This window comes from Erythrolamprus reginae, unplaced genomic scaffold (assembly GCF_031021105.1).
Source record: "Erythrolamprus reginae isolate rEryReg1 unplaced genomic scaffold, rEryReg1.hap1 H_35, whole genome shotgun sequence".
Taxonomy (NCBI): Eukaryota; Metazoa; Chordata; class Lepidosauria; order Squamata; family Dipsadidae; genus Erythrolamprus; species Erythrolamprus reginae.
This window is the reverse complement of record NW_027248490.1, coordinates 280,034-352,122: the sequence shown is the minus strand read 5'-3', so window position 1 is coordinate 352,122 and position 72,089 is coordinate 280,034. Positions and strand designations below refer to the sequence as shown.

Here is a 72,089-nt window from a genome sequence, read left to right as displayed (position 1 = left end):
CCTTCAGGCAAGGGGTGGGTTTCAAATTACATCGCTGCCACTTCACTTCCATGCTGTGTGGGCTTGCACATGTGCAGTGCAAAGCACCCTTTTAAAAATGAAAACAAAATGGCAACTTGTGCGCAGTGCTGGAAACTCAGCTTCTGTACAGGCACAAAAGCAAAATAATATTTTTTAAAAATAAAAATAAAAAAGATGGTGGCCCCCACTGACCAGCACCGACCAATCTGCTTCAGTGATATCTTCATGATGTCACCAGTGGGTTCAGGCGAACCAGTCTGAAGTGTAAAGAACCCACCTCTGTACACCATCCAGTTTGGTGTGGTAGTTAAAGCATCAGGTTAGATATCAGGAGACAATGAGGAGGCCGCGGTGGCGCAGCAGGTAGAGTGCTGTACTGCAGGCCAATGAAGCTGACTTGTAGATCTGAAGGTCAGCAGTTCAAATCTCACCACCGGCTCAAGGTTGACTCAGCCTTCCATCCTTCTGAGGTGGGTAAAATGAGGACCCGGATTGTGTGGGCAATAGCCTAGCTCTGTTAAAAAAGTGCCATTGCTAACATGTTGTAAGCCGCCCTGAGTCTAAGGAGAAGGGCGGCATAAAAATCGAATAAATAAATAAATAAATAAATAAAACAAATAAATAAACAAGTTCCAACTTAGGCACCGAGCCGTATGTATGTATGTATGTATGTATGTATGTATGTATGTATGTATTTATTTATTTATTTATTTATTTATTTATTTATTTATTTATTTATTTATTTATTTATTTATCTATTTATCTATTTATCTATCTATCTATCTATCTATCTATCTATCTATCTATCTATCTATCTATCATTTATTTATTTATTTATTTATTTATTTATTTATTTATTTATTTATTTATTTATTTATTTATTTATTTATTTATTTATTTATTTATTGGATTTGTTGGCAGCCTCTCTCCATAGACTCGTACCTTTAGACAGTTACTTTTTTTTCAGCCTTAGGAAGGAGATAATGGCAAACTATTTCTGAAAAACCTTGCCAAGTAAAGAGATTTGTTTTTTCAGGCAAGTCTTTGAGAATCAAACACAATTGACCAGAATTTTTTTTTGCATGGGGGGACATATGTGTACTACTTGAGTATTAGTTTCAAGATCAATCATTTTCTCCAACAAAAGCATGAAATAAATGACTTTACCGACATGTTTCAGCCCCAACTGCCTGATCTAGCAACCCACATTTCAGAGGATCCCCAGAAGGAGCTGTAGCATTTCAGATGTTGCTAGATTATAAGCCCCCAACATCCCTCGCAATGAGCCCTGCTAGATGAAGTTGCTGAAGCTGTACTTTAGCAACATCTGGAACATCAGAGTTTTCATTTTCTTCCTATAAATGCTTTAATAATTCTAAAATACATTAACCCTTGCTTTCATAAACATCAAATACATCAACCAAGGCTTTCATATCCTGATCACCATCCATAAGAATTTCAGAGCACCCTAAAACTCTGAGCAATTTGGTTGGAACAATGAATGGAGGGCGCTGCTTCAATAGAGCAGATCTCATTATTGGAGAAACTAGAGAAAATATTCACAAGACTGTAGTATCCTTGCTTTTTTTTTTAGAAAATGCCTAACACTGTGGTCCACTGGTCCATAGACCACTGGTGGGCCATGAGAAAATTTTGGAGGTCCACAGAAAAATAATTTGCATTTTTTAACTTGCATCAAATTATTATTATTATTATTATTATTATTATTATTATTATTATTATTAATTAGATTTGTATGCCGCCCCTCTCCAAGGACTCGGAGCGGCTTCCAACAAACAGTACAGTATACAAATCCAATATTAAAAATAGAACACATTAACAAACCCTTATTAAAAACAATCACACAACTCAACAGACCATACATAAAGCGGGGCAGCCGGGGGAATCAATTTCCCCATGCCAGACGACATAGGTGGGTTTTCAGAAGTTTACGGAAGGCAAGGAGGGTGGGGGCAGTCCTAATCCCTGGGAGGAGCTGATTCCAGAGGGCCGGGGCTGCTACAGAGAACCAGTCCTAATCGGTCGCTGGGATTTGTATCTTTTTTTAAAAAAACATAGTAGTTGTCCACAGAATTTAAAATTATGAAATTAGTGGTCCCTAAGGTCTCAAAGGTTGGTGGCTCCTGCCCTAACACACTTTTGCACTTTTAAAGGTCCTATTTTCTGTAAGTTTAGAAAGGAGACAAAGGTTCTCCTTTTTTTCTCCTTGCATTTTATACCTACCAACCTTCCTCAAAATTATTTCCTCTCAATGGTGCACAAGTGAAAGAAATACGGTAATTGAGACCCATGTAGGACATAGGATTGGTTATTTTCTTACATTGGTCTTCTTTATTATTACTCTTTTTAAAGCGTGGAGCATTTTTAGCAACACACGTGGCAGGATGTTGAGAATGGTTTCTTTTTATCAGTACATTTTAACTTCTCATTCCAACTAAACTCCCCCACTAAGCTGTAGGTTGCAGTGTGACCTGGGCGAGCTAAACTTGGTGGAAAATCTCTCTCTACTGGCAGGAATTTCTGGGTTAATATAAGGGCACAAATGCTATGAAGGAACACAACCACCACCTCACAATGCCGTGGTGTACCCTAAGTCATGGACATTGTAGGAAATTAATACACTAGCTAGACTCAATGTCTGTGTTACTCAGAACACAAGAAGAGTTGGTTGTTTTTTATCAGCAGATCCAGGTAGAAATCTGCAGTGAGTCACTATCAATGTGCTAGTCCCACTCCAATCTCCCTCACAAACTTGTGTTAATGTGGAAGAAAGAATGTAACTTTAAGCTCCTAGAGAAAAAGTGAGATATTAATAAATGAATAAATATAAGAACTAGTTAGGGAAAACATTGAAACAAATGTAGTAGGGCAAACAATTTGGTAATTCAGAAGGATTGTAAGGTGCCAGGCTCTCAAATGTAACTTTACAATACGAGAGAGCTTTGAATGATTGTTTACCTCTACCTTTCTACTGTGAAGTGTACTCAAGATAATTAACAAAATTAAAATTAAAAGAAAAATAGAATATATGGTTAGAAGCCATACATTAACATTTAAACAGGTAATAACAATGTTACAAAAGCCTGCGGAAAGAAGTACATTTTACTCATTTTCTAACGGAGTAACAGCGGATAGAATCACTGGATAGAATGGAATGGAATGGAATGGAATGGAATAGAACAGAACAGAACAGAACAGAATAGAATTCTTTATTGGCCAAGTGTAATTGGACACACAAAGAATTTGTCTTGGTGCATATGCTCTCAGTGTACATAAAATAAAAGACAAGTTCGTCAAGAATCAGATAATGTGCTAGAAAAAGAAACGTATAGGGTCACTTCAAACACACCTTTCCTACATCAGTTGTTTTCAATCTTTTCTTCACCATGGACCCCTTTAAAAATCTTTTATGGTCACAAACCATGGCCACTGATCCCACAAGACTTAACTCAAGACTTAAATCATAACATCTCTTCAAGCCTCTGTGATGACATTGTCACCCCCCCCCCACTCAGGGGTCCACAGGTTGAGAACCACTGCTGCAGATAATAAAGTCTAGACAATTTTGTAAGAAAAGAGATGGTCCCATGATAATTGGATTATAAACCATATAGGTCTTTAAAGGTCAATTCCAAAGATATGGTAAGCAGTTGGCAACAAGCAGAGTCTTTATCTGATCCCCAATAGCAGTCAAGCATCTGGCATCAACAACAGCAACCACAAGACCTTTCCTGAGGATCACCCTCATAGTAAGCATGTTGCACACCATCCAAGTGGGAATAACTCTTGCCAAAACAGACTGCACCAGCTACAATTGTGCAGAGGTACTGCTTATCACAGATGCTACCTGTACATTAAGTAACAGAGTCATTCCCAGACTACAGAGCTGCAACAACCCATCCAAGGCAGACAGAGCTTCGGACTGCAGCTCCTTATTTACCTACAGCATATTTAAACTTTTCTTTCATCTCCCTTGCTCTGCCCTAAAGATAAATTAGGTTGGTGGGGGGGGGGGGGAGTATCTCCCAGACTAATTTATGTGGTAAGAGTAGAAGTGAAAGTCAGAATACGAGAACTTGGGTAGGAGTGGAGGGGCAGCAGTTACTCTGATGGGAAAATTCCTATGTGCTTAATCAAATATTTGTAAATGCTCTCTTTTGGTTTTATTTTCAGAAATATCCATGACAGCACTTTCCTCTTTCACAAAAAGAGGATCTTTTCTTGCTCAAAAGTACATACAATATTCTTGTCACAGGTGATGTGATAGATGTACATGTAGTCCTCAACTTACAGCTGAGCCCAAAATTTATGTTGTTAAAGTAAGAAATGTGTTAAATGAATTTTCTCCATTTTACAAGTTTTCTCACCACATTTATTATTATTATTATTATTATTATTATTATTATTATTATTATTATTATTATTATTATATTTGTATGCTGCCCCTCTCCGAAGACTCAGAGTGAATCACTGCAGTTCTTAAATTAATAACATGGTTGTTAATTGAATCTGGTTGCCCCATTAACTAATAGGGTGCAAAAGGGGATCGTGTGACTCCAAGATTCTCTCCGTCATAAATCTGAATTAGTTAAGCATCTTAATGTAAATCACCTGACCATAAATGTGATCAGGTGCCATAAGTGTGAAAAATAATAATGTCTCTTTTTTCAGTGCCATTGTAACTTTGAATAGTCACTAAATGAACTGTTACAAGTCAAGGACTACCTGTACAAACACAGAAGAGAAGACCAACATGCAACTATTCCAGTGACGGGCTACCAAAATTTTTACTACCACACTGTGGGCATAGCTTATGCAGGACACCCTGCATTTTCTTTCAACATATTTCAGCGCAAATTGGGTACCCTGAGGTAAAGCTCCATTTTTAATAACCCACTGCGTTCCTCCCCCAGTCCGGGGAGTAGCTCACCCCTTCCAAAATTATAATTAAGGGAAGAAAAAGAGACTTTCTTCCTTACTTCTCAGTTAAGAAGCTGATATATCTAGAACCATAGTTTCTAACGCTTAGGTAATAGTTAGCATTTATATAACAGCAATTTGTTAGGATATCCTGGCTATCTATGTCAAGCAAGCAAAGAAGATTGCAATCTGGTAGTTGGAGAAAATTATTGCCACATAGCTCTCCCTGTTCAACATCATATGAAGTCACAATACAGGGAAGCTGCAGAAATAAACACTGGGCTGCAACAGCATGAGAAATGGTTGAAGAAGAAACACATTTTTGTCCTCCATTGCATATATATGCTTTCATACCATAGTCATTCAAGCCTTATAGTCTCTCTCTTGATGACCAATTTAACCCTGCTATTCTGTTCGAAAAAAGTTCCTAATGTTATGTTCCCGGGTCACCCTGACCCGGACCGAAAACTCTTCATTTGCAGTGCTTATGTTTGGTCTTTTTGAAAGCTTTTTTCACCTGGAAACATGTTTGAACATTTCTGCACACAATGGAATGAAAATTGAACTGAAAAAATTAATCCTTATTGGTTTATTTTGCACATAAATGTGCCTCCCCCCCCGTTTTTGTGAAAGTTTTTTCAATTTATGGATAGTTTTGCTTGCAAAATCCATTCTATTTTACTAAAGTTGGTGTGGGATTGGTAGCTTGAACATTTCTGCACACAATGATATGAAAATTGAACTGAGAAAATTAATCCTTATTGGTTTATTTTGCACATAAATGTGCCTCCCCCCCGTTTCTGTGACATAGTCTTCACTTTATGGATAGTTTTGCTAGCAGAATACATTCAATTTTGCTAAAGTTGGTGTGGGATTTGTAGCTTGAACATTTCTGAACATAATGATATGAAAATTGAAGTGGAAAAATTGATGCATATTGGTTTATTTTGCATATAAAGTTATTTCAATTTATATAAAATTTATGCTGTTAATTTCAAATTTACATACTTTTTTTTAGTAAAATGGATTTCTTTCATAAAATTAGTTATCTGGCTACAATGTGGTTGATTTTCAAAAGGATATTCCAAATATTTCTAGACAAATATGTATGAACAGTGACAATAATGGCACACAGCAAGGCCGGGGGGGGGGTGTCCCTTTTGTGGCAAAAATAAACCAATAAAAACCATTTTTTTCAGTTCATTTATATTTTTCTTATATTCAGAAATGTTCAATTTAGTATATCAAACCTTTTGGGGGAAAATTCCTTAGGGATTTGTAGCCTTAAAAAATAGAAATTGACACGAAATTCAGAAAGGATGGGGGGAGGGGCTTTTTGATCAAAATAAAAATATAAGTCTCAATTTTTCCAGTTCAATTTTCATATCATTATGTTCATAAATGTTCAAACTAGTTTTCCAGTTGAAAAAGTTTTCAAAAATACCAAATTCAAGTACCTAAAAAAAATCATTTTGGTCCGGGTCTATATGACCCGAACAGACTAAACGTGACTTTTTTTTTGCCCAGAAAAAAAAAAATTTCCCCACCCCCACAAATATTTTTTTGATGATCAGCATTGTTAAATTGAGTAAATGAATGCCTAAGATATTAAAAATATTTTGGATTTGAAGCCTGCGTAAATATAAAGTGAAAATGGTTGCAAGCAGCCGAGGGGGGGAGGGAGGCCTTATTTCTGATGTTAAAAAACCAGTAAGAATCATTTTTTTCAGTTCCTTTATATTTTTCTTATATTCAGAAATGTTCAAGGTACCATTCCCACACCAACTCCAGTAAAATAGACTGCATTTTGCAAGCAAAACTATCCATAAATTGAAAAAACTTTCACAAAAACAGGGGGGGAGGCACATTTATGGGCAAAATAAACCAATAAGGATTAATTTTTTCAGTTCAATTTTCATTCCATTGTGTGAAGAAATGTTCAGACTACTTTCCAAGTGAAAAAAGCTTTCAAAAAGACCAAACATAAGCACTGCAAATGAAGAGTTTTCGGTCCGGGTCAGGGTGACCCGGGAACATAACATTAGGGAGGTTTTTTTTTCAGCAAGAAAGAAACCTCCCACCCCCCCAAAAAAAATTCTCATAGAGAGAACCCCTGAAATGATGAAAAGTCATGAAATTTCAAGTTTCAGATATGCAGGGAAAATTTTTTACAGGGTCTCAAACCTTGATTTCGGGTCTCACAGACCCGAACAGAACAGCAGGGTTTTAATAAGTTGATGACCAATTTAATCAGCATTTAACAAGACCATTGGGAAGAAAGGTATTCAGAAAACATTTTAATGCTCATTTTCTAATTTCAATATGTAACAACATGTCAACAGACTTCTTTGAAATTTGTACTTTTCTGAATTTAGCAGTCCCGTTCTGCAGTAACAAAAGAAAACAACAACAATGGGTACAAGAAGTCTTATTACTGCCATGTATTTATTACATCCGTTTTAACAATCATATAAGAATATTTTGACAAAAATGTCAGGAAAAATTGTTCTGTTTGCAGTTTGTTTGCTTGATTCTTTGTTATGCTTCCCATCTCCTATATGAGGAATTTTTACATTGTCAAGTTAGTATGTAAGTACAGTTCCTTTAAAATTCTCATTTTTCTATATTTTATGATGCAGTTATATTTTGTCAAAATCCATCCATCCATCCATCCATCCATCCATCCATCTATCTATCTATCTATCTATCTATCCATCCATCTATTGATACAAGAAATGAGCCTGTAGGCTAGAGGCTAAGGCTTCTGCCTTACAAGGCAGAGTCCCAGGTTCAAATCCCATTTCACAAGTATAGGTAGGTAGGTCTTGGTGTATTTCGGTCTTTTGCCGTGTAAGAGTGATAGAATCTTGCCGACATTTTGATGAATGGGACCTTGTCGAAATGTCGCCAAGATTCTATCAATCTCACATGGCAAAAGACCTGAATGCAAATCTTTATAAAGTAGTGCAGGGAGAAAAATTACAAGATTTAAAAAACAAAAAAGAGACTGAAATTTCAATACTGATACTCTTATTCAGGAAATCTGTGTCAGCACTGGACTCTCAGATTTTTTTTTTCAATTTTAAAATTTGAACAGATTCAAAAATGTTTTTCATTTTCATTCATGCCTTAAAAAGTGAATTAAACTGTGTAGTAAATGTTCACAGAAGAATACTTCCTCCTTCTGCCTTCTGCCCCACCAAAATACAGATGTATACAAACTGCTTTTTAAATTTTTGTAGCAATTTTAGTAAGTCGCAAATTAAGCTTAAATGAATTAGCTGTAGACAGCATTAGCTGTAGACAACAAAGGCAGAATCACCTGGACAGAACTACGCACTAGAAAGAAAAATGGGGCTCTTCATTCTCATACTCTCCTTATAACAATAATTTGACAAGAAAACAATGGGTTGTTGCATGAAGAATCATTAGTGAGTAATGCACTACTAGTCTTTTAGGTGAAAAACAGCTTAAGCACAAATATGTTGTGCCGGGCCCTTCCATACATGTTGGCCCACTTTGAAACTTCTATAACTCTTAGATTTCCATATCCAGGCAGGATATGGATAAAAAATCATCATAATGTATTTATTCCAGAATTAAATCTGCTCTCATTTGTTGCAATATTAGAACTTTTTTAAAAAAAAGTTCATATAAATGTATTCCTTGACTTACAACCACAACTGAGCCTTAAATTTCTGTTGCTAAGTGAGAGATTTCTTAAATGAATGCCACCTTTCTTGCCACAGTTTTTATGTGAATAACTGCAGGTGTTACATTAGGGACACGGTTCTGAAATGAATGTGGCTTTCCCATTGACTTTATTATTATTATTATTATTTATTATTTATTAGATTTGTATGCCGCTTCTCTCCGAAGACTCGGAGCGGCTCACAACAACAATACATAATATAAATCCAATGATTAAAAAAACTTTACTTGTTATAAGGTCGCAAAAGGGAATCATGTGAAACTGAGACCCTGCAACTGTCATAAACATGAGTAAGTTGCCAAGCATCTGAATTTTGACAAGGGAGATGCTACAATGGTCGTAATTGTGGGAAACGGTCACAAAGTCACTTTTCCAAGTGCCGTTGTGACTTGGAACAGCCGTTAAATGAACTGTTGTAAGTCTGTATTTTATGAGAAGCTGTGAATGTTATTAGCTAATATTTTATATATATTCTGGTATAAATTTTGCAGTCTCCCTTTGCCTTGTTTCTTAATGGAGAGTGCACTTTTGTGATCAGGCTAGACATCATCAATGGAAACGGGAAAAAAACCTACCAGTGGCATTACCAACAGTAGAAGATGTAAATTGTGAGATCTCAATATTTTCTAACCACTTGAGGAATTGTTGAAACTGAGCAATGGGAATGAGAATTCTTAAAAGCTGGAGGGCCAGTGTTATATAAAGTAATACAGTGTTTAAACAGTTACTAAACTGTACATTCAGCAGAAATAGATTTAGAAACCTCCTGCTAGTTTTAGCTTGCAAAAACGTGCAGAAATATACTTTCAAAGAGGATACAGATAAGGGTTCAACCCTTCCTGTGATCAGGCTATTATTATAAATCAAGCCATTACCATCTTCTTACCAGCTAGACCTAAAGATGCACAAACTCTTTTATCAAGTGAAGCAATTTTTTTCCTGTGAATAATAATTTTTTTATTATTTGCCTGAATCCAAAATGGTAATCTTTGGGGTTTCCAAAGAACTGAGAGTTATACTGTGCAATAAGTTCAGGTTTCCAGATACTCAAAATGGTTCACAAGCTTGGTTAAGTGCAATTGAAATAAAATGGCAGTACAATACTGCCTAAGCCACGTAACCTCCAACTAGTGGAGGAACGTGTATAAAATTAGATTTCTAATCTGGGACATCATAAAACAAAAAATATAGATGTGTCGGCCATTATGAATACCTCTATAGACTATATCTATATGCAACATATTGGCATAATTGATAATCTGATGATGATTTTAACTAAAAAAGAACAAAAAATATGTGATGCAGTAGAGCTTGAAATCTGAGGAACTAAATACAGGATCTGAGATTAGGGAGTGGCTCAAAATGTAATGCAGAAGTCCATCTTAAAGCAGGGGAAATTCACTGTTACATTATTGCTTAAAGAAATGTGAAAAAACTGTATTTGTGCAACATTTAAATGTGAATCTGTTGAGTTACATGTGGTATCATACTTAACAGCAGTAGGACTGCAGTCTTAAATGTTCTTCACAAAAAAGCCCCCAATTTGCAGCACATTTGAATTGAAAAAGAAAACCATAAAAAAAAATCTGTTCCAAAGAAGATCTGGGAAAAGTCACTTCACCTTCACTGTGGTGTGAACACTTCCATTATAGTTTGCACAACCCAAAGACGACATAGGCAATGAAGGAAGACCTTAACCCCTAGTGGACAGCCTCAGAGGCAGTGAGGGGGGAAAATAACTAACCACATGGTTCAGATCCCAAATGATGAAGTTATCTGGAATTTTTTAAAAAAAGTTCCTTGTGAGAAGGAAATTACTTCTATGTGGACACCTCTGCTTCCTCGAATATTGCAGGAGTATTTAGAGCTCATTTCTGCATGCTGCTTGTTTATATAACTCAAGGCTGTACCTGAATTTTACTCAACCAAATGGTGGTGTTTAGTTTGAGGGTTTTGATGATCATAGAATTGGGGGACTCAAAAAGAGGGATATCAAGGCCTAATGCTTTTAAAGTTTAGACCAACTCCAACTTTTCAGCCAAAAAAACCAACAACCCTAAGCTTGAGAGACTGACTTTCAGTTTTAGAGCTGATTATTTGATCAGACTGATTCAAGGCTGTTGCTACAATTACCAAGAGGACCTCTGGTATCAAAACAAATGAAGGCACCTACCATTTGTGAAAACTTCCTTGTCCACAAGAGCCAAGCCAAACACCAAGAGTTCTAGCCACAAAAACATGGTTATATCCAGGGATTATATGTTTCCTTACAAAACAGCATGTGGATGTCTGTCTCTGGAAAGTAAAATAAAAGTTATTGCTCTCTATGAAAGTCATGCAAAGTCCCCAGCATCAAATGTAGAACAGGCTGTACGCATACATTGAAACACGTCCTTATAATCCAAGAAGCAGCTTCCTCTGTCAAGCAAAATGTAACTACTGGCAGTCACACTCTACAGCAAAGTGATGTCAGTTTTGCTCACTTCTCTAAAACCACTTTTTCTTCTTTCTTCAGTTTCCAGGAAGTAACAAAGAAAGTTTTCCCCCCCAGTGCTGTTCTGATATCCTACTCAAGAAGTAATTGCTTCTGTAGAATTGAATGTTGAAATAATTTTAAATACTCTTGTCTTTGATCAAAGAAAAATAAATAAAACCCTGCTATTTAAAAATAGAATAAGGCAAACATTTCTATGCTATAATATAATAACAAGTTTAAAAATTAAATTAATTAATTCTTCTTTAAAGTACTCACTAGTAAAGTAAATGAAGCAACAGCGTTACAACTCTCATTCATGATCAAGGAAGCTAGCTAGCATTATGGACATTATAGTACAACAACATTAAAATAAATTAGCCTTGGAGTAATTTAAGAATCACTCATCTTAATTAGATGCATGCAACTTTTTTTTTCAGATTAAGATCCATTTTGGGCCTTCCAGTACCGTAGTAGTAGAAGGTATGCCTTCCAAAACTGAATGACATTAGGGGGAAAATCAAACTAAAATTAATTGTAATTATAATTATATTTACATTTGCATGCATCTAATATCTCTTTTCTGTTCCAGTCCAGTAACAACTTGTAGAACAGTTCTATGAAAAGTATGCATTCCTTTTACTGGTTGATCTGAGTATAATGCAACACCAATCCATGGAAGATCCATCAAAAAGGTCAGCTGACCTTATTTCCTCTGCTTCCCTTATTTGCACTCATCTACACACACAAAATATGTGTCATTATGGGGACAAGTGGGTATATGTGACTTTTCTCCAATCCTATATCCCAGGTCAATTACCCAGTGACTATCCCTATGCTAAAGCAGTTTTCAAAGTAGTAGAAATACTGAAGTGGAGTAATTTTATGTGTAATTGACAGCCATATAAATTTAATTATTAAAATATAAATAAAACCTTATGAAACTGTCCTGTGATTTTTATTGGTTTATCTATAAAATGTATATGCCACCCATCTCACTCTGAAAAGGAACTCTGGACAGCCTAAAATTAAAATATATATCTAAAACATTAAAGATAAGAAGCAAAAATGATAAAATCAATACAGCAGTAGCATCTTTGCAGTTGATTCATCTGCCATCTTCAACATTGAGTGCCCCCATCAAGACTCCAAGCTAAATGGTACAGCCAGGTTTTACCGTCCACCTGGAAAGCCAAAAGGGTGGGGCCCGATCTCACCTCCATCTGTTCAAGGTTATAGCTGCAGTAATTTTCACAAAGTTGACTAGGGAGTGATTTGGGCATAGACTGGCATAATCTTTCTTTACATAATCACCTGTGTATCGTCATCATATAGTATCCCTAAGAATGCCTCCTTTGCAAAGTTTTTGGGGGCTTTGGCTAAAAACAACAAAGAGCAATATAATGATATTTTAAAAAACAGTGAAAATGTGTATGGAGAAATTTGGGGGCAATGGAGAGTTCAGGGTTTACATTAATTACAGTTAACTTACATAAATAGCCTTGAACATAACTGAGGAGGAAAATGGGAAGAAATAATGGAGAAAGAAAAGATTCAAGGAAGTTGCCATTATTAATAGGAAATCTGAATATCCAAATCAAATAGGATTGATTTGAGATTTAATTATACTTTGTATAAAATAAAATAATTTTATTTATATTCATGTTTTCCTAGGAATCTTTGGTGGTACATATCCCATTGTCTTTCCTTAAACGATAACCCTGAGCTCAGAAAACTTGTGATTTATTAGTCTAACCTATAATACACTTGCTCTCATAATTGATTGGATGCTTATAGATTGCTAACATTCTTTTTGTGTCAAGAGAATACATTTCCTGTTCTTCTTTCATGCATCCTGCTTCTCATTTATGTATCTCCGTGTGTGCACATGCATACCTGCAGAGGTTGACAGGATGGTGTGGAACGCCGTTCCACTGGCAGAAATGGAGCTGCAGGTGCAGCTCCATCAGCACCGGCCGTGCAAGCACCATGTGTATGCCATGCATGTGAGATTCGGCTTCTGCGTATGCTCTCCCTGGATGAATTGGGTGCTGCTCGGAGGGTGAGGGGAGCAGACAGAGGGCCCCTCCGACGAGCGAGATCCTCCCTTCTCCTCACCCATTTCTGCACAGGTAAGACATTACACTCTGGAATGGAATGAAGGAGGGGGTTGGCCAGAGGTGGTCTTACTTGTGCAGGGAGGATGAAGGACGTCGCTTGGCAGAAGGGCGGTCTGTCTGTTCCCCTCGCCCTTTGCTGCTGCAGTTGATTCATCTGGGCTTGGTGGAGAGTGGCATGCTGAAGGGCCGGGCCTCCAGCGATGTGACTCTCTCGGCCGCCCCATAGCGCCTCTCGGTGTGGTGATGGGGCGGCCAAGCAAGTCATGGCCTGAAGCACAACACTGGGGGCCCAGCCTGGTGCTGAGATGCACTCCACCGAGCCCAGACGAATTGGCTGCAGCAGCGGAAGGCAAGAGGAACAGACAGACCCCCCTTCTGCTGAGCGACATCCTCCCTCCACTCCTCTGCCGAGTGACATCCACCATCCTCCCTGCACAAGTAAGACCAGCTTCCCCCCTCCCTCATTCCATTCTAGACTGCGATGTCTTACCTGTGCAGAAGTGGGTTAAGGAGGAGGGAGGATATCACTCTTTAGAGGGGCACTCTGTGTGCTCCTCTTGCCCTCTGAGCAGCAGCTGATTTGTCCTGTGCATGCGCAGGAAGGCAAAGGAAGTGTGCGCGTGCACACTCTCCCCCAACTGGAGTGTTCCAGTAGGCCCGTGAATGGCTGCCCTTTACTGCATACCTGTACATACATATGTGGGTGCTGACCAGTTCTGTGGGTGTGGCTTGGTGGGCACGGTGCTCTTGATGGGCGTGGTAGGGAAAGGAAACTGCAGAATCCCCATTCCTGGGGAAGGATATTGCAAAATCTCCATTCCCGCCACAGTCTAGGGCCAGCCAGAGATGGTATTTGCAGGTTCTCCAAATGACTCAAAATTTCCACTACCATTTCTCCAGAACCTGTCAGATCCTGCTGAATTTTACCCCTGGCACTATGCTTACTTATTTTCACTGAGTGATCAAAGGAGTAAGGATCACGCTAACTGATAAAAGCAAAGGCAGCTTATTAGAACAATCTTGCTCTCCCTTGGAACTGAACTTTCTGTTAGAGGCATTGCTTAGACATTGCACAGCATGCAGGACAACAATAATTTACAAAAATAAATGCTGCATCTAGTCATAGTGAGATCTTTTCAAATGTACAAGAGTTTAATAATAACAAAAATTAAACTAGACTTTTTTGAACCGGAGTTATATAGCAGACCTTAAGAAGATAGCTCTGTTCATCTTTTTCACCTCTGAAGATTCTTTGGTTTTAAATTCAAAGTGTGAATTCATATTTATGGAATTCATTCATATGTGAAACTGAAATATTGTGACGATTAGAAATGATTTTGACCAAAGAGAGCATTTTTTTAAAAAAAACCTGAGACCTATGAATGAATCTAGAAGATGAATTAGAGAGCTGTGATCAGATTTGACCATTTTTAAAGTTATGTTTAAGATTTGATACTGAATTTAGCCAAAAATGTTTGAGAGACATAAATCCCCTAGAGGTTTTAGAATATAAGTGGGAAGAACCAGGGGTGGGCTTCTGGGGGTTCGCAAGGGGTTTGGGAGAACCTATAGCTCAGATTCTGTGCAGTTTGAAGAACCCCCACATCCCACTCCTGGTTGGCCCAACTCACCCTGCCTTTCCCCTTCCAGGAGTCCCCACATGGCCCATTTTGGATGCCAGGTAAGTACAGGGTCCACATGGAGGCTTAGAAGGGTAAAAAGTGGGCCCATTAGAAGTTTGGGAAGGCTGGAAATGGGCCTTCTACATGGTAAGGTCCGGAGCCAAGTAAGACTCTGCCATCCAGTATAGATACTATAACTAGAGAAAATCTGCTAAGGGTCTTCTCATATCATAATATATGAGGTCTGGAGCAGATAATGGGCTTTGTTATTGGGTTTTTCATTCTATGGAGCACCAACTGTATCTCCTGGAAGCCTGATGGCCCCAATCCTCTTCGCTTTCTAGAAGGAAATTAAATCTGTATCCATTCAATGAGCTTTTGGTTGTTAGTGACTTTGAGTGACTATTGTAGATTGTTTGTTTGTTTGTTTGTTTGTTTGTTTGTTTGTTTGTTTGTTTGTTTGATCGGTTGATTTCTAGGCTGCCTTTCTCCTGTGGACTCAGAGCAACTTACATAATAAAGTGAATGCAGTACAAAACCTGTACTGTACTGAGCAATCCAATATAAATTCTAAAAATAAATGTAAAATCTAATCTAACCTTCCCCCCATGATTAAGACATTTAAGTGACATTCATTCATTCATAGGTTTACTATTAGTATTGAAGTGTTGTTTGCCAGCCGGCCTGAATCCTGATGTTTCCAGGACTCCCCCCCCCCCCCCCCGTTCCATTTATTGCTCCAGCTTTCCTGAATCCTAATGTTTCCAGGAAACCCCCCCATGCCATTTACATAAAATTAATCAATGAAATTAAAAAGGATTTAGAAATATGGAATAATTTAAAAATATCATTTCTGGGAAGAATTGCCACGATCAAGATGAATATTTTACCTAAGGTATTATTTTTATTTCAAGTGATCCCAATTAATCCAGGGGCAAATTTTTTAAAAAATCTAACTAATGTGGTTAAAAAAAATTTATGGCAAGGGAAAAAGGCAAGAATTAAGATAAATATGTTAGAAGATATAAAAGAGAGGGGGCGTTTTGCCCTCCCAAACTGGAAATTATATTACCAGGCAGCCGCCTTAACATGGATTAAAAATTGGATAACTTTAGAGGATATAAGAACATTAAAATTAGAAGGACATGATCTTATGCTTGGCTGGCATGCATTTGTTTGGTATGATAAAGATAAAAATCATTCTTATTTCAAAAGACATACACTGAGAAAATATTTATTTGACGTCTGGAAAGACATAAAGAAAAACCACTTTCTAACAATCCCGGATTGGGTCACTCCCTTGGATGCAATAATACACCCAAATTCTATTAACGACATAAGAAATATAAGGTATAAAGACCTGTTAGATAACCAAATGAAATTAAAATCTAGAATTAAATTACAAGATGAAGGGATACAAATTGATTGGTGGCACTATGCACAGATTAGATCTAGATATCAGAAAGACAGTATACTTTACATATTCAATAAAAGTAAAAATTTGTTAAGCGACTTAATTACTAAAAATCAAAACAGGGTAATTGGAAAAATATATAAATATTTGATTACTCATAAGAATATCGAGTTAACATTAAAAGATAGTATGATACACTGGTGTAGAAACATAGGTAAAGAAATTGATTTAGATACATGGGAGAAAGTTTGGATGTGTAATTGGAAGATGACAAAGTCAGTTTCCTTGAAAGAGAACCAAATTAAAATGTTCTATAGATGGCATCTCCCACCAAGTAGAATAGCAAAAATGTTCCCAAAGACATCACCTCTATGTTGGAAATGTAAGAAAGAAATAGGATCCTACTACCATCAATGGTGGACATGTAACAAAGCTAAAATGTACTGGAAAATGATAGAGAAAATGACAAAAGAGATCACAAAGCAGAAAATAGATTTCACCCCGGAGTTTTGTTTGCTAGGAATTACTAACCAAAATTACAAAAAAGAAATTTTGTACTTGATTATACATATTTTTACAGCGGCAAGGATTATCTACGCGCAAAACTGGAAAGGGGAAGATATCCCCAAAGAAGAGGGAGTTATTGCAAAAATATTAGACTGCGCGGAAATGGACATGATGACAAGATGCTTGAATGATCAGGAAGAAACCAAATTTTATGAAACATGGAACAATGTTTATGAATGGATAGATAAGAATAAAAAATAAAGAAAGAAGAGTAATAATATGTATAGATTAGATAATTTTTTCTCATTGAAATTTATATTACATTTAGTTTATATATATAGAATAGAAATTTGTCTTTCTTTTTTCTCTAAGATTTTTTGACTTGAAACTAGCTAGAAATTTTTTTCTATGATATCAATTTTTTCTAATAGATATTTTTTGTATTAGTAGCATTGAATTAGATATTCAATCATGTATTCCTTTTTCTGTATCTGCATTTATACTTTTGAGAAGAGCAGGGATGATACATCCCTACACTGTATGTTAAATGTTTGTAAGTCTGTATGTTTTTTTAAAGAAAATTAATAAAAAAATATTGGAAAAAAAGAAAGAAAGAGTTTAAAAACTCATCTTTGTCACAAGGCCTGGGGTTACAAGATCTTCCCCCTGACCAATGAATGTTTTTAGTATGATTTTATTGAATGAATGCTAATGAAAGTTTTTAAAGTTAGAATTTTTAAAGATTACTTTTAATATTATTTTTATGGATATTAATTGGATTACTATGCTATTGTGTCTTTGTATATGTTGTGAGCAGCCCCGAGTCCTTGGAGAGGGGTGGCATACAAATCCAATTAAATAAATAAATAAATATTTTGACACAAGTCAAAAAAATTTGACACATGACAAAAATATTTGTTTTCTTTTAGTTTATATTTCATATTTCTTAACTGCACATCTCTTTCAAAAAGGGCCTCTTGCTAGATGTTTCTCTGTTTTTCTCTAGGGCTTCTTATAAGATTACTTTTGAGTTTACTTGTCAAACTATATTACAAATTTGCAATGGGAACCAAAGAATGGAAAATGCTTGCTTAGCAATCAAGTTTCAAAAGACGTCTAAAATACACTGAGCATCTGCTGAGCTAAACAACATAAATGATATGTAGAATAAAGATCAAGGTGAACTACTACATTCAGAATATATGCCAGGCCAATATGTTACTGGAAGTTAAATAATAACAGGAGCTTTATAATCTGCAAAGCAAACTTCTCAGCTCCATCATTCCTACAACTAAGAAATAGCAGAAGAAATTAAGAAGGTCCTTTATAGGACAAAATGTAGTTGAACAAGATAATAGAATAGAATGGGGTGGGGTGGGGTGGGGTGTGGAGTGGAGTAGAGTAGAGTAGAGTAGAATATTTATTTATTTATTTATTTGTGAGATTTATATGCCACCCAACTCCAATAAGAGTTTATTGGCCAAATATGATTGGACACACAGGGAATTTATCTCTCTTTAGCTCTCAGTATACATTAAAAAAAAGATAAGTTCATCAAGAATCATAAGGGTCAATGATAGTCCGGGTACAAATAAGCAGTCAGTCATAATAGGAACCAGTCAATATAAATTGTAAGAATACAAGCAACAAAGTTATAGTCAGACAGTCATTTGTAGGAAGAGATGGGTGATGGGAATGATGAGAAGATTGATAGTAATGCAGACTTAGTAAATAGTTTGACAGTGTTGAACGAATTATTTGTTTAGCAGAGTGATGGCGTTCAAGGAAAAACTGTTCTTGTGATCTAGTTGTTCTGGTGTTCAGTGCTCTATAGTGTAATTTTGAAGGTAAGAGTTGAAGATGATAAATAAGTTACCTTTACTGCCATCTAGAAGTAGTTCAAATTTCTAAAGCCAAGATATAGCAGTTTTGTAACAGCAGCAATTGTAGGTGGTTCTTTCCTTATTTACTCCTTCTTTTATTCGGCACTGTGCCTCCAATTTGGATCTTATTGGGCTTTGTTTTTGTTAATTGAGGGCACAAGGAATAAGGCAAGGAGGAAACCAACATGCTTCCATATCTGCAGGCCTTCTTCATTAAAAGAATACTACTGGATATTGGCATGATGATGATGATGATGACGATGACAACAATTAATAGAATATTAATAGTTATAGAAGAAATTGTCAAATTCCATGGTGCTAAATGCTAATAACAACCATATAATGTAATACCATGAGCCAATTTGGTGTAGCAGTTGGTTAAGGCACTAGGCTAGAAACCAGATAACCATGAGTTCTAGCCCCACTTTACACCCAAGGCAAGCTGGACCTTCAGCCAGTTACTCACCCTCAGCCCTTGCAAGAAGTCAATGGCAAACCATTACTGAAATCTTGCAAAAACAAAACAAAACGCAACTGCGGGGATTTGTCCAGGCCATAACTAGAAGTCAATATTGATTTGAAAGAATGGAATAGAATGGAATTTTATTGGCCAAGTGTGATTGGACACACAAGGAATTTGTCTTGGTGCATATGCTCTCAGCATACATAAAAGAAAAAGATACATTTGTCAAGTATCATGTGGTACAACACTTAATGATTGTTATAGGGGTCAAATAAGCAATGAAGAAACTATCAATATTAATAAAAATCTTAGAATACAAGCAACAAGTTACAGTCATACAGTCCTAAGTGGGGGGGAAAAGATGATAGGAATGATGAGAAAAACTAGTAGAATAGTAGTGCAGATTTAGTAAAAAGTCTGACAGTGTTGAGGGAATTATTTGTTTAGTAGAGTGATGACATTTGGGGAAAAACTGTTCTTGTGTCTAGTTGTTTTGGTGTGCAGTGCTCTGTAGCGACGTTTTGAGGGCAGGAGTTGAAACAGTTTATGTCCAGGATGAGGGGGTCAGTAAATATTTTCCCCACCCTCTTTTTGACTCGTGCAGTATACAGGTCCTCAATGGAAGGCAGGTTGGCAGCAATTGTTTTTTCTAAAGGAGATTTTAAAAACCTAAGGTGTAGTGTTGAAGAAATATCACTTTATGACTTCTTCTTTTTAGATACTTAGTTGGCATGTAGGATAAGAATAAAATGAGGAATTCCATCCACGACTTTATATTTGTTTTCTCTCCCACCAAACCCAGTCTTTATTTCACGTAGTTAACAAGCTTATATAATGAGTTTATAGTTAAATTTTAATTTTATTTACTATACAATCTTGCTTTTTATTGTAGTTTTGGTTTTTGCCAAAGTTTGCAGAACCTAGATGAGTCATGTGGATCTAAATTTAATGCACTGTTATCTGTAGGTTAATAATAGGAAGCTATCATGATAACCAGATTAAATTGGGCTTTTAAAAATACTTAGTTGAACTGAAACTATATAGCTAAGCTAAAACTGAAAGAGCTGAAGTAGATTCTGTCTGGGAAAACAGAACAGGAAGTTCAGAGTGTAATATTATTTGTTTTTCATTTCAACTATAAATTTCCTTTTAATGACCCTGTAGTCCCTTCATTTAGGGTGGAGTTAGGGTGACTGGATGGCCCTGAGCATTTACTGGTTGGATGCCCTTCCTGACACTATGTGGAGTTTGCAGCAGATATTTCCTCTTTGAACCTTGAGAAAGAAACAACTGCCATTACCTAGAACTGAACTCAATTTTCCGAGTGGGAGGAGAGCATATTCACCACTAGGCCACCACGGTACTTATTTTTCATTTCATCTATGAATATGATTGATTAGCTTTTTTCCTCCTTATGTTTGTCAGATAATTTTCAACTATCAGCAAACCTAGCAAAGAATTTTTCTAGCTATTTGTTGTTGTTATTGTTGTTGTTATTCCCAATTTCCTAGTAAATTCCATTCAGTGATAAATCACTGTGAGAAAACACTGGACCGTGTAAATAAATGTAACGGCAAATCCTTTTACCCAAATAATATCAACCTTTTACCTTCATTGCAGCAATCCAGATAATTTCTTAATAAGAAAAACCCTTAGAACTAAATCACCTACCTAGTCCATCATTAGGTATCACTTAATAGCTATTAGGTTTAAACAGTCGTGATATTGTTTGCTTGCTTGTTTGTTTATCTATTTATTTGTCAAATATGTATAAAAAGTTGTTTGCATAAACAAAACATAAATAAAAAGTAATGATAAAAAAGGACAATAGGATAGTAGGACAGGGACCATAGGTGCGCTTATGCACGCCTCTTACAGATCTCTTAGAAAAGGGGAGAGGTTGACTGTAGACAATCTAAGGTTAAAGATTTAGGTTTTTTTTAATTAGATCTGGCATGCAGAAATCTTCAGAGTTGTCCTAATGGAGAGGTCTTCAAACTTGGCAACTTTAAGACTTGTGGACTACAACTTTGGAAGAATTCTGGGAGTTGAAGTCCACAAGTCTTAAAGTTGCCAAATTTGAACACCTCTGTCCTAATGGATCCAAGAGCTTCACAATTATAGTTTTGGACCACTGCCCTTATTGTTAGCTTCACCAAATTTCACCTTGCTCTGGGTCAAATTCAAGTCTCAAGTAGGTCCAGTTAAAGGAAAGAGTTTTCATACAGAACACAAAGCACTAGCCACATTGAACAATATGATAAAAATGAAATGAAGGCAGCAAAATGAATTTATATATCATTTAGGACAAGAAAAGAGGGACACGGCTGTACAACCTGACTGTAATGAAATGTAAAATTGATGATTTTGTTATACATATAAAGAGAGAGCATATAAACATTCTGTTACATCAAGTCATTCATGTATATATGACATCAACTAATGTTGAATATACCAAGGTATAGAAGAATAGAAGTATTATCAAAGAAGACCATCCTATGATTCAAAGCACTAATGGTGGCAGAATTAGTTCAGGTTTCTCTTTGTTCTTGTGCTGTCTGAATCAGGTCCAACCTTTGGCCTGTGGGCCACAGGTTTCCATGATGTACAGTACACCAATGGAAATGTATACAAAATAGGTTATGGAAGAATTGTGTGTATTTTTTTGGTTGGCTTTTGAAAGCTGCTTCATGATAGTTATCAAAATCTGTCAAAAACCACAGTAGAATAGAATTTCTTTCATACAAAGTTTTATTGTAAAGTCTATTCCCCCCCACACACACACTTATAGTCAGGTTTTCCCCATCCTTCTAAAAATAAACTGCTTATATCTATGATTCCATACTATGGAAAAATGTGGTCCCTGTTAGGTTCTCAAACTGAAGAGTCAGGAGACAAACATAGCAACAACAGCTGTTTATTATGTATAAAATATCAGAACTTCAGCAAAACTCCCACCAAAGACTAGGCTCTGATTTCTATAGAGAGACCCAGGTTGCACGGACCAATCAGATTCAAATGTTCTCCTGCTCAGAAGAGTGGACCTGGTTGGAAACATCCTGCTAATATTCAAATCTGAAGACATAACAGTCCCCTTTTCAGGTTTTTTTTTCTTTTACCTTTTACTGTGGAATAAATCAAGGGAGAATAAATTCTTAAGACAATCTGTAAGGCTGATTTTTCTCTCCCAGGCAAGTTTAAAAGCCAGACCAGGCAAAAGATATAATGGTAAATTAAAACCAAGAGGTTTGTCTCTCTTGTTCTTTTACTAGCTGGTTACCCATGCTTCGCTATGAAACTATGTGATTGGGTGGTGATTCGTAACAACCTATTGTCCCTGCTGTGAAGAATGATATCTCTCTTCTCAAAATCCTGCTCGACAATGAGAACATCCACTTCTGTAGTTGTGGGGGCATTTAAACAACCTCACCGATCTCCAGAAGGCTTATAATTGGCATTAATCACCACTTGAAAGTCCTTGTGTCCCTTAGGAACAGAATCTACTTGTGTTCACGCAGAAACTTCTGTAGTTGGCTAACCAACTGGATTAACGCCCAGGTAGATTCCACAACAGATGTCTATCTCATTGTCATCATCACCAACAAAGTATATGTGGATAAATGAAGGCTGCTGCTAAGGCCCTACCATGATACGCCCTATCCTGTGGTAGACCTGCCCCTACACTTTGAATGTTGGCATAAAATTTCTCTCCTTCACCTCTCTGTCTCTAAGAGACGTCATTTGAAAACATCAATTGTACTTCTGGGCAACAGAAAGAAAGTGATCTGTCACTGGATGCTATGGGTGAGAAGGCTGTGTAAGGGTTCAGGGGAGGGCTCAAGGGTAGGGAGCTGGACTTTACCACCACTGCAGCACATTCCAGGAGTCTCATCCTGGCATCCAGCACAGGGTAACTGAGGTCCAAGATCAACAACCTTTTCCTTGGAGCAATCAATCTGAGGTTCATATTTAAAACTAGAGAAATACTTATTGCAACGGACGCTGAATGACACACGGTCACATGAGCTGGGTAAAAGGGTCACTTTATTAAGAAATAAACATAAAGACCTGCACAGGTTGCTAGATGGGGTGGAAAACCCTGTGAATAACCTACTTGGGCAACTAAATGGGCGTAACTCCTTGCCTGGGCAGTGTGAGGCTATCCAAAGCCTACGTCCAGCCCTGAAAGCCACGCCCAGCATGTGGGAGGGCTCACCCCCATGACCCAGAACTGGAAATGACGTAGCCCCAAGGGCACCCCCTCTCCACTGCTCTGGTTGTGTATGGCAGCTTGAGTTGTGGAAAAAGGGGAGCCAATCATCTTGCAAAAGATGCCCAAGGGAGAACACACAATTGCTACTGATACCATTTGCTGCCCCATTACTGCCAAAACAGTGACTAAATGAAAAGATTAACAAAATATTAGAAATTGCCTATTTAAAAACTTTAGACACCCAGTAACCCTGAATTCACTTGTCCAACCCCCTCCAGGGTGGAGTAGGCAAAAAAAAACAAAGTGTGTAGTGATTGCAAAAAATCCAATTGGGTGACCCTTTTAAACACCCTGGGTTGAGCTGAGGGTGAGTGGGTGTCTGCTCTCTCTTGCAGCAAGCAGGAAAAAGGGAAGAGATGGGCAGCAGCAAGCCTTTAAAAAGCCTGCTCGCTCTGCCCAGCTGGCTTCCCAATCTCGGGGCTGCATAGGCATGCTGCAGCACAAGAGCTCCCAGCAAAACAGGAAGTCAGTGCCGTGCTATCGGCATCGACGCAAAGGTCGTCCTGGCGCTGAAGAGCGCCTGGCCTCTCAATTAGTCCAAGGCATTGATCTGATTTGTGATATCTTTTCATTGTATTTAGTTGTAACTGTCTAATTAATGTAGGGGTTATTAAATGCATACTTTTTACAGTCTCTCTATTGACTTTGGAATGACTTTGATGATATTTTTTGCAGCTTCCCTTATTTGTGTTTTCCTAATCATATCAGTAAATCTTTTCCTGCATTTTTCCCCTCTTTCCCCTCTAACTTGTATTATGGTAAAAGGAACAGATTCATCTGAAGTGAGAAGGTCAGTGTAAGTGATTTGGGGCTGAGACACTGTGCAGGAAAAATTTGGTTCACCATCCATTGGCGCAGTGGTGGTCAGTGGTTGAAAGTCATAAGTGAATATCTCTCCTGCTGTCTTGAGTTCAGAAGCAGTTCCATAGGTGGAAGACATAGACATTTTGGCAAGGTAGCAATTTTTAGTACTGTAAGGAACCCCAGGCCTCTCCTGAGTGAAGGAGTGGAACATCTGCCAGTCTGAACTGAGGTAATGGAATGTGAGGCAACTGGCAGTTGTAACAGAATTATTTTCAGGTGGGGAGAGGGAGTAGAATGTCTAACTCCTTAGAATCATACCATGCTAATTTACTGTATATGAATATACTCTATATGAAATAGTAAAGATCTGATGATCATTTCAAAAAATCTTTTTTTAGTGAACACCTAGAAACCAAGAGGAACATACATGCCAAATTTCAAGCTTGTAGGCTTTATGTTCTGGAAATTTCATGATGATTGAGTGGATTTCACTTTTATATAGAGAGAGACAAACAAAGACAAAATAGAGCTAAAAATAAGGAGAGGAAAGGCAAAGACAAAAATGTGTGTGCAGATTATTATTATTATTATTATTATTATTATTATTATTATTATTATTATTATTAATGATAATAATGATAATAATGATAATAATGATAATAATGATAATAATGATAATAATGATAATAATGATAATAATGATAATAATAAGATTTGTATGCCGCCCCTCTCCGGAGACTCGGAGCGGCTTACAACAAAGCAATGCAAATCCAATAGTTAAAAAAAAAAACAATTTTAAAACCCTTAATATAAAAAACAATCATACATCTCATGCAAACCATACATAAAGCGGAGAGGGCCCAGGGGAATCAATTTCCACATGCCTGACGACAGAGGTGGGTTTTAAGGAGTTTGCGAAAGGCAAGATATATGCATGACGTGTCTATACACAAATGTGCATATCTGATACCTGAAGCTCCAAGACCCGTAGGGTCCACAGAAGGCCACTAAGAGCCAACTTATTGTCTCATGGGATGATGCTTCACCCTGTAAAAAAACCCCTCCCCTATGTGACTTTGCCAGCTACCACTGCTTGAACAACAGTACTGTACCATCCCTCTCCTTTTGGATAGAATAGTACAAGTAGCAATCAGGAGACAATGGTCTGATAAATAACCCAGCGCCTTGAATAAATTATAAACAAACATAATAAAGCATTCAACTAAAATGGCATGGTGACACACAGTCTTGAAAAGATGTACACCTGTTTTGATGTAAAATATTTCTAGAGTTATATTCTGAATAATCAAAGAGCAGAGGGAAGATTTGCAACTACATTAAAAAAAAATAACAAAGGCTGACCCTTTTTCCTTTTCAGCATAGCCATATTATATCCTATGACATCCTTATTATAACTCTAACTCATTGGGATATCCAGCTAGTGCATGTTTTGTTATCCATTTTTAAAAAATGCATTTAAAAAAGAATACAGGAGGAACAAGAGAGAGAGAAAGGGAGGGAGGGAAAGGGAAAAGGAGAACAGTTAGCTCCATTCAGGCAGTTCACAAAGATCACCATATGGATGAAATACTGCTGTTGTTGCAATCAATGGATGTTTGACTCCTGCTTTCAATAGATCCAAAAGTTTGTCTAATTTCTTTATGTTTGTCGCCTTCCTTTTTTCCTGATCGTTTGTTTTAAAGCGTCTCAAAAAAAATTTATACTATGATACTTTTGGACTATGGTGTTTATTATTTCATCTCTCCCATTTTATGCAGGAATAGCCCAGGGCCGTTTTCAAAACAGAAGCAGGAGAGGTAGGCAAGAGACTTTGAAATCATTGTTACAGCATTCAGTAACCCCAACCGTCAGCAACCCGCATTCACAGGCAATATAAGAGACAAATGTGCTTTCTGCTGAGGTCTCTTCCCTGATGTGAAACTGCCACTGAGGATTGAATACAAGAACATTTCACCAGGGAGGTGGGGGAGCCAGAACAAATGCTTCCAAGTTTTATATTAAAGGCAGGGTTTCTGAAATTGTCCTCCAGTGCATTGCTTTCAAAACTGGAAATGAAACTATAGCAGTTATTAGAGAACCAGCAGTCAGAAAACTGATTGCTTAGTACTATATATCCATAGGTGTTTATCGCTAAATTATAAACCTAAAAGGGGGAGGAAGTATAAAACGAGATAAAAATATATATACAAAATTGCCATTTAAAATCATAAAAACAAAACAATACCAAGCATATACAATAACAGGAAATCCAGAAGCCATAAAGTAAAGTGGCAACAGATGAGTTCGGTGCTGGAAAGCCCCAAGAATTGGCATTATCCACAAACCAAGTGATGCTGTGAGGTCACCGGCAACATTTCATAAGAAGAGAGCAGCTACCTATGTTTCCATGCTTTCTGACTGGTTGGTATGAATCAACAACACTGGACATGATCCATGTCCCTTCAATTAAACAGTGCCATCTATATGCCTCCTTTGTCGCAGCAGCTGCTCTCTGGAATGAGATCCCTCTGGAGATCCAAGTGTTTCCCATCCTAAAAATGTTTGAGAGAACCTCAAAACCTCTTTTCTCAGGCTTGGGTTAGGGTGGATGGAGACCCTTGTACGATGTGTTTCTGTGGATGTTTCTACTCAGTACCCAGAACCTATCTTTGTTATCTCTTTGGCACTCTCAGTTTACCTGGATTAATTTTCTATATCGTGAGCGATCCAGAATTGAGTCGAGTCAGCACTGAAACCTAATTAAATAAATAAGTAAATAAATGTCCAAGAAGGAATTTTCTCAGGCTGTTGCCTCAGGAACCATCCTTACAGCTATCCGGAGTCTTTTGGACTAGGTGGCCATAATTAATTTAATAAAAATAAAATGCAATGAATTAACTGGGTCATAACTCATAGGTACACTTGCTCAGAATTAGGAGCTCTTTTAAGTTTTGGGTCTTAGTTTTATTAGGTTCTCTCTTACCCCACTTGAAGTTCTTGCTGGAAATAAAAGTGTTTCTATTGATTTAAGAGAACAAGAAAAAACATGATTTTTTTTCAATTGTTCTCTTCTTTTGCAGTCATTTTATTATTCAGATGCATTTATTATACCTCCGGGACCGCCTTCTACTGCACAAATCCCAGCGGTTGATAAGGTCCCACAGACTTGGCCTTCTCCAGGTCCCGTCGACCAAACAATGTCATTTGGCGGGCACCAGGGAAAGAGCCTTCTCTGTGGCGGCCCCGGCCTCTGGAATCAACTCCCCCCAGAGATTAGAACGGCCCCCACCCTCCTTGTCTTTCGCAAGTTACTCAAGGCCCACCTATATCGCCAGGCATGGGGGAATTAAGACATCTCCCCCAGGCTTTCTTATATTTTATGTTTGGTATGTATGTGTTGTATGGTTGGGGGTTTTTAATGTATTTTTATTATTGGATTTGTTCCATTGTTGTACTGTTTTTATTATTGTTGTGAGCCGCCCCGAGTCTTCGCAGAGGGGCGGCATACAAATCTAATAAATTGAATTGAATTGAATTATGAACCAGATGCATTGAAGATGCTATGGGGGGGGAGAGAAGGTAATGACATCTATGCAAATGAATTTTAAAAAACCAAGCTCAGATGAACTACCATAACCTGAAATAGCTGTTGTTAATTTTTTGTCTTGTAACATAAAAATGTGTAACTAGGGATTTCAAACCTTGAGAGTGAAGGTTTGTTCTCTGAGCTTGGGGGTTGGTTTCCGAATGTTTTATTACCAGGCTAGTTTAACATATTCAACCGAGTTTAGGAGATGTCATCACAAGACCTACTGATCACATGAAGACCTTATAAACAGAAGAACACTGATATCCCTTAAACTCAGCTGAAGATGTTACCTAGCCTGGTATCGAAACGTTTGGAAACCAATCCACAAGCACAGAGAACGAGCCTTCAACTTCACCCGAACTACACTCAAGCTACTGTACAAATAAAATAGAATAGAATAGAATAACAGAGTTGAAAGGGACCTTGGAGATCTTCTAGTCCAACCCCCTGCTCAGGCAGGAAAGCCTACACCATTTCAGACAAATGGTTTTCCAATCTCTTCTTAAAAACTTCCAGTGTTGGAGAATTCACAATTTCTACAGGTAAGGTGTCCCGCTGGTTAATTGTTCTGTCAGAAAATTTCTCCTTAGTTCTAGGTTTAATTTAATTTAATTAATTTAACTTATTCAACTTCTATGCCACCCAATCCCGTAAGACTAAGGGCAGCTTACAACAATAAAAAACAATACAATGATACAATGATAAAAAAAGAAGTTGAACAACAACAATAATGAAAACCCCAAAACCGTAACAAACCCAAATTATAATCCCTCCCCAAAAACAATATAACAAACATCCATATCAAAAAACATAATTCGGGCACGTCAGATGTTAAAATTCACAGCCTGTTGGCAAAGCCAGGTTTTAACAGCTTTTCCAAAAGTCAGTAAAGTGGGAGCAGTGCGAACATCAGGAGGGAGCTGGTTCCATAGAGCCGGGGCCGCAACAGAAAAGGCCCTCTCCCACAGTCATGCCAACCTACTTGGCGGTTGCTTCTCTCCTTAATTAGTTTTCCACCCATTGCTTCTTGGCCTGCCCTCAGATGCTTTGGAGAATAGCTTGACTCTCTCTTCTTTATGGCAACCCCTGAGATATCAGAATACTTACAACCCCTGAGACATCAGAATACATATCTCCCCTAGTCAGGGGTGGGCTGGTGCCCGGACAGTGGGGAATACAGTGGGGTAGCGAAAATGGAGCTCCAACCCAGAGCACCCAATTTGCACTGAAAGAAAATGTAGGATGTCACGCCCACAATGTGGTAGTAAAAATTTTAGTAGCCCTTCACTGCCCCTAGTCCTTCTTTTCATTAAATCAGACTTACTCAATCCTAGCAATTGTTCTGTATATGGTTTAGCCTCCAGTCCCCTAATCATCTTTGTTGCTCTTCTCTGCATCCTTTTTAGAGTCTCAGCATCTTTTCTATATATATTGGGGTGACCAAAACTGAATGCAGTATTCCAAACATGGCCTTACCAAGGCATTATAAAGTGGCATTAACACTTCACGTGATCTTGATTCTATCTAGATATTCACCAATGTTTCAGACTCTCTTTGCTCTTTTTGTGACATACACGATTCTTACAAGAAATCATCATAAGCAAACTTTGTTTTTTAAAAAGTGATTGTACAAGAGGCATGAAACTTTATCTACTTGAAATGATCATAAGAAAAAAACCTGTAGTGTTTCAGGCAGACCACTAGATGGAGCTTGTTTGCTTCAATTGGTGAGCTTGGACAAGGGAAATTGCTCCTAGACTCAACCTTTAATCAGAGGCTTAGCAACTATCTCACTTAACAAAAGACATTTTGGGCTGAATTGTGAGGACTACCTGTATTTTTTTCTTTTTTCTAGCCCCAGTACACAGCACACCTACCTTTGATCACAAAGAGTCAAAAATTTTAGTTCTCCGGCTACAAGAGAAGAGTAACAGAAAATCCACCTCTCTACAGGATTTCAGATCTTACATTTTTTTCTTTTTTTGAAGAAGCAGGTGTGACGTCTGTGAGGGTGGAAGATGCCTTCTATTTTTAGCACAAGTGCCTGACAGTCTGGACGATTATGAAATATGAATGCAAGTTGACTTCACAACAGATTGTCTAAAATGTTTGCATTTCTATGCATCAAAACGCTTAAAAAATTGACACAAACAGATATATTAGTTCAGAAGATGTTAAAAGTTACAGTATAACTGAATCCAAACTTTTCATTTGGGCTAATGCTGGGGACCCCAAACTTGGCAACTTTAAGGCTTGTGGACTTTAACTCCCAGAGCTGAAGTACACAAGTCTTAAAGTTCCCAAGTTTGAAGACTAATGGATAGGCAACTGGGGGAAAAAAGTCCTGCAACTTTGTTTTCATTTATGACAACTGCTGTGAGACTACTATATATGCTTTTTAAAAAATGGAAAGGTTTGGCACAAGGAATGGCTGGTGCAGACCATGCAACTTGTGGAGATGGCTAAATTAACTTCTTTGATCAGAGAAAATCTATATTTATAGCTAACTGGAAATCCCTTGTAGACTGCATGAAAAGGGAAAAAAATGAACTTCCGAATTGTGATATTTATTATTAGGAAAAAAGATTAATAGAAAAAGGTGAGATTTTTTAATAATCATAGAGTAATAGGTACTTTTGTGCTTATATTTGCTGCAAAGGAAATTGGAAGCTTCTATTTCTTTTTCGTTATTTCTGCACTTTCAGTTCTCTTTCTTTCTTCTTCTTCTTTCTTTCTTTTCCTTCCTTCCTTCCTTCTTTCTTTCTTTCCTTCCTTCCTTCCTTTCTTACTTACCATTCTTTCTTTCTTTCTATTCCAAATCTCTATTTTAATTCTTATGTTCTCTGTACAAAGTTTAGTGAAACATATTTTAAAAATAAAATGTTTGCATTCCTCCTTAAAATAATGTGTGTGTTTTACTGTGTATTCTCACTTGCATATTTAAATCTTTTTCTTTCTTTTTTGTCATGTTTTAGATTTTGGCTTGATATATTATTCCTTCAGTTAAGTAAAGCAAATACCAATTTATAAAGTTGTTACAATCTAATCTTGCTGTAAATATGTTCCCAAGATATTTATGAGATATAACATTTGGTATAATATTTAATAACGAAAACTTTAACTTGCTATTGCTATAAGTAATCATTTCTATCTTTGTGAAACCTGCTATAAATGGATTTCAAAAACTTATGCAACCTGTTTTGTGTAACTGCTGCAGTAGTGGGTTGCTACTGAAATGGTAAAGTATGCTGTACCGGTAGCAAAAGTTGAGCTACGTGTGCATCTTTGGGTGTCTGGCGCACTCACATGTGCTTCCCCCCTGTACATGTGCAGAAAGCAAAATCTTGCAAGGGGATGCGCACATGGCTGAGATTTTGGTGATTTTTTGCTTCTGCGCATGTGCAGAAGCAAAAAAGATTGCTGAAAACTTGGGGTATCATAAGACAGAATCTTGTGGTACCCCACTGCTTACTTCCCTCTGTGTAGATGTAGTATCATTATGGACTACTCCGAAGACTCGGGGTGGCTTTCATGTGCTCTTATGCGCGTGTGCAATGCTTCTGCACATGCACAGAAGCATCCAAAGCAGGTGGGTGGAGCCTCCTACTGCCAGTGCTACTGGTTCTTAGAACCAAACCAGGCCAGTCCGGGAGCAACCCACTGCTGATTATTACCCAATGACAGGAGAGGACTGGATCTGAGAACTGGATCATAAAAATGGAAAAGTAATATGACAAGACACAGTTTGCTCAGAGATCCAAGTAGGCTGATCCTAAAGTAGTAAACTTATTGCTAATGAGAATAAAAACCTGAAGCTTAATTCACAGTTAAGGATCTTTACAGTTTTTCCCTCTGAACTTTTATTATCCCGATCTTGTGAGATTTGAATCCATTATCCAGATCTTGTGAGATTTGAATCCATTATCCAGATCTTGTGAGATCTGTTTTAATATCCAGATTAGGAGCCAGTTTCAGGAGCCACTTCAAGTTGGAACAAGCAGCAATGAATTAATTGCTAGCTTAGTCCATTTCAAATCAAATCAAAATTTTATTATGGTCTAAAAGCATCACAACACTTAGGCTCTTATCTGGAATGAAAACGAGTGTGTTTGTGCAGTTAAAATAGGACTTGTGAAATATCTTACTTCCCTCTAGGCCATGTTTTCTCAAGAAATCTCTAACCCACGTATCACTGTGCTTATAAAGGAGAGATGAATAATTTTCAGGACAAATATTGTAATCAGGAACACTAATCCAACAGTTAGTAGAAGTTTTGAACCAAACAACTGTAATTTTGGAAAATTATGAACTATTGTAGAAACTCAACACATACCCACTTAGAAGAATGAAATATTTGAGAAATATTTTTAAAAGGCAGACTATTATATTTCTCTGCAGGAAAAGTGGAGAAACTTGCCCTTGGAAACAGAAAGCATGCCCCAGGTTTTTCTTAGTAGCCCCCAGGAGATATTTTGTGCATATTAAGAAAAATTGGGCCAGCCTATTCATAAACCAGCCTCACTTTTCCTGCTCCAAGCAGAAATGCAGATTTGGTAATCCATTCACAAACTCAGATAAGCAACAGAGAAAAAGTAGCTTAGGCAAACACCTAGGATTGGCATTTCCTCTTTTGCTCATATAGTTAGTTATGACCCCTACATAACCCCTACATGACCCCATAGTAATCCGGGAACAGCCAATAGGATACATGTTCTTGCACAAGAACAGGAAGCTCAAGTGCATGGATCAAAGATGGGATAAAACGCCCTCACTCTCAACTCCATTTTGTCAGCTGCACCAGAACCACAAACATGTGGTCATGTCCATCAATTAATGGACCAGGGGTGAAATGCACTGCATGTGCAGAGGGTAAAAGAACCCAAATGGCGTGTCCGGGTGGGTGGGTGAAGACTTGCATTGTCGTTGATACAATCTCTCCAATCATCGGCAGGCATGCTTGAACCGGGAGTATTTCACCCTTAAAATGGACCCTCTTTCCAATCGGCCTCCGTCTTGCATTTTGTCTCCAGTGTCTTCCAGTGTCTTTCTCCTGGATTGGAACTGAACCAGATGGATATTTCTTCCCACACTCCCTTGATGTGCTTTATTATTTGGGACCTACAATAAATGAGACTGCAATTCATTTTCATCAAGTCTGTTTCACTTTAGAATTTTACACATTGCTAATAACTATACAAGTCAGTGTAAGTTTCAGAAAGAGTGTTCTTCAAAGTATCAGGATTTCTGTTAAAGTGTAAATATAATAACACAGTGAATCTATTTTTAGTATTTATTTATTTAGTAGAATGATATCTGGGAGAATAATTTGCTATGAAATAAGCATTTAAAATGAATTGTGCTATTTAGAAAATGTTTATATTTGTGCTAGTATGAATACATTCATTTATATTCATTTTTAAAAACCATTCGTTTCAAAGGACAATATATTTATGAAGACCTACAAGAAAAGATACAACAATCAGCAAGATTTTTACAACTTTTCTTCACAGGATAACAAATAAAAATAACAAAAATGGGATGGAATATGTTACTGAGTTTCAAGGCTTATTGCGTTCTAATCTCAGAAATCTAAAAAAAATACCATTTTAGAATAAAAACAGAAACTTTTCGCTCATGACTCACAAAACCCTATGTGTGGGATGGCGTCATTATATCGGGGCATTTTCACAATGATTAATTTGAATCCAGGAGAAACAACAGTTGTATTGAAATTCTAGTTCAGTCCCTTATGCAATACCAGCTTCCTGAAATATATATGCCCCTGTGTATATAAAACCCTATGGGGATTAAATAAAAGTCATTATTTAATTACCAACAAAATGAAAAACAAAATGTGAATTGAGGCACAAATAACCACTTCTTCTGTGTCACAGTATTTCCCTATGAGAGTTTTGTTTAGTTGCCTCTTCTTACTAACACATTTAAAGCAGGGGTCCCCAATTACCAGTCCCCAATCCACTGGACTGATACTGGTCCACAGCATGTCAGCAACTGGGCTGTACAAACAAGCAAAGTTCCATCCTGGATGCAGGCAGCATGCAAAACCACACTGTCTTCAGTCTGCGGAAAAACCTTTGTCCACAGAACCGGGTCCTGGTGCCCCAAAGGTTGGGGCCACAAACCTAGAGGATTTCCACAATTCTGATGCATCTGAGCTTTAGCCAAGATGAGTTTTATCTGTGAATCAGTCTTGCCCAGTGTCATCACCGCTAGTATCCTGCAATAGCAATAGCATTTAGACTGAGAATTTACAGCACTCTCTAAGTTGTTTACAGAGAGAGCATATTGCCCCAACAGTTTGTATCCTCATTTTACCGACCCTGGAAGGATGGGTTAACCCTGAGCTGGTGAGGATCGAACTCCTGGCAATGAGCGGAGTTTGCCTGCAATATTGCCTTCTAACAACTGCGCCACCAAGATTCCTACCAGTAGTTGCAACAGCAAAGGCTCCAAAGATGTCTGCAGGGTAGGATCCAAAAAGTTCAGTCATTGACAGATGGTGATGGTGATCAAAACTGTTTAAAAAAAAAAAAGTGTGTTGCACATGTAGAGTTTTGATCACAACCCAGTGGCTTCCCTCTTGATTTTTCTGGGCCACAACTTGCAGATCCCTCCCCCCAACAAAGCTATATCACAAAGCCAATTCAATTAATATTCTTCAGCGTAATGCCAATCCTGGCTTCCCAAAAAATAATTTCTCTAGTTTTTGAAAGTTTATATTTCTAAGTTTAAGCAGGATATTTTCTGCATTGGTTCAATCAGCACAGCCTGAGCGGTTTGTGTGGGGGAGGGGGAGGAATGCTGCTGCGTTGTCCTATCCTCATTCTACCATCCCTGCCTTTAAAAAGGGAGGAATATACTGTATACACACATTTATTGCAGTGAAACAATTGAAACCTGACATTGTTAATGTCCTCTAAAGCAGTATTTACCAACCTCAGCAACTTTAACATGCATGACTACTGTAATGCTCTCTACATGGGGCTACCTTTGAAAAGTGTTCGGAAACTTCAGATTGTGCAGAATGCAGCTGCGAGAGCAATCATGGGCTTCCCAAGGTATGCCCATGTTACACCAACACTCCGCAATCTGCATTGGTTGCCGATCAATTTCCGGTCACAATTCAAAGTGTTGGTTATGACCTATAAAGGCCTTCATGGCATTGGACCAGAATATCTCCGGGCCCGCCTTCTGCCGCACAAATCCCAGCGACCGGTTAGGTCCCACAGAGTTGGCCTTCTCCGGGTCCCGTCGACTAAACAATGTCATTTGGCGGGACCCAGGAGAAGAGCCTTCTCTGTGGCGGCCCTGACCCTCTGGAACCAGCTCCCCCCAGATATCAGAGTTGCCCTCCTTGCCTTTCGCAAGCTCCTTAAAACCCACCTCTGTCGTCAGGCATGGGGGAATTGAAACTTTTCCCTTCCCCCTAGGCTTATAGAATTTATACATGGTATGCTTGTTTGTATGATTGGTCTCTTAAATTGGGGTTTTTTAGTTTATTTTTTAATATTAGAATTGTTACATTGTCTTCTTTATTGTTGTTAGCCGCCCCGAGTCTTCGGAGAGGGGAGGCATACAAATCTAATAAATAAATAAATAAAATAAAATGAACTTCAATTCCCAGAATTCCCTAGCAGGCATGCTGACTAGGACTTCTGGGACTTGCAGTCCACACATCCTAAAATTTAAGAGGTTAAGAGAGATTGCTCTAAAAGTCAATGTTATAATCATACATTTCCCATTTTTATTTCATTTTTACCAAAGTGTGAAGTTTTATCAAGTTTGTTATGCTTTTCTTTTTAGCTTATGAATGAATCTTTTGTTTAACAAGAATCTTAAACTTAAGTCAGTTTGTTCTCAATTTTCTATACAGAGCTTTGAATTCTAATCTTGCCCTCATCAGGTCTCCAATCTCCAAAGGGAACAGAATCAGGATTGATCTGTCTGGGCCTAGAGATAGTACTTTGGGATTTTACCAGTTAACTTTTTTTGCAGTAAACTGACATTCTCCAGTAGGAATGAATTCTCCTGCTAAATATTTTCAAAGCAGATTTGCTACTACCTGTATTAGTTTGTGAGACTGAGAACAAGGAAGAATAATGTAATGAAAACTAAAAAGTAAAGAACACAATGTTCCATTTGAAGACTAGCAATGGAGGAACATCAAGTGGTTTAATTAAATTTTGCAAAGAATTCAGATGCATGCATTGTTCAGGCATTTTTCAAAAAATTGGATATTATTTTACCATAAGCCCAAAGCTTCTTTTTGATAGAAAGGCAATCTTTGGAGCTTTTGAAAGCAGCCCATTTCCTTTTGTGAGTCTTCCATTATCACCTGCCATGTCCTCTCAGAGAAAGGTTTAATCTCCATAGCGGCTACTATCTTTGACTGCTGAGGCGGATGGTTGCCAATGCTAATGATGCTTCAAAATGTCTCCCGCCCTGCAGAGAAAAAGCATCCCTAGGTGAATGTTAATCCTGGGAAAAAATGAGAGCATGAATCCTAGCCTATGTCAGATACCTCAACCACCACCACCACCCTCAGTTGTCTTGGTTAATAAAGAATAGAAAAGAATATAGGAATATGGCAATGTTTGCATTATTTTATTCAAGAAGCTCTGATGATCAGAGATTTACATTTCTCCATTTTAAAGAAGGAAGTGACATGGATTACATATAAGTATACGCCTCTCATATATATATTTATACCTGTATGTCATCCACCTGAGATTAAAGAAATAAAAAACTTTATTTTATTCTTCCATTTGGAGTTCCCCATATAACCTTGAGTCCTGAAGATTCAATCTCAAATGACACCTTGCCTTAGACATAAGAGAGAACTGGGCGTTATATTTATCTGAGACGCCCATTCTCACAGGGGGGAGCTAGTCTCCAAGGATGTCCTGATTGGCTGCGGGCACCCATCTTTGGAGACTAGCTCCCCTACTGTGGAGAAAAGCTATTCTAGCTCACAAGCTTCTTTCCCACTGATTTCCTCAAAGTCTGACTTCCAATTAAAATCAGCACACCCAAAATTGTTGAACAATGCTGCTTTTATGACCTAGACAATTTCTTCTGCATCTGATCCACTTTTCCGCATTCCCTCTTTAGCAGAGCACAGAGATTGGAGAAGAAGGGATTACAAGAGAGTAAAGAGGCATACACTGGGGATGGCACCAGTGCATTGCTTTCAATATATATTCCCCATAAGTGTTTCTACTTATTTATTGGATTTGTATGCCGCCCCTCTCTGTAGACTTCTATTTATTCTCTTTAATCCTTTTCCTTCCAATTAATGTAAATACAGACATTAATTCCATTCTTGCTAATTATACCAGTACAGGATAGGCTTTTCAAAGGACAAAAGAGTGGTGAAAAAGAAAGCACAGTTGTGATTTCCCACAGTAACCATTTCAGTTAGTGATTGAGTTGCCAGGTCCAATGTTGACAGTTTGTGTCCAAAGGATTAAATTTAGTCCAGAACAGATCCAATGATGTATAGGGCTTACCTAAGCAATATTATTTCAGTTATAGGTTTAACTCTCTAATTAATCAATGAATGACTTATATTAATTAATTATTTTCATGATACAAGATTAAGTGCAAGAGAATCCATGGAGAAAGGGGGCTTCTCTAGGCTGCTTTGGTTTTTATACGTCAGGACCACAATATCTATCCCGGCCTCAAATTGATTGAAGTGGCACAAACCTGTTTATACCACCGTGCAGGAGGAACTTTTGTTGTTATTATTATTTTGTTCTTTTCATTCGTTCCATGAAACAAAGGGAAAGAAAATGGAAGTGGAATTGATGGGGTTTCATCTTGGCATCATATGGAGGTACAGAGCCAAATAACCTTAAATTAGCTGCCAGTAATGGATTCCCAGGAAGAGGAGATGGCCAGAACTATTTGCTTGTCTTGTGGGAGCAGAAGTCTGAAGAAGGCATCCCTGGTATTTGTCATTGGTGATTCAGTATGACTTTTGGGGGTGGGGAGGGATTGTGACCAGTGTTCCCTCTAATTTTTTTTTGGGGGGGGCGGAAAAGTATAGTGTCTGAGCGGCAGTCCCTTTGGGACTGGGCGGCACAGAAATAATAAACAAACAAACAAACAAACAAACAAACAACCCACCCTGTTTTGCCTCAGAGAATTTCAAAATAAAATACTGTACTGTGTGTCTATAACAGTGAGCTCATAATAGGGCAACTCTATCAATATCAAAATGCCACTTAAATAGTTGAGCTAGTTTCAAACTAGATTTTGATTTCCTTTCTCTCTTCCGTACTCCCATTCTTTTTCTTTCTCTTTTCCTTCCTCTCTTTTTTCTATCTGTTTCTCTCTATTCCTCTCTCCTTCCCTCTCACTCTTTCCCTCTCGGCTTCTGGGCAGGTTTGGAAAACTCTGAGTTGATGATGATTTTTAAGTGAGCGATTGCTCACTGCTCAGCTTAGAGGGAACTATGATTGTGACAGGAAGCTTTTCTGTTGTTCAGCTGCCTCAAGATGATATTCTTGTATCATCAATAAGTTCTGAAATATTTGTGATATAGGTAGCCTTTCTAGATACTACCATGACTAATTATTGTTATTAGTTGTAGTCGGATGTTGCTAGCTTTTGTGATTTTCCCGTCTGTTCTTCAGTCTGTTTTTTTATGTCTTGCCCATTTTATAAGTTGATTCTTGCAAGAAGAAAACTATATTATTTCTGTAAATGTTTTCTTGCTTCTGATTTATTTTATTTGGGTCTCCAAATGTTATCTTATATATATTTAAGTACGTATTGGTAGTATACAAAGATATAACAATGTTTATATAAATAATACAAAGATATAACAATGTTTATATAAATGATACTAGTAAGAGAGAAACATTACGACAAGGGACAGAAGGCATGCTGGTGCACTTATGCACACCCTTTACTGACCTCTTAGGAATCGGGAGAGATCAACAGTGGACAGTCTAAGAGTAAAGTTTTGGGGGTTAGGTGATGATACTACAGAGTATTTGTCCCTGCAGGCCTTTACTAGGCTGTTACTATTCCAGACCTACTTTCTCATTTCTCACCTCTTGTCTGTTACCCTTCTTTTTGCATGCCTCTCTGACTTCAGCCTAGAACATAAAAACCTTCTGCCTTGTTTACAAGTAGTTTTTCTAGCCATTGGTCCCAGGAAACAGGTGGCATCAAGTTCCTATCTTGGGAGGGAAACCTTTCCTATTTCCTTCCTAGTATCATAATCACAAATTCTAATTAAGATACTTTAAGAATGACCTCTAGTGTTGGATGAAAAGAAGTGCATTATTTTCTTAAGGTCCCAAAAATTTTCGGATTCTGCATCTACTATTTACCTAGATAGAGCTATCATGGCTGAAAACATACAGACCACTCTAGGCCTTTCTTTCTTTCTTTCTTTCTTTCTTTCTTTCTTTCTTCCTTCCTTCCTTCCTTCCTTCCTTATTTATTTCTTTTCCTTTCTTCCTTTCTCTTTCTACATATTTCTTTTTCACTGTCTTCCTTTCTTTCCTTTTCTTTCTGTCTTTACCTCTATGTTTTTTTATTTCTGTTCTTTCTTCTTTTTATCTCTCTATTTTATTCTCTCTCCTCCTTTATTTCTTTTTCTCCATTCTTTCTTCTTTCCTTCCCCCTCTCTCCCTCCCTTCCTTCCTTTTCTCTGAACAGGAATAAAAACACAATACAGTAAAAAAAAAAAGAATTTAAAACAATAAACAAAATTGTGGCCTTAATAAAACTTGCATCCATCCAGTAACCACCCGATGCAGGTCTACCACATTATGGACACAATGTATGGGGTAAGAGGTGAAAGTCAGACACATGGACCAGGGCCCAGGGGTGGGCTCCTCTTACATTTTCCTACCAGTGCACTGTGTGCGCATTGTGATGTTTTGTGCGAGTGCATCCCCTAGTGCAAGTTTGCTTCCATCCATACACAGAAGAACGATTTCCCTTCTGTGTGTGCTCAGAGAGCCGAAAAATCACAGAAAACTAGAAAAAAAGATGGCGGCATGGACCCGCAAAGACAGCACCAGAGCTGTCATGCCAAAATTGTGCAATTGGCGGGCCACTACTGGAGCAGTGAACAAGACCACAGTAGGAACCTACCTCTGACATGGACCCATCATGGTCACAGGGCCAGGGGAGAGGGGAAGCCGGTTCTTCACAGTGCCTGAGGGCTGGGGGAGGCCTTTTCCAAAGGCCAATAGTGCCAGGGCCTCTATATTGCCAGGGGAGATTGTTCCATCATGACAATGAAGGCATGCTTATATAAACCCACCCTGCAACACTACTTCACTCTGGGAATCCAGAGTCTTACCCTCTTGCCAGATCTGGTAGGATTGGCAGAAATCATCAATGGTTCCTCGAAACATTTAAATATGTTAAAGGGTTAAATAAAGTTCAGGAGGGAAGTCTTTTTAATAGGAAAGTGAACACAAGAACAAGGGGGCACAATCTGAGGTTAGTTGGGGGAAAGATCAGAAGCAATGTGAGAAAAGATTATTTTATTGAAAGAGTAGTAGATGCTTGGAACAAACTTCCAACAGACACGGTTGGTAAATCCACAGTAACTAAATTTAAACATGCCTGGGATAAACATATATCCATCCTAAGATAAAATACAGGAAATAGTATACGGGCAGACTAGATGGACCATGAGGTCTTTTCCTGCTGTCAATCTTCTATGTTTCTATTTATTTATTTATTTATTGGATTTGTATGCCGCCCCTCTCCAGAGACATAGAAACATAGAAACATAGAAGTCTGACGGCAGAAAAAGACCTCATGGCCCATCGAGTCTGCCCTTATACTATTTTCTGTATTTTATCTTAGGATGGATATATGTTTATCCCAGGCATGTTTAAATTCAGTTACTGTGGATTTATCTACCACGTCTGCTGGAAGTTTGTTCCAAGGATCTACTACTCTTTCAGTAAAATAATATTTTCTCATGTTGCTCTTGATCTTTCCCCCAACTAACTTCAGATTGTGTCCCCTTGTTCTTGTGTATACTTTCCTATTAAAAACACTTTCCTCCTGGACCTTATTTAACCCTTTAATATATTTAAATGTTTCGATCATGTCCCCCCTTTTCCTTCTGTCCTCCAGACTATACAGATTGAGTTCATTAAGTCTTTCCTGATACGTTTTATGCTTAAGACCTTCCACCATTCTTGTAGCCCGTCTTTGGACCCGTTCAATTTTGTCAATATCTTTTTGTAGGTGAGGTCTCCAGAACTGAACACAGTATTCCAAATGTGGTCTCACCAGCATTCTATATAGCGGGATCATAATCTCCCTCTTCCTGCTTGTTATACCTCTAGCTATGCAGCCAAGCATCCTACTTGTTTTCCCTACCGCCTGACTGCACTGTTCACCCATTTTGAGACTGTCAGAAATCACTACCCCTAAATCCTTTTCTTTTGAAGTATTTGCTAACACAGAACTGCCAATACAATACTCAGATTGAGGATTCCTTTCCCCCAAGTGCATTATTTTACATTTGGAAACATTAAACTGCAGTTTCCATTGCTTTGACCATTTATCTAGTAAAGCTAAATCATTTACCATATTACAGACGCCTCCAGGAATATCAACCCTATTGCACACTTTAGAGTCATCGGCAAATAGGCAAACCTTCCCTACCAAACCTTCCCCTATGTCACTCACAAACATATTAAAAAGAATAGGACCCAGAACAGACCCTTGTGGCACACCGCTTGTAACCTGACTCTGCTCAGAATACTCGCCATTAACAATAACTCTTTGATGTCTACGCTTCAGCCAGCTGCAAATCCATTGAACTATCCAGGGATTAAGTCCAATCTTCACTAATTTATCTATCAGCTCTTTATGTGGAACCGTATCAAAGGCTTTGCTGAAGTCCAGGTAGGCAATATCCACGGCACCACCTTCATCCAACACCTTTGTGACATAGTCAAAGAAATCAATGAGATTAGTCTGACATGATTTGCCTTCAGTAAAGCCATGCTGATTTGGGTCCAATAAGTTATTGTTTTTTAGGTGCTGATTTATCCTCTTTTTGAGTAGAGTCTCCATCATTTTAACTACAACTGATGTCAAGCTAACTGGCCTGTAGTTACCAGCTTCTTCTCTACTGCCCTTCTTGTGAATAGGCACAACACTGGCCATTCTCCAATCCTCAGGAACTTCTCCTGTTAATAGACTTGCTGCCATCTATTGTTCACCTGAACCTGATAACCCTTTTGCAACAACTGTACAACAGAATGAAGAAGCTCTCAGTAGAGCTCAGCCCCATGCTAAAAAAATAGAAAAAAAAATTCCAAGAACCAAACAGGATGTGGTAGGAGCTAGTGACAGAAGGCATGAAAGACAAGTTAAGTAGAAATGCTGTTGTGAAAGATAAAATGAAAATGCAAAAATTCCACCAATTCTTTAGTTGACACAATAGGTGAAAAGAGTGATGTCTGCTTTCTCTGCCTAATACACTTAAATTTGCTTTAGAAAGAATCTGAGTTAAAACAAAAGCAGGTCCACTCTTAGAATCTCATTCTTAGAATCTCTCATGCATGCTGGCTTCCATTCTTTGGTTTTACAACTTTCTCAACAAAGAATCACCGTCTAAGCTGATTTTAACCAGGCTCACTTTAAAATTTGCTAATATGGAGAAGGATTGAATTCTGTGTAAAAGGAGAAGAAGAACTATTTCAAGATTGGTCCCCTGTCCAATTGGTCCAATTGTCCAATTGGTCCCCTGTCCAATTGGTCCCCTGTCCAATTGTCTCTCCTATATTTTATATATCTTTTCTCCCATCCATACATCCTTCCTCTACTCTTCATTGATGTATTCTATTCTCATATCTCTTCTTCTATCCCTTCCCTGATATTTACTACTACACGTTTTTATTCTCCTTAACTTTCAATTTGTATTGGACAAAATAATTTTTTTAAAAAATTGAGAAGAACCATTTCAAGAATTTGGATTATTTCACTCAAAACAGAAATATTTTGTCAGATGCTTGCAATAAGATCTTTTGAATTTTGGGGGAGGGAGTATTAATTTTGTACTGTTCATTATGTTTATCTCTTTGTATAAGTTGCAAAATAGCATACCTTAGCTATGATGGTTGGATTATTTTTTGGAGCTTTATGGGCTTTATCTCAGTATTTTTCCATGATAACTGAAGTCTTGTAAAACTCATCCAAAGCAGTAGAATTAGTGATTTGTGTTCTGAGTAGATCAATATGATTTATTTTATATTTTAATAAAAACAAGGTGCTAGTTATATGTTGGGCTGCTCAGGAAGCTATTTTAACATTGAATATTTGCATTTTGAGTGTTTTATATTTGAATTACAAATATTATTTTCTTTAATTAACATTTATTCAGGGGTTGTCTGCTTGGGGTTCACAAGAGTTCAGGAGAATATCTAGCTAAGATTCTGTACAGTTCGGAGAACCCCCCAAATCCCACTTCTGGCTGGCCCCACCCCCCCTGCACCATCCCTCCCAGGAATCCCCATGCAGCCCGTTTTGGATTCAGTAAATGCTGGGCGCAGGGGAAGGCTCGGGAGGGCAAAACATGGGCCTGCCAGAAGTTCAGGAAGGCTGGAAATGGGTCTGTTTCCAGCCTCCAGAAGTGCCTCTGGAGCTTTAAGCTTCTGGAGCCTGGGGAAGGCAAAAACGCCCCCTTCCCCCCACTGTGATGCAGGAGGCCAACTAGGCCATGCCCACCATGGCCCCACCCACTCAGCAACCAGGCAGAGAACCCCTTATTAAACATTTCGAAGCCCATCCCTGCAATTCATCTCTATGGGAGAAGGAGCTGATACTTTGAGTCCTTTGCCTCAATGCTGTATGACTGGAAAATGGCCCTATAACTTTTTTCCCCTTTATAATTTGAGTCAGTAATTGGGAAAAAACACACAGGATGTGGGTGACCCTTCATGTGCCAGAGTTACCAGAAGGATGACGTTAGAAATAGTACTTATGTGGTAGAAGTTAGAAGTTAGCTATTAGTAATAAGAATTACGCAGTGTCTGTTCCAAGGAATAGAAGGTTAGAGGCAGATTATGAAGATCCAGAGGCCTTCTTAAAACGGAAATTTGAACTCACCATCCTTCCTATGGGTTCTGCCTTGCCCTATTAACTTTGGTTACACCTTCCGTTTTCCTTTTGGGTGTCTTAGTATATTGCAAACCTAGCCAAGTTTCGTTTATTTATGATAAAATGTAATTTGTGTGTATCAAAACAAAAAGTGTAAATCCAAAGTAAACCTTTTGTTAGATTGCAACTAAAGAGCGCTTAAACAGTTTAGGAAATAAAAAACGTTTGTTCTCTTTTAGTCTCTGTGTTAATTCCACATTCTGAAAAATTAGCTAAACTGAAGGAAATAATTGGGAGAACAGCAAAGTATAGATATGTGCATGGGATAGGTCGTAGCATGGACTGCAACCACAAACCCGTGAGCTCAAGCTACCCACGCCAGTCACAGCCTCCACACACTGGTTTACCGGCTTATGCCACCCAAAGCCGGCTATCCAGGATATATTCAGGATATCCAACTAGGATCAGTGGTTGTTAGGAACAAATTATGTCTTATTTCCACTTAAAAGTGCCATTTGCACTTTTCCTCATCTAGGAAGAGACCCCAACATTTTACTCAGTAGTTTAGGCATATCCTAACTCCATTGTTTACTTGGTAATACACATTATCCATCTGTGTCATTTTTCCATCTTGTCATTCACAGCTACAGGGATTTTCAATCTGCTTGCCAAGAGCTGAAGGATAGAAAAAATGATATCCATCCTTTTATCTTTGCAAAGGTTCCTACATTTTGCTAATAAAGTAAGTAGCAGCTGGTTTCTCTCTCACTATTTCACTACCAGTAGACCAGCAGCAAAACTGTGTTCCTTTATAAATCTTTTGTTGTTGTTGTTTTATACTTTTCTCCAAAAAGTGTTAGATAATGAAGAACTCTCTATTGGTTTGTCCAGCCAACAACAGATTAAAAATCCAGTTTCTCAACTGTAGAAACTATAACAACAGTCAGTTTTTTGCTAATTGGGAAATCTACTTCTTTGGGCAATGACAGACTTTCATGTGATGCTCACAGACAGAATTCACCGAGATCCTGATTGCATAAAGTCAAGAAAGGAAGCGATTCCAGCTTGCCACAAGCTGAAATGCTTATTTGATTACTTGGCCACGTAAACAGAGCATAATGTGTGTGCGGGGGAGGGATACTCTATGTTTGTGTGCGTCTGTGTGCGCATGCACGTATATGAAGGCAAATGGTATGAATGGCAAAGCAATGGTGCATCTGCTCCTTAGCACATTGCCAGTTTCAGCAATAATGAAATAGTTCCAGGCTTGGCAACCAGTTCTAACAGGGGACATTTTTTAGAATTGAACAAAGGACAGGAAAACCAACAGCCTTTTAACTCCTAAGAAGCCAGAGAAACATTTAAAAAAAAACAACTCTTCTTCTAGTTGGAATAGTACTCCACCACAGGTCTTCTTCCTATGTTCTACCCTTAAGTGATAAATGCATGGTAGCTTGAGCAGAATGGAGTCTATTATTTGGCATTTGCAATCCTCTTTGAAAGATAATAATCTCATTTAATAACTGTTGGGATCCTTTCTACTGTTGGTTAGGAAAAAAAGAACAACTTGCCTAACAAATGACAAGAACTGTATATATTCAAACAGACACAAATCTGGTATTAAACCTTTCCTTCTTTTTCATTACATGCAAGAGACATTGATATGTACTTTAAAATTGGACTGGCTTTCTTAAAACCTCTTTATCTTGATTTATTCAATTCTTTCTTTTACCTATCTATAATTACAAATATTGGATATAAGGAATGAGCTGCAGAAAATATATCTAGTTCATAATCTCAATACAGATCTAATGTACACCCGCCCACTCCTTTCTTCCTTTTATTCTTTTCTTTCCCTTTCTTTTTTTTTCTTTCTTTTGTATGTTTGTATGTTCATAGACTTTTTTGTTTATTTGTCTTAGTATATTGTCAAAGTATATTGTTTAGACTATAATCTGACATGATTATTATCTTCTGTAACTTGGAATGTTTTTATTGTCAATTGCAACTATATATATTCATTGTATATTTGTAAATAAAATATTTTTAAAATGAAAAAAAAGACAAAAAAAAAGATAATAATCTCAGAAAGGGAGGAGAACACCTGGCAGAGATACCACAATTTTTCAAGACCCATTTGTACCTGGGATGTAGCAGTTGGGCTGCAAAAGCAAGTCACAGAGCATCTGTTGTCTTTTGTGCAATCTGAATAGGAAGCGGTTAAAAAGTTGTTTTTCTGTAGGGGCCTTCTGTATGTAGGAGAAAGTTTCTGCAATTGTGAGAAGACAGTCTTTAGGACAAGTGCCGTACTGATAAATTGGTTCTAAGGGAGAATCCAGAGAGCAGGAATGAGGTGTGGGCGGGGGGTGGATAGAGCTTTGGCTGGGCTGCTAAGTTTATATTTGGAAAGTAAGCCCACCAGTTGGTAGACCAACAAAAACAGATCGTTACAATTCACTTCTCTTTTGTTGCTTTGCATTTTTGGTTCCCAGAATAAGTGTCAGGAAAAGCCTATGTAGCTAAACAATGCCAGTTTGGCCTAGTGGTTATGGTACCAGGCTGGAAACCAGGAGGCTGTGAATTCTACTCCTGCCTTAGGCATGAAAGTCAGCTGGCTGATTCTGGACCAATCACTCTCCCTCAGCCTCATCCATGTCACACAGTTATTGCTGTGAAGAAAATAGGAGAAAGAAGGAATATTAGGTACAATGTGTTTGCTGCCTTGAGTTGACTCAGCCTTCCATCCTTCCATGGTGGATAAAATGAGGAGCCAGATTTCATCGGATGGGAAATAAGCACTCGGACACCGAGCTGGGAATAAAGGGTCACTTTATTAGATATTAACAGAAAGACCTGCAGGGGTCGCTAAATGGGGGTGTAATTTCCTGAACACAACATACTTGGGCAACCAATGGCATAACTCCATGCCTGGTCAGAGTGAGGCATGCCCCGCCTACACCCAGCCCATAAAGCCACGCCCAGCGTGTGGGAGGGCTCACCCTGCATGACCCGGAACCGGAAATGACGTAGGTGAGCCCCAAGGGCACCCCCTTCACACCGCTCCATCCATGGAGGAAGCATGAATTGTGCAGTGAAGGTGCCAATCATCTTACAAAAAATGCCCAAAGGAGAACACACAGTTGCTACTGATACCCTTTCCGCCCTGTTTCTGCCATATAGTGACCAATATAAGCATCAAATAGTGAAATCAAACTCTATTTACCAACAGATGCACCCCCTAACCATGATTCCATCTCGATCGCCCAGGATGGAGTAGGCCAAAAAACAATCTGAATAAATGTTCAGAGATTGCCAAAAATTCCTACTTGACCACCAATTGGGCGACCCATTGAACACCCTGGATTGAGCAGAGGGTGGGTGGGTGTCTGCAGGGTGGCATGCGGGCAAGGAGGCATGGGTGGTGCAACAGACCTTAAAATAAGACAATAGCCACGCCCACGCTTCCCGACAGTCCGTGCGGCCCACAAAGGATGCTGGGAGCTCTTGCACTACTGCGCGAGAGCTCCCCTGCAGCGATTGGTGCTGAGCTAATTCCCGCCTCTGCAAATGGCGGCCAGGTGTTTAATCCAGTGTTTTTCAACCAGTGTGCCGTGGCACACTAGTGTGCCGCGAGACATGGTCAGGTGTGCCGCGAAGCTCAGAGAGAGAAAGAAAACAAGAGAGAGAGAAAGAAAGAAAGAGAGAGAAAGAGAGAGAGAAAGCAAGCAAGAGAGAGAAAGAAAACAAGAGAGAAAGAAAGACAGAGAAAGAAAGCAAGAGAGAGAGAAAGAAAGAGAGAAAGAAAGAGAATAAGAGAGAAAGAAAGCAAGAGAGAGCAAGAGAGCAAGAAAGAAAGCAAGAGAGAGAGAGAGAAAGAGAGGGAGGGAGGGAAGGTGGGAGAGAGAAAGAAATAGAGGGAGGGAGGGAGGGAGAGAGAAATAGAGCAAAAAGAGGAAAGAAGGAAGAGAGAAAGAAAGAGGGATGGAGATAGAGAGAAAAAAAGAGGAAGGGAGAGAAAGAGGGAGGGAGAAATAGAGCGAAAGGAAGAGAAAAAAATTTTATCCAAACTTTTTTTAGCCCCTCCCCCCCAATGTGCCCCATGGTTTTGTAAATGTAAAAAATGTGCCGCGGCTCAAAAATGGTTGAAAATCACTGGTTTAATCACCCGGCCTTTCAATTGTGGGGGCAATATGCTGGCTCTGTTAAAAAGTGCTATTGCTAACTTGCTGTTATGCCCTTTGTTAAAAGGGCACTATAAATAAATGTTTATTATTACTTATAAAGTAATAAAGGAAGAATTTTAAAAATCTAATAAATAAAAGCAGTTTTAGGATTTTAGATGTCCTACACTCTCATTTTCACTGTCAGAAGGAAGGAAGGAAGGAAGAAAGGAAGGAAGGAAGGAAGGAAGGAAGGTTCAATGAGATAAAAATAGATAAATATGCATCTTATTGTCTGTTCTCTCACAGATCTTGTGAACCACAAGAACCAGGTACTGAGTTAAGTTAACATTTCTTGACATAAAAGTTCACACTGACACATTCCACTCCTAAGGAAACCTAAAGAAGCGGGACAAAAATCTGTCTGCAAATATTTTTCATATTCTAATTTACTTCTTTATTCAAACATTGTGAAATGCATCCATCAGTCAAGATAAGCAACACAGTAATGGGTTGCAGCCAGTACAGCTGGGATCGGGGTTCAGGTAGCAGAAATTGAGATGTGCACGCATCTCCATGCACCTTCTGTGCATGCGCAGCAAGAAAAACCTCACGCAAGGACGCTCCTGTGTATGAGATTTTGCTGATGTTGGCATTCTTTTTGCTTCTGTGCATGCACGGAAGCAAAGAAATTGCCGAAGATTGGCAAAATTTCATGCATGAGAGCATACTTATGTGAGATTTCACTTGCTTCACATGCGCAGAAGCCAAATCTCATACCTATGGGTGTATGCATGCCCACCGGATGTGCATATGCATGCGATGATCCCAGAGAGTCCACTGATAGCGGCTGATAAGTGGAACCCCCGCCTGAACATGTAGCTCCCTACTTCCTATTTTGCTGTCTTCAAGTACAGTGGTGCCTCTACCTAAGAACTCCTCTACATACGAACTTTTCCAGATAAGAACCGGGTGTTCAAGATTTTTTTGCCTCTTCTCAAGAACAATTTTCCACTTACAAACCCGAGCCTCCGAAACTATCACCGGAAAAGGCAGGAAGAAGCCTCCATGGGGCCTCTCTAGGAATCTCCTGGGAGCAAACAGGGCCTCCCTGTGGTTTCCCCAATCACACACATTATTTGCTTTTACATTGATTCCTAGGGGGAAAATTGTTTCTTACAAACTTTTCTACTTGAGAACCTGATCACGGAACGAATTAAGTTTGTAAGTAGAGTTACTACTATATCACAATTATCCTGGCACAATACAGAAACAAAACTATCAAGGACATCTATGGGAGGAGAGTAAAAAAAAATCTAGTTTTTGAATGAAATAATGATATCAAAGCCTGTCTTTTTACATATATGTGGTTGTGGTTCTGACTCACTTTAATAGCACAATGTCCACTATTGTGCTATGTCTGGATGTACCCTAAGATAGTGGAGAGGAATTCAAAGTTTAAAATAGTATTTAAGTTTTCTTTCTTCCACTATGACTTCAGCACGCACCTCAGCACGGAGGTGGCTCAGGTGGCTCAAGCCATCCCGTGCCAGGGTGGTAATTACATATTGCTCCCGTGCCAGGGTGGTAATTACATATTGAAGAACATTGGTTAAAAACTAATGCTGTTCATCATAAGGAGATTCAAAGTTATGAACAGTTTTATTTATCCAGGCCTTCTTCGCAAACTAATCCTTACAGACCTCTGCAGAAGATCCAGTTAATGGGAGTTGAGGGAGAGGGAGAAGTGAAAATCACTCCACACTGGACTAGTCCTAGCTATGTGTGTTGTGTATGAAAATAGAATATGGAAATAGTTATGGAAATGGGTTAATATGCATTAACCGGATTGGATAAACCGCGGCCGGGAAATTCAAGAGGTGTCAAGCCACGCCTCTAGCGGAAAAAAGTTTAAAAAGAGCAGCACAGTCACGAGCCGGCTATTCTTGTCTTCTATTTTGTTACTGTTTATTCTTAGTTATTTTGTTACCGATTCCTAATTAAACAGATCGAGCTAGAATGGCATCCGTGATTATTGGCAATCTAACAATGTGTAACTGTAATTATTATGACCTTCAAAAAGCAAAACAAAAATGTCTAAATACATAGTATTTATATATCCTGTGTGCTTTGATGCACTTTTGAAAATCATGTTTACCTTTACAAAATAGGTATAAAAAATGTGTGTTGCTCATTTTGGTACTATTATTGTTTTATTAATAGAAATCAAGGGTATAAATTAAATATTAAATTAAATTAATTTAATAAATAAATTAAACAAGAGCCGGGGTGGCGCAGCAGGTAGAGTGCCGTACTGCAGGCCACTGAAGCTGACTGTAGATCTGAAGGTCAGCAGTTCAAATCTCATCACCGGCTCAAGGTTGACTCAGCCTTCCATCCTTCCAAGGTGGGTAAAATGAGGACCCGGATTGCGGGGGCAATATGCTGGCTCTGTTAAAAAGTGCTAATGCTAACATGTTGTAAGCTGCCCTGAGTCTAAGGAGAAGGGCGGCATAAAAATTGATTGATTGATTGATTGATTGATTGATTGATTGAATGAATGAATGAATGAATGTACAAGTGATTTTTTCTTTTTTAAAAATGCAAACAATACCAAATACTGAAATGGAAACTATGTCCTCATATGACCCATATATCCTGGCTTTTAATCCTAATAATAATAATCACCTTGGAGAACCTGATATGCTTAAATACTCGTACCTGCAATATGAAAGAAGGAGGTGGTGAATCAATAGCAATGATTGATATGCCTGTATTAATGGCAACTTCTGTGCAAAAAAAGATCTGCAAGTATTAAGCTGGGAAAAATCCAAGTGCTTTCTAAATTTTGCTTTACTCAAATCGTGCAGCTACCTTGATATTTTTAATCTAAACATCGCATAAATATTGCCATCAAACAGGGTTAGCAAAGGTTTTATCTTGACGGTTGCATATAAATTATGTGGAAGAGGGCAGCTATGGGGGATGGAGAAACTCCCTCGAACCAGTAGATTCACATCTTTGCACCTGCTTTTTGTTTTTCTCCATGGTTTTAATCTGGCTTTAGCCTGCAAAAAGACAGAGCGAAGTTTATGGTTTGATTATTGACACAACAGGAGAAATGTTGAATAAATATGCTGTTCTTGCCATAAAATCTTCTTCCTCCTTTGCAGTTGCCATAGGCATTTTGTGAACTCAAAGGGGCAAAATGACTAGCCAGTCTCAGGGAATACAGCAGCTTCTCCATGCAGAAAAGCGGGCCAAAGATAAGCTTGAAGAAGCCAAAAAAAGTAAGTTACCCCCTATGCTGAAACTCTGTTGAATCTCCAGAAATCTTTTGCCATATATAATTACAGCTACAAGGAAATGTTATAATATTTTTAAATGTTATTGTAGTTTTATCCCCCCCCCCATTGGGTTAATTTTTAAAACTACCTCCAATGTCTTGTTCTCATCATTTTAATAATTTGGTGTCTAGTTTCAGACCTGAATTAATGTGACTCAACAGTCATCCTTCTATTTACTTATATGGAATTACAGTATTCTACAACTTACATTGTTTTCTGGTTCTCTAATCAGAATTGTGTCTTCCATTTGGGGTCTATAATAGGGAGACTGAGATAATGTATGTGATATGTGTGTGTGAGTGAGAGTGGAATCATTTTTTTCCAACCATGCCATTATAATGTTCTATATTTTAATATTGGCTGCATCTCAGAACTAAAGGAATCATTGCCTTCTGTCTATTGGTTCACTATCATTTCCTATCAGCCTCAACCAAAAAGGCCAGTGGTTAGTAACAGTAGTTCTTGAAGGTCTTCCATATAAAGTAGACTTGTTTGAATTTCAAACATTATTTATCATTTTTTAACCCAGCTACTCATATTTTGTTAGTCTAATTACACTTTGGGGGTTTTGTTGAAAGTTACACAGTACATAAAACCTCATGCATTTTTATTCAGCAGCAGCTTCTACAAATTATTATTCATCCTTACACAAGATTTCATGTCTTGTTTCCTAAGATCTCTTTCTCTTTATTATATTGGGCCCCATCAGCAGCTCTGCATTTCCTACCAGGACTTTTTAAAGATTTTTGTCAATTAAATTGATTCATTTCCATGAAACTGGATTTTGCTGTTACTCATTTCAGAGTCTTTCATTCACTTCCTTAAGCTTCTACAAAGAGGTATTTTGAAAAATTCCATCTTTATGAAAACCTGATAATCTGCCCTGCCTTTATTTTAGGTTCTAATGCGCTGTTAGGGATATAATTATCTTTAATACAAACAGTTCCACGTAGTGGGGAAGTTGGTGGCCCATCATCAGTGTTCCCTCTAATTTTTTTTTTGGGGGGGGGGGCAGGGGCGGAAAGGTATAGTGTCTGAGCGGCAGTCCCTTGGGGGCTGGGCAGCACAGAAATAATAAATAAATAAACAAACAAACAAATAAATAAATAAACAAAAAACCCACCCTGTTTTGCCTCAGAGAATTTCAAAATAAAATACTGTACTGTGTGTCTATAACAGTGAGCTCATAATAGGGCAACTCTATCAATATCAAAATGCCACTTAAATAGTGGAGCTAGTTTCAAACTAGATTTTGATTTTCTTTCTCTCTTCCTTACTCCCATTCTTTTTCTTTCTCTTTTCCTTCCTCTCTTTTTTCTATCTGTTTCTCTCTCTTCCTCTCTTCCTCTCTCTCCCCTTCCCTCTCACTCTTTCCCTCTCGGCTTCTGGGCAGGTTTGGAAAACTCTGAGTTGATGATGATTTTTAAGTGAGCAATTGCTCACTGCTCAGCTTAGAGGGAACTATGCCCATCATTCCAAACACTGAATTCCAGTCCTTCCTTGGCATGAAAGCTAGTTAAGTGATTTTGAGCCAGTTTTTCTTTTTCAGCCCAATCCACCTCACAGACTGTGGAGAAATGGGTAGCAGAAGTATTATGTACAACAGGGGTGGGTTCTAACTTACCTTACCTAAAATACCTTACCTTGTTGTGAGCGCATGCGCAGTGCCGGAAACCCAGCTTCTGTATGTGCACAGAAGGCAAAAACAAGATGGTGGCACCTACAGAGCCACCTAGAGACCAGGTTTGGGGACATGGCCAGCCAGCCATCACTCCCAGTTTGGTGAGCAGAGCGAAATTCCCACTACTGGTTCAACAGACCCAGTCCAAACCAAGAGCAACCCACCTCTGATGTACACCATACTGAGTTGTATAAAATATAATATGGAATATAAATGTAGTAAGAAAGGAAATAATCTTTTGGATTACGGAGAGGGGCAGCATACAAATCTAATAAATAATAATAATAATAATAATAATAATAATTTATTTTATTTATTTTTATTTATTTATTTTATTTGTCATACAAATATAGCATTGTATTGCAGTATGTTTAACATAATATAAGTATAAAGTAGAGATAGAAAAGATAAAAAGACATTAGGACAGGAATGGTATTTTTATCTGAATTCACACACACACACACACAAAAATTCCAAAGAAAAATCTATAAAGAGTGGACTCTGCAATATGGACTTTGAATTAAAGGATATTTTTCAAGCTGTGTTTCATGACAAAGTGTTCAAAAGTTAGTTTGCAAATCTCAGTCATGTAGATGTACTGCAATGGTGACATTGTGTGTCTTATGGAGATGCATGGGTGCTTTCCAAAAACAAACAAAATGAAAGAGAATAAACATTCAGAGGTGACACCCATAATACTGACCTTAATTGCAAAGTATCTGAGAAGTCTGTGGGAGTTCAAGCAACCAAAAGCAATTATCAGTAATCTAACGAATAACTTCCCACACTTCCATTACAGTCCAGTGAAGATACCTTCCTATAAAGCCTTTACATATCTTACATGGGCACATGAACAGCAGTAATAAACACCATACAAAATATGAAGGCTAAAATCCAGAAGAAACTAATCACCATCAAACTTAATTATGGTCAAAGTTCAGCATAACAAAGGTGGGTTACAAGGAAATTAAAAGCATTAAAAATACAAAAATTAAATTACATAAAACCTTAAAATATTTTTAAAATCTAAAAAGAATCTTTAAATCTCTAAAAAGAGGAACAAAAATGATAAATTAAAATTAAAAATGGCAAACTGAACCTATTTAATACAAATACTGCTATGAATCTAATGCAACACAGCCGGGGCAAATTCCCATTCCCAACGCTAGCAGTTTGCTGTGCATTCAGGTCACTTCTGTATGCGTGCGTGCGCATGCATACCAACATATTTTTGCTACTGCGCATGTACAGAAAGCAAAATCTTGTGAGGGGATGCATACAAGAAATTTTGGTGGTTTTTTGCTTCCGTGGAAGCAAAAAATCACCAAAATCTCACATATGACCCTCCACTCATGAGATTCTGCTTCCTGCACATGCGCAGAAGCAAAAACATGCTGGGATGTGCATGCGCACACACACACATACAGCTGCGTGCGCAGCGTAATTTTCACTACTGGTACGCTGTCCTTATCCATAGCAGTAGCAATCCAATAATGCAGTACAGGATATAATAACAATTTAGGTCAGTGATGGTGAACCTTTTTGACATCGAGTGCTGAAAAGGTTGCATGGAAACATTTTGTGCATTTATTTATTTATTTATTTATTTATTCATTCATTCATTCATTCATTCATTTATTGGATTTGTATGCCGCCCCTCTCCGCAGACTCGGGGCGGCATACTTTTCAAGGCCGTGCTCTGGAAAAGGCTGAACTTTCAGTTCTAGCATGCATGTATGCCCAGCAATCAGCTAGCCAGCACATACGTGCAGGCTGGTTTCCAGCATTCCCATGTACGCAAGGTGGTCGTGCTCCAGAAAAGCAGAACTTCTGGGTTCTGCCACGCATGCACACATGGACAGCTGATCAGCACTGTTGCCCACATGGACAGCTGATCATCATGTGCGCAGGCACACCAGAAATCCGGAAGACAAACAGGAAAGGTGGTGCATGCCAGGCAACATAGCTTCACATGCCACTTTGGGCACACATGCCATAGGTTCGCCATCACAGGTCTAGAACACAATCTCATGAGCTCTGAGAAAAGAGGCAGTGTTTCCTAATATTTTTTTTAGGAAACAAGATAGCAGTTTTAGACTGTACTCCAAGCTACAGTGATGTTTCCCCCCGTTTTTTCTAAAAAGAGCAGCTTTTTGATTAGCAGCTGGCAAGTCTGTGCCAATTGTTTTTGTCAATTAAATTGGTTTCATTTCCATGAAATGAGTTATGCTATTGCTCTTCTAGCAACAACAATAATATTAGGCTTATATACCACTTCATAGTGCTTTACAGCACTCTCTTTAAGCCAGGGGTGAAAAACTCAAGGATCATGGATGTGGTCTGGTCTACCCACGTTACTTCAGCCTGGCCTACCCAATGCAAAGGATAAACACGCTAGAAGTTTGCAAGTGGAGTCCAGCTGGCCACATCTACCCAGTTGGCCACACCCAGTGAGTGGTATCAAGCTGGCCTAATCCACCCAGTCAGCCACGCCTGCCCATCCCCCCAAGGTCAACAATAGCTCTGGTGTGTCCCTAAATGAAATTGGCACTCCTGCTCTAAGCGGTTTATGGAGTAGGCAAATTGCCCTCAACAATCTGCGTCCTCATTTTACTGACCTTGGAATGATGGCAGGCTGAGTCAGCCTTGAGCCTTCCAGGATCAGACTACTTCTGTCTCTTGTAGCTCTTTTATTGTATTTATTAGATTTGTATGCCGCCCCTCTCCCGAAGACTTTTATCTCCTACATTCTTCCTTAAGCTTCTATGAAGATGCATTTAAATAATTTCATCTTGTTATATGGCTTCCTGCTCGAGCAGGGGTATTGGACTAGAAGACCTCCCTTCCAGTCTATTATTCCATTGCCTTTGTGAAACAGAAAATCTGAACTATCTTTAAAGGTGGTTGGCGATATAATTATCTTTAAAACAGACAATTTGCATCAGATTAGAAACTGGGAGACCATGAATTATAGATCCACTTAGGCACAAAGCTAGCTAGGTGACCTTGGGCCAGTAACTCTCTGTCTTACCAAATAAAAACCTGCAGGCAGTTGCCAGGAATCAAGGCACACACCTGCAAACCTGTGCCATAAGCCAAAGCTACTTTTTCTGCATTTCAGGAAATACCAGTTCCAGGATACTCTGAACCAGTTCAAAGAGGTACACTCTGCTTGCTCTCCCACCAGCAAGATTTAGTTGCAATGTGAAACAGGTTTGACATCCTTGAACTGGAAAATTGAAAACATGCCTCTCACGTTCATAAGAATAGGTTTGTTTCTTGTTGGTGCTGAAGACAAAGAAGGAAATCTCCCTCTCCGTCTCATCCTGTCCCTCCCCCCAAATACTTACAAAACTTATTTAGATAGCTTTCACAGCCTACTGAAAATCAGCTTTGTGTGCATTGGCTTCTCCAGTTTAAGATGATGCCTCTCTCTCTCTCTCCTTTTCCCTCTCTCACTCCCCCCCTCTCTCTCATACACACACACAGACACATGCACTCATGTTTATCTTTTCAAAATTATTTCTAAAAAAGAAAACATTATAAACTGGCTGACCAACTGCATTCAATGTGTAGTACTCAGTGGAGCATGGAGGGAAGTTTGCAGTGGAGTACCCCAAGGCTCTGTTTTAGGCTCAGTACTCTTCAACATCTTCCTCAATGACTGATTTGCAAATGACACCAAACTGGCAGGAATAGCCAATATTCCAGAAGACAGGCTCAATATAAAAGAGGATCTTGACAGACTTGAACATTGGGTGCTATCTAATAAAATGAAACTCAATTGTGACAAAAGCAAGGTTCTACATTTAGGCAAGAAAAACAAAATGCTCAGGTACAGTATATGTGATACTTTGCTCAACAGTAGTAACTGTGAGAGGAGTTCCCAACTTCCCAAATGTGATTTTGTACTGTTTAGCAGAATTATGTTTAGTATAAATATGATAGATCTTCCATTCGCCCAATCCTTCAAAAGAAAACCATAAGGTCATGTCAAATATAATCAATTAAAACATATCAACGACAAACTTATGAAGAGATTATAAAGAAGTGTGGATTTCTTATGAGACGGCATTTTTGACAGGACATACTTCCTATGGCAGCCATTTTATGAATAAAGGCAACCATTTTATAAGAAAGCCCACAAATTGTTTTTAAAATTCTAAATTTGCCCACCAGACACAAAGTCGTCCAAGTATTATTTTTTAAGAAAAAGCAAATGACCCTTTAGGGTTCAAAATACATTTAAAAGATGCTATAGATTTGATTATTCTAGAATGTTTTATATTGCAATTTTTTAAAAAGTGAGCTATGCTGATTTCTTATTCTACTTTATCTTCTGTTTCAATGCCATGAGTAGCTTTATTTATGTTAGCTGCGATAGGGAGTCAAGCAACATTTTCAGTATGCCAAAAACCCAAGTCTTTGTCCCCAACTGTCTTAGTTTTCCTTACTTTTTGCAGTAGTGTGGTATGACAGCTCTTCCTCCACTTTTCTAAAAACTTGGTTTTGATGGCATTGCTTCTGATTGACATGACACCAGACACAGTGCTGTATTGCCTTTTTATGGAGACAGGATCCCCTCAGCAGAGGAAAGTTTAATCTAAATTCTGTCAGAAGAGATAAATGTGAATACAGGACACAGACTACATCTAACTGCAGATATTGGCTAATTCCCTCATTACACCACTGAAACCTGGAACAACTTACCTCATATGCTTTGTCACAAATAACTATGACTGATTAGTTCCTATATCCACACCTGGATGTTACCTGGAATGCAAAAGTATACTTGCATTATCACCTCCTCCGTAGTATGAAACTATTCAAGATGTATAGTCTGGGCTATTTGCAAAGCAAGTTGAATATTTGAAACTTTTGGATGTCATTCCTAATGGTGGGTCTTTGCTGTTATAAGTATAAAGTACACAGAATACCACCAATCACTCTAAAATTCTTCAGAAGCTGTGTTTTTTATTTAGGATGTGATTATTGGATACATACATTAATAGTCAAATGTCAAGAACTGGAGAAGAGTATAACATAAGTAGGGGGGGATCAATACTTTCAGAATGGTTCTAATCACCCTCTTTTTCTTATCTAAATTAGACAGAAATGGAATCTCTGTATAAAAATATTATTTTTTTCTCCTTCTGGCTTGTCTTCTAGAACTTGTCCAGGCACAGTTACTCCTTTAATTGTTTCAATATTTTCCTAAATTCATTTATTTATTTATTGGATTTGTATGCCGCCCCTCTCCGGAGACTCGGAGACTCATGTCTTTCCAGTCTGCTTAAAATGGGATGTACTTTAGCATCTGAAAAAGGGCTTTCTCTTCTGTGTACTGTGTCCATATGGAGCTTAACAACCTCATAGGATTTGTTTTAACACTTCAATCTTAGGTAGAATTATTAATCCAAATAAATGCATAAATACCTAAATACCTGACTAAACTGAAAGGGATTTGCAAGACTATGTTAAGCATTATTCTAATCCTTTAGAATCAGTTGATTATCATTATTTTCATATTACCCTTATTATGAAATGAGTCACTCGGCTTTGATGTTACCTTTTCCTTCATGTTTACAATGTGTTAGTACTTGAAATGTGCTGTAATATTCCCACCCACCTTTCCATCTAGCAAACTGTAGTGAAAAGGAGGCGGAAACTCAATAACTGCAAATACTGCAATTTAGGGAACTGAGATGTAACATGATATTGGTTTGGAGTTTAACAAAATTCAATTGTTGTGAACTGAAGGATTCCTGTCAGCAAATCAGTAAGGCAAATCTTGGAGAATGATGCCTTTCCTTGACAACAGCATCTACAATCTGTTCTCTGACTATTGCAAAAAAACAAAAAGAAAATACTTGATTTAAAGTTCAGGTCATACAAGAAGTTGTCCATATTTCAACGAGCAATGCTCTATGGCTGTCAATCTTTTTCAGTAAGGAAATCTGGGAGCATTTGATTGTTTATGTGAGAGTAAGTAAACACAATATTTCTGATCCTAAAGTCAGTATATAATAATAATAATAATAATAATAATAATAATAATAATAATAATAATAATAATAATAGACAACAACTCTGGCATAAGCCCGTGAAAGTGGTCCCAGTAGTACTTGGCACGCTGGGCGCAGTACCAAAGGATCTCGGCTGACATTTGAAAAGCATCGGAATTGACAAAATCTCCATCTGTCAATTGCAAAAGGCCGCTTTACTGGGATTGGCAAACATAATTCGCCGCTACATCACACAGTCCTAGGTGCTTGGGAAGCGCCCGACTGGTGATGAAATACGAAATCCAGCATAGTGATCTCGTTTGCTGTGTTGTACTGACATAATAATAATAATATAATAATAATAATAATAATAATAATAATAATAATAATAATAATAATAATAATATAAAATAATAATAATAATAATAATAATAATAATAATAATAATAATAATAATAATAATAATAATAATAATAATAAAAAATAACAAAAAGGAATGTAAATGTTCTCCCTATAACTAGCACATAAAGAACAGAGAAGGAAGACTCCGAAGACAATTGTGCTTGGTCTATTAAGGCTATTTATCCATAGCCTTAAAAAAGTAGATTTGCTAAAATATATACATTCATTTAGAAGTCCATGATTTGTATAAATTAGGCAGATAAATAAGATTCCTTTTGATTGGATTGAAAAAAGAGAGAGAGAGAGAGAGATTCAAAATGCAAGATTCAAACATGCTTATTAATTTCATGGCTGTACTTAGTAGATGGATATATGCATTGTGATATGGAGACACTATACCTAATGAGACATCAGAATAGTGTTCTGCCCTCATTTGTAGAGCATTGTATATGATATTCATATGAGCATTTATGTGGATTTACTTTTCTTCTTTTAATATATCCATTAACTTTTGTTTGGCAATGAATTAAGAATAGGCTTATAAGTCATAGTGGGATTCACTTACCTTCCCTGCCGGTTCGCAAATGTGAGTGTGCGCACATGAACACAGCTTCCTGCACTTGTGCAGTGCTTGCGCATTACATTGGGGTGGGTGGGCAGAGCTTCCCACAGTTGCTGCTACTGGTTCACATGATCCAAAGAGAACCGGCTGAGTACCACCACTGCTTGTAGTGGAATGTGTGTATGACCTTGGGAAATGAGGGGAAGGCACAGAGGTGGAATTCTACTGGTTCCAACAGGTTTGCTAGAACTGGTTGTTAACTTTCTAAGCAGTTCAGAGAATTGGTTGTTAGAAGAAGTCTCCTTTTATTTCCCCCCACACACACTTTACAGGGTTAATCCTGTAAGGAATTACAACATTCTGGTATTGTTTCTGTTGTGGTTAGCTCTGGCCCAGCTCCTGCCCCAAGGACTGTGGATGTGGGGGAGACATCCACATGCTGCAGGCCTGTTTTGCCCCCGGTGGAATCTGAAGATGAAGGCTCCTCTGACCAAGAAGACATGAGTGACAGGGAGGAGGAGAGTGTGGCAGACAGCTCAGAAGGAGATTAATTATCTCTCTCCTCCTTGGATTCAGAACAATAGTTAATGATACAGCCACGCATGAAGAGAGCGATGCATAGGCAACAACAACTGAGAGATTATTATCAAAGAAAGTGAGGCCACCTGTGGTTGGGTGGGGCTGTGGTAATTAGTGAGGCTGCTATAAATAGCAGCCTGTGGGTTTGGCCATTGTGGAGGATTATCTGATCGTTGTGTTTTGTGACTGCTTTACTGACTTTGACCTTTTGTGTGCTGATTTTTCCCCGCTTTGAAACTAAACCAGAGCAAAGTGTGTTTTACTTTGTGAAAGAAGAAGGACTGTGAATTGCCTCACAGCTGCAAACTAAGTATCACAGAACTGATAAGGGACTTGTACAAATTACCAGTTTGTTTGGAGACGAGTGCTCTTTGCTATACCAAAAGAGGGCTTAGTTTAAGTGAATTTTCATTATAAAGAACATTGTTTTGAATTTTCAAACGTGTGTGTGTCTGAAATTTGTACCTGTGAATTTTTGGGAGGAGTCTACCAGAGAGCCCGACAGAACAGTTTCTATAGCCTAATCCCATGATGGCAAACCTATGGCACGTGTGCCAGAAGTGGCACACAGAGCCATCTCCCTTTGCTCTTCCAGGTTCCGGTGCACAGACAGCTGATCTTCAGGCACTCAGGAGTACCAGAAACCGATAGAACAGTCATCTGGTGCACATGCACTTGCTGGGAAGATGATCCTCCTGTTTCTGGTGTGTGCATTCACACTGGCCACTTAGCCTGGTATCTGGCACACATGCCTGAGAAGAACAGCTCATATGCCCAAAGACCCGGGTACAGGATCCCGGCTGTCACTTCCTAAGGGAGCAGAACTGTCAGTCAGGACCAGCTGGCTAAGGTTTCCCAGCCTCCCTGCCTGAGCGGGTTTCTTGCGTGGCCCCAGCCCTCCAGCCTACAGCAATATGGGTCCGCAGTCCAGAGCATCTCGTCAGCTCGGGCACCCCAGAAGAGAAGCAGCAAGTGGCAGAATGAGAATCACTGTGCAGCCCTAGAAGAGCAACAGCGGCAGGATTTCTTGTTCCCTGTGGCTGGAAGTGGGGGGATTTCTCTTCTAGCATACCAGGCACAAGTGAGAAATCCCACCCACCCCTTCCAGTCACCCCTGTTGCTCTCGTAGGGCTGCCGCTTGCAGCCAGGATTCTGGAGGAGAAATCCCTCCCTTCCAGCCACAGAGAACAAGTCAGTGCAGCCCCCACTTCTCCCAAGGAAGTGCACTCATTTCGCAGCAGGCAGGTCTCTTACAGATGTCCCTTTGGCAGGGATTCCACTTCTGCTGCAGCATTGCTTGTTCCGGTGGCTGGAAGGGGGGGATTTCTTCGGAGAGGGGTGGCATACAAATCTAATAAATTATTATTATTATTATTATTATTATTATTATTATTATTATTATTATTATTATTATCCTCTAGCATCCCGGTCACAAGTAGTAGGGTGCTTGTTCTTGGTAGCTGGAAGGGGGAGATTTCTCCTCCGGCACCCCAACCACAAGCGAGAAATGGCTCCCTCCCTGTGTAATATCATCCTCATTAATTAGCCCCCATTTTGACACATTTTCTTAAGACACTGAAAACCTAATTATGTCAATAGGTCTGGGGACCTCAGAATGAGATTAAGTGCCTTTTTTGATTGTTGATTGTTATTGGGTTGTTGTTATTGTTTTATTATTTTTGTATTGAGCTTTTAACAGCAGTAAACAGTCCAAGTGTGAGTTGGATGGCTATATACATTTTTGAATGACTGAATGTGACAAGGAAATTGGGTCATTCTATATAAGATGATTATGACAGAGACAAGTGCCCTTGAGATCATTCTGATTCAAAGCTTCCCAACATTCTAAGAAATTAGGAGAAATATATTTTTTTAAAAGAGTATTAAGCAGTGATCAACAAAACAGAGACCTTCCCTCCCCGAATAAAAAAGAGTAATGCCTTTCTCCAAATCTCTCCAGTAGAAGCCAAAATGAATTATGACATAATTCCTGACTATATGGCATTCAGACTCTACATATTAGAAAAGAGTAGGGTAGGGTAGGGTACAATATAATATTATATAATGGAATGGAATGGAATGGAATGGAATAGAATACAATAGAATACAATACAATAGAATACAATAGCATAGCATAGCATAGCATAGCATAGCATAGCATAGCATAGCATAGCATAGCATAGAACAGAACAGAACAGAATATAATTCTTTATTGGCCAAGTGATTGGACGCACAAGGAATTTGTCATGGTGCCTATGCATAATTTATTGATGTATAATTTTAAAAGTTATAAGGTTATAGACAGCATCTTGGCAGGAGAAATTTGGCAGTAAGATTTATTCTGCAGTAAAGAGAAAGCAGAAGAAATGTAAGAAAGTTAAGTTTGAGGTTCTTGTCTGGGTTGTGCTGAAGGAAAGGAGATAACAAACTAAGTGTTCTTGAACTAAAGAGGGATTGAATATTAATATTATCTGTCCTCCTGCAGTAAATAAATGATATGTACAAAATAATACAATTAAAATGCCATGGTTTTTTTTGTTTTTTTCAGGAAAAGGAAAACGATTGAAGCAAGCCAAGGAAGAAGCCATAGCAGAGATAGACCACTATAGGCTCCACAGAGAAAAAGATTTCAGAGGGAAGCATTCCAAAGTAAGTAAGAATATCAAGGGAAAATTAGATCATTGCAATATCTCTAGTTTGAAGTCCTCCAGATATTTCTGACTAGTACATGGGCCATGCTAGCTAGGATTGATGCAGTGATGGGCTACCAAAATTTTTACTACCACACTGTGGGCATGGCTTATGCATTTTGTTTCAACATCTTTCAGTGCAAATTGAGTGCCCTGGGGTGGAGCTCCATTTTCACTACCCCACTGCATTCCTCCTCCCCCACCGTCCAGGCAGTAGTCCACCCCTGATTATCTACTATATAAAGTGTATGTGCACACACGGATGCAAAGCTCTTCTAAAATTATACACATTCAACTGCATTTGCTGCAATAGGAAAAACATATCCAGAGCCCAGAAGGGAAAAGGGGGGGGGATCAAAATTTTACTACCGGTAGTACATACCCGTAGGAGCCTATCACTGGGTTGATGGCAGATGAAATGAAGTATCTGAAATCACAAATTTACAGAGACCATTCTAGCCAGCCATCTCAACTGATTGAAACATTGAGCTTTTGAAATTAGGTTACCTATATCTCAAAGGACAATGTGATCCCTGGCTGAGAATTAAGTGCATAAGAACCCACTGTTTCTATGCACTAAAGAAATAAATGAATAGAAATTTTAACCCTATATCTATTATCGTTCATGTTAATCATTCTTGAAGGTCTCCTCTGAAAAAAATAAAGAATGATGAAAGGATTTGCCCATATATTTGGCAGCAATTCTCAAATATTCTGTACCCAAGTACTCAGAATTCTGTAAGGTTAAAATATTTACATTTATGTGAAAAGAAAGCACAAAACTGAAAGAAAGGAATCACAATTTGGAATGTATGCATCTGTTTATAACTGTGATGCAGCGAACGTATGACATGTGTGCCACAACTGGCACACAAAGTCCTTTCTGCAGGCACGTGAGCCATTGACCAATTCAGCTCCATTGTACCAGTGCCTTTCACTGGCCAGCTAATTTTTGGGTCAGAAAACTCAGACTTTCTGCTCACTTTATGTCACTGGTGCCTTCCCAGATCTCTGGAGATTTCACCCCAGTGTTGTTTGACCAGCAAGGCTTTCTCCTCCCCTCCCCTACCAGCTCCATTGGGGAAGAGATTTCCCCAAAAGAAGCTGGGAGGGGGGAAGCCTCTTTCCCCAAATGGAGCTGGGGGAGAAGCCTCTTTGCCAAAGGATCTGGGAGAGAGGGGAAGCCTTGCATGGCCAAACAATGCTGAGATGGAATCTCCAGAGACCTGGGAAGGCACCAGTGGTATAAAGTGAGGAGAAAGCCTGAGCTTGTCTGACCTGAAAATCAGCTGGCCAGTGGGAGGCACTGGCACATGCGCAGTGGAGCTGAGCTGGTCAATGGCTCATGTGCCTGCAGAGAAGGCTCCGCATACCACTCGTGGCGCATGTGCTATAGGTTTTATTTATTTGTTTGTTTGTTTGTTTGTTTATTAGACTTGTATGCCGCCCCTCTTCGGAGACTCGGAGCGGCTCACAACAGGAATATAAAATACAAATCCAATGATTAAAAACAAAACAGTTAAAAACCCTTGATTAAAAACACTCATATAACCCAAACAAACCATACATAAAACGAAGCAGCCGAGGGGAATCAATTTCCCCAGGCCTGGTGACAAAGGTGGGTTTTTAGGAGTTTTAGAAAGGCAAGGAGGGTGAGGGCAGTCCTGATCTCTGGGGAATTTGATTCCAAGTGTCGGGGCCGCCACAGAGAAGGCTCTTCCCCTTCAGATCGTGCAGAATGCAGCTGCGAGAGCAATCATGGGCGTTCCCAGATATGCCCATGTCACATCAACACTCCGCAGTCTGCATTGGTTGCCGATCAGTTTCCAGTCACAAATCAAAGTGTTGGTTATGACCTATAAAGCCCTTCGTGGCATCGGACCAAAATATCTTCGGAACCACCTTCTGCCGCATGAATCCCAGTGACTGATTAGGTCCCACAGATTTGGCCTTCTCCGGGTCCCGTCGACAAAACAATGCCATCTGGTGGGACCCAGGTAGCCCCATGTAGAGAACGTTACAGTAGTCGAACCTCGAGGTGAGGTTTGCCATCACGGGATAGAAATCACAACCTGAGAAGAGCACGAGCTGTTTTGAAACTTCCTTAGATGTTTCTGTTTACTTGACATATTATACCCTGTTTTGTCTTTGCAGATAATGGGCTCTCATGATAATCTGTCATCAAAAATAGATGAAGAAACTGCAGCAAAGATCCGAGGCCTCACTAATAATTACCACAAGAACAGAGAGAATGTACTTGGTCATCTATTAGGCAAAGTGTACAACATCAATCCTGATATCCATCCAAATTATACATATACAATTTAAATCCCTATGGAAATGTTTCAAAAGAATCGCTACTCACAGAATGAGGCAGCCTAATAAAGATGGCAGATTGGGAACCATCACTATATATTAGCTTGTTATCAATTATAATTTTATCACCAGCAAAGACCGAACAAGAATCCACTTGGATTCTTCTGTTTTCAACAGCCAAATTGTTACACATAATTTTACTACATTTTTTTTAAAAAAAAATATTACTTTCTGCATTCCAGATGGATATATAATATAATCTCAAAGCTGAAGCATATTCTTGAGCATAATATTTGTAATTTGACCAGCTTTTATAGGCAGCTCTCTGGCAATGTAGATTTTTACCCTCACTTATATTTTGTTTTTGGAGCAAAGATTGTATCACTTAAATATGGGCAAAAACAGAGAAAAAAATGGTTTGACACCAGCAGCTTTTAAGTGGGTGTCTTTTTTTCTTCTGATGTTCTCTGCTGCTTGGGAAGTATTTTGTCATATGGCTTGTTGTAGGAAATCTGTTTGTCTCAATATGTGGAGTTTTTAAATAACTAAGTATACAATAAATAGTATATATTATTAGACTTAACATTAACCATGTGTCTCTAGGGTGGTACATATGGGGAAACTATAGTCATACTTACAGGACGCCTTTACATATCAGATATACGACAATTGTCCCAAATTGTCTTGGAATTAGAATTTCTGTCCGTGAGTTGGTATTTGGCCAAAATAACCTTTTCCGTCATTCATAGTATCAAAAACACATTTGCTTGGTTATAGCAAAGGTAGACACCATGCAACACCTCTGAAATAAATAAGAATCCTGTTCACAGGATAGATTAACGGTAGGCTTCAACTTCACAAACAGGGATAAGCAGTTCCATTATTAAGGCTAACTTCAGCCAAGTGAATGGCCAGTCTTTATCAGAAATGAGCTGAGCTTGCATTATAATAAATATTTATTTGGGAGTAAGCTCTGGAAAAGAAATAACTATAGACTTTCATAATCAAGAACATTCAAAAAGATGAGTTTCTTCTCCTTTTATTTTTCCTTTTGTTCTGCCGGGCTCTCTGATAGGAGCCTCCCGAAAATTCAAGGGTACAAATTTCAGACACACACACGTTTGAAAATTCAAAACAATATTCTTTATCACAAAATTCAAAATAAACAAAGCACTCTTTTTGTATTGCAAAGAGCACTCTTCCCAAAACAACCAGGTAGTCTGTACAATTTCCCTTAAGCAATCATTAAGTACTTAGTTAGCAGCTGTGAAGAAACTTCACACCCCTTCTTCTTCCAACAAAGTGAGACACACACACACGTTGCTCTGCTTTGGTTTCAAAAGCGTGAAAAAGCAACAAAGTCCAGCAACCCAAGTTTCCTGACGAACTCCGATCAGATATTCTTCCACCATGGCTAAACTCACATGTTGCTATTTATATCAGCAGCCCTAATTACTGGAGCCCCACCCAAACACAGGTGGCCTCTCTTATTTCCTGTAATACGTTCTTACTTGGTCTCTTCTACGCATAATTCTGCGCTTGCGTGGGTCCAAAACGTCATCATCTGAATCAAGGGAAGATAAGGGAGATTGACTGCCTGGGCTGTGTGCTTAGCTCTCCTCTGCCGATTCACTCCCACCTTCTTTTTCATCTGAGGAAACTAAACTCTGAACTGATTCTGTCGGCAATAACACAGGCCTATGACATGTTGAATTTTCCCCTGCATCCACCTCCCCATTCCCTGGGGCAGGAGCTGGGCCAGAGCCAACCACAACACCTTTCCAGCCACTTGTGCCTCTCAGAGCTCTGCAGCTGAAGGGCATAGTATGATCTATAGCCATGATGGCAAACCTATGGCATGTGTGCCACAGGTGGCACGTGGTCCCATAGCAGAGGGCATGCAAGATGTTGTCCTATGTCAGCTCCAGTGCTCTTGCGCATGCTGGCCAGCTGATTTTCGGCCTTGGGGAAGGTCATTTTTCCCCCTGGACACTCGTGAAACCCCAGAGTGCAAAAAACCACCCAATGGGCAAACCAGAAGTTTGGAAAATGCACTTCTGGTTTGTCCATTGTGCTGCTTTTTGCGTTCCAGTGTTTCAGGAAGTTTTTTTGTTTCAGGAACAAAAACAGCACAATGGGCAAACCGGAAGGGCATTTTCTGAACTTCTAGTTTGTCTGTTGGGCTGTTTTTCAAACTTGGAGCTTCAAGAAGCTTCCCTGAACCCTCCAGAGTGCAAAAAACAGCACAATGGGCAAAGTCCATTTTTCCAAACTTCTGGTTTGCCTGTTTGGCTGTTTTTTCACCATCCCAGGCTTCAGTGAGGCTTGTACAGTACTTGCATGGGGATGGGACAGGGATTGTGCACATGTGCAGGGGCAGTGTAAGGTGTGCACATGCATGGGGGTTAGGGAAGGGGTGTGGGTATGTGCGCGCATGCTAGCACACCCACATACACACCCTTTTGGCTTGCTATCACTGATCTATAGGGTTGCTTAGTGGAAGAGAGGGGAAAAAATGTTTCCGTTAACTTAAACTCTCTTAAGAGTTAAATTTTGCAAAGCATGTATGTCCGTTCTCATATTTCTAATTAATAGCATTACAATTAACGTTATGGGATGAGTTCCATGGACAGTTGCTATGAGATTCTGTCTGAAGTCTTTTTAAAAAAATAATTATCAAAATTGTTAAGATTTTACTTACTTATAAACAAATGTCATTTTCGGCAACATTTCCTGCCCTTGATTCTGCGCCAAGTTTTTTTAGCACTTACCATTCTACTTGGAGTATTTCCACGTTTGGTAAAAGATAACTTTTTTAAAAAGACAATTTGTCTATATCAGAAAGTTGAAAATCTGGATGTCACTTTCTAATCTTCCATTTTTTTTAACCTATTTATTCAGATTTCCTAAAATGCTTACATTATTGAAATAAGCATATGTGAATTTTATTGAACTATATCTTATGTTCTGGTTTTGAGGTTTCCTTTCTGGAGATGGGGCAATGCTACTTTATGGGTCATATGCAGTAATGGGCAGCCAAAATGTTTACTGCCACACTGTGGGTGTGGCTTATTTTGTGGGTGTGGCTTAATGTTCACATCACTGGGTAGGAGTGGCTTGCCAGCCATGTGACCAGGTGGGAGTGGCTTGAACGATCATCATCGTTCAAGTGAACTGTTACGTCCTCGACTTACAACCTTTCCAGTGTTGCTCGCTGGAATGACAATTTGCTTCGCGTTTCCCACACTCTCCTTCCTGGGTCACCTCCCCACCTCAGGCTGGGTAGCTAGGCGAACAGGTGCTGCCAGAAGCATAAATGCTGCCAGCGCCGCTTCGACCCATGCCTTCTGCTTGCACCTCAGGCAGGAGGTGGCCACATGAGGCTGGAGGGGAGCTGGGCAGGAGAGAAGGGAGCTCGTCTGAGGCCAGGAAGGAGGAAAGAGGAAAAAAGCAAAGAACACAGACATAGCAGCAGCAGGGGAAAAAAGGAGAGCCGAGCCGAGATCAGTAATCCAGGAAGTGACAGCCGCCTATCAGCTGGAGCTGCACACTCATCTTCATTTCCACCGGTGGAACTGCGTTCCACCCCGTCCTGCCTGCTGCCCACCCCTGGTCATATGTAGTCTTCTTTCTAGGACTAAAAGCACATTGAAAATCACAAGAAACTGTATTACTGCCTTACTTAATTTTGTAAGAATCATTAACAGAGATAATATTACCAGTATTAATTTTAGAACATTAGTTTTATAATCAAATAATAAAGAGTCTGAAAGTTATTTGCATTGATAGACAACTCACAGCAGACGCAATAATATAATGACAAGGGAATCTATTATGAAAATGGAATCATTGAATCTTTGTTGTTGGAATAGAACAGCGAGACAATAAGAACCAAACTTACTGCCATTTTATTATAATGAAAAATGTTGAATAGCCTGCCTCAACCAATAGATTAAATCTAGAATCGGGGGCGGGGGGGGCAGATATCCAGATTGGAAAAGCACAGGTAAAACATCCAAAAGGAGGGAAGGTTCATTTTATGAACCTTTAGGACCTCATTTTATAAGGAAAGGGAAGGGGAGAGGAGAAGGGGAAGGGAAGGGGAAGGGGGGAAGGGGGAAAAGAAGGGGAGGGAGGGAAAGGAAAGGAAAGGAAAGGAAAGGAAAGGAAAGGAAGGGGGCTGTAACAGGAAATAAATGCACACACTTTTTACAAATGATTAAATGCAATCTATGTTTCTCCTGATTCATGTCAATGAAGATTGTCAATCATCCAGACATACCCATGCAAACACATGCAGAGTAAACCTAGTCTGATTTATACCACATAAACTGATCACTTTCATTCACCATTTGACATGACTTTATGACTCCGCGTAAAAGATTGGATTTCTATGTGTCTTTTCTTCTTTTTGTCAAGTTCCAGATAGGCAAAACTAATAATCATCAATGTCCCTATAGGAAAAATGCAACATGGGTATAAGGGGCAAGCAAGGTACTTGCATGTAATAAAAAAACACTCATATTACTCGTTTATAAATAGGATTGATGATCCAAAAAAAGAAGAAAAAAACAAGTGGATTTTTTTTCTTTCCTGTGCAATTATAACACATTGCAATGGTGTGATCTGCAAAATTCAGGAGGTGCAGCATTTCACAACCTGAGGGATAAAGCATAATCAGCTGCCTCGCATCAGGAATATCCTGGCTCTAGAATATGATATTCTTTGCTTCATTACACATCTCTAGTTGCAAAACTACTATGACGTCCCCCCTGCTTTGAATAGGACTCCTTGTAGACCCATACAATAATCTTAGCTGCAGTCTGGAAGGAAGCAATACCCTACTGCCTTTTACCAAGTATTAGGTACTTCCCAGTCAAAACTAGAGAGTGGTTATTCCTTAGAGATATTCCTTCAAAGAATTTATCTGGATACTCTCCTGCTTCTGCTGCAATCAAGATTAGCCATGTGCTGAGACAGAAAAAGTGTAACAGCAGGCAATTTCTTAGCAACCTTTACAAATGTTTGCTTTCGTCCTATTTTCACCTGTACTGCAGGTGAATAGGCATTCTTCCAGTTCATTATCATTTTCCTTTGGTCAATGACCATATCAAGAACAAGTGCACATATATATTTGAGATGATATAAATTAGCATAAAGTAATGGTAATCTAAAATTCACCTGAGCTTCACAGTTAAAAGAAATTAGTCAAGCCTGCTGACGCACAAAAAAATTAGCCACACACAACACATACACCTACACATATGTTTGCTTGAATGGAGAAGCAGTAAAGAGATGATTAAGTTTGTGCTGTATACTTCTTATCTATCAAGTGCACAATTTAAGAGGGCATATCATGTTGACTCATAAGAGCTATAGTAGCAAATTCTCCTACTGGGTTATTCTTATTTGTTCCAACTTCTCTAAGTAGGAAAGAGCATATGAAATAGATAATTTCATAGCTTCAAAGAACAATTTATTACATAGGCACCTTGGCTCAGTGGCTTTAAAATGCCAGAGAAGGTCTATATTTTGAGTCCTATCACTGCATGTTGGAATGAGCTCCTGACACTTGCCTTAGCTCCTGCCAACCTAACAGTGCAAAAGCATGCAAATATAAGTAGATAAGTAGGTATCACTTTAGTGGAAGGTAACAGCATTTCATGTTTCACCATATGCGTTGTGGGGTAATGTCATGCTGACAACAAGAACACAGAAACATCTTCAGAGAGCATTGGCTAAATGGCTCGAAACAGAGATGAGCACTACCCACTAAACAATTGGCTATGACATTGAGTAAAATTTGCAGGGGCTCTTGAAATTATAATAAACTGGAACCACTGATATAGGCTCGACTACTGTAACGCTCTCTACATGGAGCTACCTTTGAAAAATGTTCGGAAACTCCAAATCGTGCAGAATGCAACTGCAAGAGCTATCATGGGCTTTCCTAAATATGCCCATGTCACACCAACACTCCGCAGTCTGCATTGGTTGCTGATCGGTTTCCGGACACAATTCAAAGTGTTGGTTATGACCTATAAAGCCCTTCATGTAGAAACTTCCTGGTGAGTCAGTGGGATAACACCTGGGGTCGTGTTTTGGAAATTAACACTACAGCAAAAGAATAATCATGGAAGCCATCGAGATAGAAAAACATCCCCAAAATATGAACAAGTGGGATGACACCTCCCGCCTACCAGACATCTGGAAACCTGCCCTCAAACGTATCCCAGCCATAGAAACCAGACTCAGAACACACATTGCAAAACAATCAAGTAGCCTGCAAGCTCCAACTACTCAGGATATCACGCCTAATCTACAACCATTAACTAATCAGCATACCTCAGCTACATCAACGACCCCAGGTGTTACCCCACTGACTCACCAGGAAGTTTCTACACAG

The 72,089-nt window shown here is 38.7% G+C and overlaps 1 protein-coding gene across 1 annotated transcript; it reads left to right on the top strand.

Annotated features, from left to right (window-relative positions):
* Positions 1 to 44,665: 44,665 nt before the first annotated feature.
* On the top strand, positions 44,666 to 65,780 carry LOC139155629 (V-type proton ATPase subunit G 3-like). The gene is made up of 4 exons (XM_070730834.1): positions 44,666 to 44,683; positions 51,275 to 51,391; positions 63,226 to 63,326; positions 65,522 to 65,780. The coding sequence occupies exons 2-4, from the start codon at positions 51,310 to 51,312 to the stop codon at positions 65,693 to 65,695; spliced, it is 357 nt and encodes a 118-aa protein (XP_070586935.1). The 5' UTR covers positions 44,666 to 44,683; positions 51,275 to 51,309; the 3' UTR covers positions 65,696 to 65,780.
* Positions 65,781 to 72,089: the final 6,309 nt, after the last annotated feature.

Excerpts from the sequence above, each read along its gene's own strand:
- LOC139155629 (XM_070730834.1), top strand. The coding sequence starts at position 51,310 with ATGACTAGCCAGTCTCAGGGAATACAGCAGCTTCTCCATGCAGAAAAG. Across the intron at positions 51,392-63,225 it reads GCTTGAAGAAGCCAAAAAAA|GAAAAGGAAAACGATTGAAG; the intron begins GTAAGTTACCCC and ends TGTTTTTTTCAG. Across the intron at positions 63,327-65,521 it reads TCAGAGGGAAGCATTCCAAA|ATAATGGGCTCTCATGATAA; the intron begins GTAAGTAAGAAT and ends TTGTCTTTGCAG.